This window comes from Eucyclogobius newberryi, unplaced genomic scaffold, assembly GCF_026437365.1.
Source record: "Eucyclogobius newberryi isolate DKJ021-1_F unplaced genomic scaffold, fEucNew1.0.hap1 SCAF_132, whole genome shotgun sequence".
In the NCBI taxonomy this organism is placed as follows: Eukaryota; Metazoa; Chordata; class Actinopteri; order Gobiiformes; family Gobiidae; genus Eucyclogobius; species Eucyclogobius newberryi.
Genome location: NW_027315760.1, coordinates 48,345 through 120,160, shown reverse-complemented (window position 1 = coordinate 120,160; position 71,816 = coordinate 48,345). Strand labels below are relative to the sequence as shown.

The following is a 71,816-nucleotide window of genomic DNA, read 5'->3' as shown; positions in this document are numbered from 1 at the left end:
CTCTCCAGCGTGTCCTGGGTCTTCCCCGGGGCCTCTTCCGGGTGGGACATGCCTGAGACACCTCCCGAGGGAGGCGCCCAGGAGGCATCCGGAACAGACGCTCGAGCCACCTCAGCTGGCTCCTCTCGACGTGGAGGAGCAGCTCTACTCCGAGCTCCCCCCGTGTGGCCGAGCTCCTCACCTTATCTGTAAGAGAGCGCCCAGGCACACGGCGGAGGAAACTCATTTCGACCGCTTGTATCCGCAATCTTGTTCTTTCGGTCATTACCCAAAGCTCATGACCATAGGTGAGGGTAGGAACGTAGACCAACCTGTAAATCGAGAGCTTTGCCTTTCGGCTCAGCTCCCTCTTCACCACAACGGTCCGATGCAGCGACTGCATCACTGCAGCCGCTGCACCGATCCGCCTGTCGATCTCACGCTCCATCCTTCCCTCACTCGTGAACAAGACCCTGAGATACTTGAACTCCTCCACTTGGGGCAAGGACACCCCACCCACCTGGAGAGGGCAAGCCACCTTTTCCGGTCGAGAACCATGGCCTCGGATTTGGAGGTGCTGATTCTCATCCCAGCCGCTTCACACTCGGCTGCAAACCGTCCCAGTGCATGTTGCAGGTCCGGGTTTGATAAAGCCATCAGGACAACATCGTCTGCAAACAGCAGAGATGGAATCCTGTGGTCCCCAAACCGGACACCCTCCGACCCCTGACTGCGCCTAGAAATTCTGTCCATAAAAACTATGAACAGAACCGGTGACAAAGGGCAGCCCTGGCGGAGTCCAACATGCACTGGGAACAGGTCTGACTTACTGCCGGCAATCCGAACACAGCTCCTGCTCCGGTCATACAGGGACCGGACAGCCCTGAGCAAAGGGCCCCGGACCCCGTACTCCCGGAGCACCCCCCAAAGGACACCCCGAGGGACACGGTCGAAAGCCTTCTCCAGATCCACAAAGCACATGCGGACTGGTTGGCCGAACTCCCATGAACCCTCGAGCACCCGATGGAGGGTATAGAGCTGGTTCAGTGTTGCACGACCGGGACGAAAACCACTCTGCTCCTCCAGAATCCGAGGTTCGACTGTCGGTCGGATTCTCCTCTCCAGTACCTTGGAATAGACCTTACCCGGGAGGCTGAGGAGTGTGATCCCTCTGTAGTTGGAACACACCCTCTGGTCCCCCTTTTTGAACAGAGGGACCACCACCCCGGTCTGCCAGTCCAGAGGCACGGTCCCCGACCGCCACGTGATGTTGCAGAGACGTGTCAACCAAGACAGTCCTACAACATCCAGATACTTTAGGTACTCAGGGCGGATCTCACCGTAAACGGTGTTGGTGAGGCACTGCTTCCCCCTCCTGAGGCGCCAGACTCTTTGGTGCCGACCGATAGTCCTCCTCAATGGCTTCCCCGAACTCCTCCCAGGCCCGGGTTTTTGCCTCTGCGACAGCACGAGCCGCGGCTCGCTTGGCCTGCCGATACCTGTCGATGACCTCCGGAGACCCACAAGCCAGAATGGCCTGATAGGCCACCTTCTTCAGTCTGACGGCATCCCTTACTTCCGGTGTCCACCACCGGGTTCGGGGGTTGCCGCCACGACAGGCACCGGAGACCTTGCGACCACAGCTCCGAGCAGCCGCATCAACAATGGAGGTGGAGAACATGGAACACAGGAAGCCGTTCTTCCCGATCACCCCTCCCCAGGTGTCACTGTCATTGCCCACGTGGGCGTTGAAGTCCCCCAGTAGAACAACGGAGTCCTCGGTCGGTGCACTGTCTAGTACTCCTCCCAAGGACTGCAAGAAGACTGGGTACTCTGCACTGCTGTTCGGCCCGTAGGCCGCCACAACAGTGAGAGACCTGTCCCTCACCCGAAGGCGGAGGGACGCGACCCTCTCGTTCACCGGGGTAAACTCCAACACGTGGCGACTGAGCTGAGGGGCTATAAGCAAGCCCACACCAGCCCGTCGCCTCTCCCCGCGGGCAACACCAGAGAAGTGGAGCGTCCAGCCCCTCTCGAGGAGATGGGTTCCAGAGCCCAAACTGTGCGTGGAGGTGAGGCCGACTATATCTAGTCGGTATCGCTCAACCTCCCGCACAAGCTCAGGCTCTTTCCCCCCCAGCGAGGTGACATTCCATATCCCCAGAGTTAGTCTCTGTGTCTGGAGATCTGGTCGCCGAGGCCCCTGCCGTCGACTGCCGCCCAGATCTCTCTGCACCGGCCCCTTATGGATCCTCCTGCGGGTGGTGGGCCCACGGGAGGGCGGCCCCACGTCGCTCCTTCGGGCTGTGCCCGGCCGGGCCCCGCGGGGTAAGACCCGGCCACCAGGCGCTCGCCATCGAGCACCCATCCCAGGCCTGGCTCCAGGATGGGGCCCCGGTGACACCGATCCGGGCGACGTAAACGGCCTTGCTTTTGTTGTCATCATAAGAGGCTTCTGAACCGATCTTTGTCTGACCCGTCACCTAGGACCTGTTTGCCTTGGGAGACCCTACCAGGGCCTTGAAGCCCCTGACAACATAGCTCCCGGGATCATTCGGGCACTCAAACCCCTCCACCACGTTAAGGTGTCGGTTCAAGGAGAGGAGGAGAGGTTGAAATATCCCTTTATACTATTATTATATGTCAACTTAGCTCATTTTAAATAGATTTAATTACAAACAATCCACTCCAATTTTGCATACCTCCAGAAGAACAATTAAAATATCATACATTTTACGATATATATCTCCCACCTTTAGACTGTTAAAGCGACTTTTTGAACTGCTTGTAAACTACAATTGAGGCACTGGTTTCAGATCAGCAGACGACAAACGACGCTCTCCACACGTGTTTCATTTCGATCTGTGTCAAAGTGAAAGCAAAAACTACTACTTTACACTGCAGAGAGCAAATTTGGCTGCAGTACTTTTAATCCAGTACATTTTTGTGTTTCAGACATGCGACATCGGCCTGACGCAGAACTCCGGGGACAGCGGCCTCTGCTTCGAGATCTGGTTCAGAAAGAGAAAGAGCCAGGACACATACACTCTGCAGGCGGAGAGTAGGGGCCTGAAGGACGACTGGACCAGGGACCTGGAGAGGATCCTCTGGGACCAGGCTCTCAGGAACAAAGGTAAAGTCTGGGTTTGAACCCTGTTTTAGTCCTGCTTTAGACCTGCTTTAGACCTGCTTTAGACCTGCTTTAGTCCTGCTTTAGACCTGCTTTAGTCCTGCTTTATTCCTGCTTTAGACCTGCTTTAGACCTGCTTTAGACCTGCTTTAGACCTGCTTTAGTCCTGCTTTAGACCTGCTTTAGTCCTGCTTTATTCCTGTTTTAGTCCTGCTTTAGACCTGCTTTAGACCTGCTTTAGTCCTGCTTTAGACCTGCCTTAGTCCTGCTTTAGACCAGCTTTAGACCAGCTTTAGTCCTGCTTTAGACCTGCTTTAGACCTGTTTAGACCTGCTTTAGTCCTGCTTTAGACCTGTTTAGACCTGCTTTAGTCCTGCTTTAGTCCTGCTTTAGACCAGCTTTAGACCAGCTTTAGTCCTGCTTTAGACCAGCTTTAGACCTGCTTTAGACCTGCTTTAGTCCTGCTTTAGACCTGCCTTAGTCCTGCTTTAGACCAGCTTTAGACCAGCTTTAGTCCTGCTTTAGTCCTGCTTTAGACCAGCTTTAGTCCTGCTTTAGACCTGCTTTAGACCTGTTCAGACCTGCTTTATGCTGCTGATCCATCAGATATTTCACGTTCTTCGTTTGCAGAAGTGCGGATGCAGGAGAGACTTTTTCTGGGACTCGGAAACAAACCTTTTATGGACATCCAGCCGAGCGACGCCGCCATCGACTCCAGAGCGGTCAACTGTGACTCCAGAGCGGTCAACTGTGACTCCAGAGCGGTCAACTGTGACTCCAGAGCGGTCAACTGTGACTCCAGAGCGGTCAACTGTGACTCCAGAGCCGTCAACTGTGACTCCAGAGCGGTCAACTGTGACTCCAGAGCGGTCAACTGTGACTCCAGAGCGGTCAACTGTGACTCCAGAGCCGTCAACTGTGACTCCAGAGCGGTCAACTGTGGCCTCCTCGGCAAAGGTCAGCCCGTTCTGATAAATACTCCACACGTCCTTGTTCCTTGTTTAGTTTAGATTGTATATTTTGTCTCCTTAAACTGTCCTGTCCCCTTCAGACTCCAGAGCCGTCTCCGTCGCCTCCTTCCTCCCGCCGCGGTCACGTGACCTCCTTCCCGTCACGCGGCAGATGTCCATCGGCTCGTGCAGTAGCTCCTCCTCCTCCTCGTCGGGGCGGGGCTCTCTGTCTCCGGGGCGATACCTGGGCGGACCGCTGGGGGGCGCCGTGAGGGCGGGGCATCCGGAGGACGAGCTGGACCAGGAGAGCGACCGGCACAACCCGCTCCGTGAGTGTCAAACGCATTGGCCACGCTTATTTTCAATCTGAAGGTACTCGTCTGAGAAGCCGGAACTTAAAGCCTGATGCCCCGGAACGCCACGGCACAAATCTTCTTCACGGTCAGAGTGTATGGAAACAAAGCTCAGATCGGCCTTGCGCCCCCTTCTGGTCGTTCTGAAGTTTGAACCGTCACATGTGGTGGAGTGGTAAAGGCAGCAGCACATGTGTCACACACTGAGACCGTCTGGAATGCTTTTGTTCAGAGGTCAGAGGTCAGAGGGTAAAGGTGACTCTGAGCTGATGAGGTCTTCTGCAGCGTTTGAGGGCCGTTTGTCTCATGAGGTCAATGTTTGGTCTGTTGCAGTCGACGGTTCGTGGTGTGAAGAGAGTGTGAGCGCCGAGGGAGACGACGCCCCGTCCCTCTGCTCCTCCCACAACGCCAAACACCCAGAGGTGAGTTCTGCTAGTGCTAATGCTAATGCTAATGCTACTGCAACTACTACTAATGCTACTGCTAATGCCAGTGCTACTGCTACTATTGCTAATGCTAATGCTACTACTGCTAATGCTAATGCTAATGCTAATGCCAATGCTAACGCTAACGCTAACGCTAACGCTAATGCTAATGCTACTGCTACTACTACTACTACTGCTACTACTTCTTTTACCTGCTGCTGCACTGCCACCTCCTGGTTGAGACATGAACACTCACATGTGTGTTATAAATACAGTGTAAACTCTGTGGCCGCAGCTGCCCCGGGGCAAGTGTTGTCAGTCCTAATGTTGTGTTGTTGTCTCCTCAGAGTGGCGCGTGTGGTGGCGCGTGTGGTGGCGCGTGTGGTGGAACGTGTGGTGGCGCGTGTGGTGGCACATCTACAGAAGTGTGAAGCGTCTCCTCGTGGCAGAGGTAAAGCGCTGTACCTAATAAAATGGCCCGTTCATTGAATCTAGTTCTCTTCTTGTCCAGATCTGACCGGTGGAAACAAGCCGGCTGTTAAACCACTTCATGTGTCCACTTCATGTGTCCACTTCATGTGCCCACTTCATGTACAAAGATGTAATAATATGACACTTAACCTGCCCAACACTGACACGGGAAGAATAGATGGCATAAAACCACTAAAGTTAAATCATTCAGATGTTGACTTTTTGTCATAACATTGAAGAGTGTTTGTGATGTTTTCATGTGTTTATTATGTACAGCTTTAATAAAACATCTTTGTAAATGAGGTTTGTTTTTTACTTTGTTTTCTGTCGATTAATAATGAGATTATTAGGCCCGAGCCCCAGCAGGGCGGAGGGCCTATTGCTCCCGCAACACTGCCGAAGGCAGCGTTGCAACTGTCTGACCAAACATGCGGGCGCAGCCCGCATGTTTGGTGCCCCGTCGCCCCTGGCAAGTACAGTGAACTAGCCCATGCCGAAGGCATGGATCATGCATACTTACTCCTGCTATGACAGAAATAGTCAACAATTAGTGAATGGGCGTAGCCCATTCACTAATTGTTGACAACAGCAGCGCGAAGCGCTGCATTCCTCCAAAAACCCTCCTGGCATCGTCCCGTACGCGAGAATCCATGCCGCAGGCATGGGCCATGCTTGTATCTGCTCAAATCAATGGAAGTCTATGGGGAGTGGGCGGGGCATCCCGACGGAATAGGGAGTGACGAGCGCGTAAGCGCTCGTAATGATGATTCCACCCCATGGCGGCATCGGGAAGGCTTAGAGCTTTCAAACGATGTATAATTTGTTGTTAATGTGGAAACGGCTATATTGTTTTTGCTAAAAATATTATTATTTTTATTTTTTTTATTGTTCTTCTTCAGCGCTTTGAACTCTAATTTGACCCCCTGAACATGCTCAAAAACTCACCAAACTTTGCCCAAAATTCAGAATCGGCGAAAAATTTGATTTTTTTCTGGGCCATTTTTTTTTTCGTTAAAAAATGTTGCGACAGCGCCACCGACAAAAGTCAAAATACATTGCGCCTATGGGAGACGCCCCGAGGTCAACTTTGGCGTAAAGCTACGAAATTCGGGACACGCATTCCTCTTGTGAGGACGAACAAAAAAAATCATTGTGGCCACGCCCCCAGACTTACCCTATGGCCGCCATCTTCCTTTGAAAATGAAAATACGCTGTTAGTCATTTTGTTCACGTCAAACTTTTACGAACTCCTCCTAGGGCGTTTTGCCCACCGACTTCAAAATCGGTGTACGTCCTCTGAACAAGTGGGGCATCTAAAGTTATTCAATTTTTTGAGATACCTTTTACGGTCTGTGTGCGGCGCAGCCGCAAAGTTGGACAACTTATTTTGGAATATTGCAGATCTAAAAATTGCTCCCATTTGATCAAAACCAGTCCGATTAGGACCAAATTTGAATCAGTTGTTAAACTTTCTAGTTTGGACCAGTTTAGGCTGACAAAATTGAAATGGCCGCGATAGCGCCCCCTACAGAGTGACCTTTAAATTAACATTGAAGGTCAAAAATTAGTTTTACCAAAATTGTCTAAACTTTACCCAAAATTCTATTTTGCCGTCCCGATCACAAAAGCCAATCACAAAAATGCCTAAATTTTTACGGCGTAGTCGTAGCGATGACAGAAACCTCCCATGTTATCCCTATGGGAAAACCGCAAAATCTCTCAAATATCCACATTTTTCTGTTTCACACTTTAACGAACTCCTCCTAGTGCGTTTTGCCCACCAACCTCAAAATCGGTGTACGTCCTCTAGACAAGTGGGGCATCTAAAGTTATCCAAATTTTAAGGATAACTTTTACGGTCTCTGTGCGACGGAGCCGCAAACGTTTCCCAGAATTCTGACTATTTGGCCTTCAGAGTGGCCTATAAACAATAGAGTTTTTCCAAATGACATGACATTTTGCACTAAATTCTAATTTGCCATCCTGATCATACAAGTATGAGAGCCAAAGTCATATTTTGTACGGCGTAACCGTAGCGATGACAGAAACATCCCATGTTATCCTTATGGGAAAATCGTAGAATCGCTCAAATCACCACATTTTTACACTTCACACTTTAACAAACTCCTCCTAGGGCGATTGCCCGATCAAGCTCATATTTGGGGAAAATCATCTACACAAGCGGGGCATCAAAAGGTATCCATATTTTGATTCTAAGTGCTACGGTCTCTGTGTGGCGGACCCGCAAATATATGTCAGAAATGGGAAAACAGCGAAATCTCTAAAATGACCACATTTTCACGCTTCACACTTTCACCAACTCCTCCTAGGCCGATTGCCCGATCAAGCTCATATTTGGGGAAATCATCTACACAAATGGGGCATCAAAAGTTATCAATATTTTGATTTTAAGTGCTACGGTCTCTGTGCCGTGGAGCTGCAAATATACTGTCACAAATGGGAAAAACGCCAAATCCTTGAAATGTTCACATTTATGCTTCACACTTTAATGAACTCCTCTGTGGGCAATAGCTCGATCAAGCTCATATTTGGGAAAAATAATCTACACAAGGGCCGTTGGATGCCGCTTGCGGCTTTAATAAAGATTTGATGTTGTTTTGTTGAACCAAACTCTTTATTGATGATGATACGACAGAAGTTTCACCTTGTTATGAGCCCTTGGGTCATGAATACACTTGGGCCATGAATACACTTGGGCCATGAATACACTTGGGCCATGAATACACTTGGGCCATGAATACACTTGGGTCATGAATACATTTGGGCCATGAATACACTTGGGCCATGAATACATTTGGGCCATGAATACACTTGGGTCATGAATACACTTGGGTCATGAATACACTTGGGCCATGAATACACTTGGGCCATGAATACACTTGGGTCATGAATACATTTGGGCCATGAATACACTTGGGCCATGAATACACTTGGGTCATGAATTCACTTGGGCCATGAATACACTTGGGCCATGAATACACTTGGGTCATGAATACACTTGGGCCATGAATACACTTGGGTCATGAATACACTTGGGCCATGAATACACTTGGGTCATGAATACACTTGGGCCATGAATACACTTGGGCCATGAATACACTTGGGTCATGAATACACTTGGGCCATGAATACACTTGGGCCATGAATACTCTTGGGTCATGAATACACTTGGGCCATGAATACACTTGGGCCATGAATACACTTGGGTCATGAATACACTTGGGCCATGAATACACTTGGGCCATGAATACACTTGGGTCATGAATACACTTGGGTCATGAATACACTTGGGCCATGAATACACTTGGGCCATGAATACACTTGGGCCATGAATACACTTGGGTCATGAATACACTTGGGCCATGAATACACTTGGGTCATGAATACACTTGGGTCATGAATACACTTGGGTCATGAATACATGCACGCCCCTTTGAAGTGGCCGGTCCTTTAGGCTCCTGAGTTCATGAGTAGCTTTATCCCGAGTAGCTCCATTGTTTTTCTGGTTTTCCCTTGTTAAGACCCCAAAACCCACAGAGTCAGTAGTTACAGCCCCTCTTGACATTTTCTTCCAAGTTTTAGATTATTAATGATGATTCCGTACATGTGACCAATTATAATGCGGCATGCCCTCGTTTGTTACTCAGGCCACGCCCTCGTGTGTTACTCAGGCCACGCCCTCGTTTGTTACTCAGGCCACGCCCTCGTTTGTTACTCAGGCCACGCCCTCGTATGTTACTCAGGCCACGCTCATGTGTTACTCTGGTTGCTCTCTCAGTTGTTACTCAGGCCACGCCCTCATGTGTTACTCTGGTTGCTCTCTCAGTTGTTACTCAGGCCACGCCCTCATGTGTTACTCTGGTTGCTCTCTCAGTTGTTACTCAGGCCACGCCCTCATGTGTTACTCTGGTTGCTCTCTCAGTTGTTACTCAGGCCACGCCCTCATGTGTTACTCTGGTTGCTCTCTCAGTTGTTACTCAGGCCACGCCCTCATGTGTTACTCTGGTTGCTCTCTCAGTTGTTACTCAGGCCACGCCCTCATGTGTTACTCTGGTTGCTCTCTCAGTTGTTACTCAGGCCACGCCCTCATGTGTTACTCTGGTTGCTCTCTCAGTTGTTACTCAGGCCACGCCCTCATGTGTTACTCTGGTTGCTCTCTCAGTTGTTACTCAGGCCACGCCCTCATGTGTTACTCTGGTTGCTCTCTCAGTTGTTACTCAGGCCACGCCCTCATGTGTTACTCTGGTTGCTCTCTCAGTTGTTACTCAGGCCACGCCCTCATGTGTTACTCTGGTTGCTCTCTCAGTTGTTACTCAGGCCACGCCCTCATGTGTTACTCTGGTTGCTCTCTCAGTTGTTACTCAGGCCACGCCCTCATGTGTTACTCTGGTTGCTCTCTCAGTTGTTACTCAGGCCACGCCCTCATGTGTTACTCTGGTTGCTCTCTCAGTTGTTACTCAGGCCACGCCCTCATGTGTTACTCTGGTTGCTCTCTCAGTTGTTACTCAGGCCACGCCCTCATGTGTTACTCTGGTTGGCACACGTGGCTCTTGCACCTGTCAGATGACCTCACCACAGCTGCAGCTCCAGATATGAACTCAACGCCCCGAGTTTCTCTGCTGCAGTTTGTTTTGTGACTGAGTTCACTCCACTGCCCCTCCACTGCCCCTCCTCTGTTCCTCCCCTTTCCTCCTCTGTTCTTCCTCTGTTCCTCCTCTGCCCCTCCTCTGTCCCTCCTCTGCTCCTCCTCTGCCCCTTATCTGCCCCTCCTCTGTCCCTTCTCTGCTCCTCCTCTGCCCCTCCTCTGTCCCTTCTCTGCCCCTCCTCTGTCCCTTCTCTGCCCCTCCTCTGTCCCTTCTCTGCTCCTCCTCTGCTCCTCCTCTGTCCCTTCTCTGCCCCTCCTCTGCTCCTCCTCTGTCCCTTCTCTGCTCCTCCTCTGCCCCTCCTCTGTCCCTTCTCTGCCCCTCCTCTGCTCCTCCTCTGCCCCTCCTCTGTCCCTTCTCTGCCCCTCCTCTGCTCCTCCTCTGCCCCTCCTCTGTCCCTTCTCTGCCCCTCCTCTGCTCCTCCTCTGCCCCTCCTCTGTCCCTTCTCTGCCCCTCCTCTGCCCCTCCTCTGTCCCTTTCCGACTTGCCTGTTCTGCATGTTTTTTTCTCCTTGGATGGACAGCAAATTTAAAAGTAAAATATGGGGCACCAGCCTGTTTTTGGCATTTAACAATTCTATAATCAAATATCTAAATTAATTAATTTCTTAAAAATGTATTTCCATGTTAATCTGAAGGTTTGTGAGAATGTAACCGTGACATTGAGCCATTGACCACAGATGGAGACGCTGGATATGATGTTCTAGATCTGTTTAGTTGTGTTTTAGAGTTGATTCTGAAATGATCTCAGCCAGATTGTGAAACACATGCATCATTCCACCCAGGGCCGGCCCAAGCCTTCAGGGGGCCCTAAGCGAAAAAAATTTTTGGGGGCCCCTCACCACGTCATCAGAATCAGTTTTATTGCCATTGTCAGTAAACAATTCACATATGGGAACTTTCTTCAACGCTAACAAAGCGCACCAAAACTCCAGGGCATCTGTTTGCCAGTTAGTTTAATCTCAACACCTCACAGGGTCAAATATGGATAACTTAAATCCCACAATGCAACTTGGTATTCCGCTGACATCACCTCTACTCCCTGTACAAATAACACACGTCCCCAGGGCCGGCCCAGCCTATAAGCGAACTAAGCAGCCGCGTAGGGCCCCGAGGCTTTAATAGGGCCCCCAATCTGGCAACCCGTCTTATGCGAAGTGCAAGCGCAGCGTGCGCCACTAGTGTAGTAGCGCTGCTGGCGCGGCAGCGTACACAGCGGTAACATACAACGCACAAACTGCATTTATTTGTAATGACAATCTGGCAACCAAGACACCAAACCTGCGCTGATTGGGCAACTTCATTGTGCGCGAGCAGAACGAGAGCAAAACATAAACACAACACAACGTGGTCCTCATGTCCAGAGGAATATATCCCCCGATGCCGAAAAACGAAAGAAGAAACTTCTTGACGATGTAAAGAAACTGCAAACTCAACAACACTCTCCAGGTATTGAACTTCTCTTACAAAGAGACGGTTAATGCTGCTGTTTGAAACAACACGATTCTGTCACGTTAGTTCGCTCAGGCTGGAGGAGACGAGAGCTCTGCCCCGCGCATAATAATGTGTCTGAATGAAAGATAATAAGCTTCACATTCACACCAGCCCCGTAGTGTGAGCTGCAGGTGAGGCCGGTGAGGGGCCTCTATGGCCCGGGTCACTAAGAGGCGGAGATCCGGTCCAGACGAGCGCCGTCTCGTCCAGAACCTCTGACGTGAGACTTTGGAGTGAACAGTGTGCGGCCCTGTCCCGGGCCCCTGTCCCGGGCCCCGGGCCCCTGTCCCGGGCCCCTGTCCCGGGCCCCTGTGCAGCCTCAGTTAGAGATGAGCGGGTTTGAGTTTGCGTCCCTCTCTCTCACATCACCATGTGTGAGATCAATCGTGACTCGTGATGTCTGTTTGACTTTGACTTCTTAACGTGCAATGAGAGGAACGTAAAGGTTTATGCACGTCAGGTCCATCAGCCAATCACATCGCAGCATTGTTTCATGCAGGAGTCCAGTGTGTCATGTTCAGATCAGAACAAACATTTATATTGTAATTCACTTTTAATAGAGCAATAAAACATTTCAATTTATTTAAAAAGCATCATTAGACTATTTGTTATAAATTATAATAAATTGATAGTGAAAAATAACCAGACATATTATGATTATGTCTGTTATAGAATAAAACTATATATTTTTTATATAAAAGTGGCAAAGTTGCAGAAACACAGTCTCTTCACTATAGCTAGGTTTGGACCTTCACTTCTCGTTCTGTTCATTCTCTGGGAATAACATGTTTGCACTGTTTTATCAGTGTTAATTGTTAATCAAACAATGCTTATGCCATTTGTTTAATTTAATAAGATAAGATAAGATAAGATAAGATATTCCTTTATTGTCCCACATGGGGAAATTTCATTGGTGCAATGCAGGTAGATCCAGAGGTAGATACAGAAGAACAGATCACTTATAGGAAGTCTGAAAAACACTTTCAGTAGAAGATCTCCTATAAATAAATAAAAACTCCCATAGACAAATAAATAAATAAATACCATTGCATGTGATCCCGACAGTAATTGCACATGAATATGTGTCACGACAGCACATAGACTGCACATGAATTCCAACAGAAATTGCACATATGACAGAATTGCACATCAGTATTAGGTTAGGTCAGTATTGCGACGGGATAAAGTGACGATCTCCGGGTAAGACGACTGTTCTCCACAGTTTCATGAGTTCCTCCTTTGTGGAAACGTGGTACGGCGCCGGCCGGGGGGCGGGGCCGGAGCCGGGGGGCGGAGCCGGGGGGCGGGGCCGGAGCCGGGGGACTCAGAGCCAAAACACATCGCCACGACACGACGAAAACACTCAATCCAGCCGAATAAAGTCAAAACAAGTTAATTTAAAGCGATTCCAGTGCGTGTCCCGATCGTTCGTGAAGTTCCTCTTTCATATAAACGTGTACATAAACGTGTACCGACGACACGCCGTACTTTAGCGCGGCCGGAGGGCGCGGGGGGGGGGGGGGGCTGGTGGGCTCGCTCGGAGCTAGCTCACGTCACAACAACACAACGAACGCAACGAAAAACGCTCAAATCCAGCCGAAAAAAGTCAAAAACAGTTGAATTAAAAAACTATTCCAGCGTGTGTCCCTATCGTACAGTAAAATAGAAAAAATATACTAACTATATTTACAAAATATAGGAGATAAAGCACAATAAGTGTGAGAAAGAAGAGAGAGCGTTTACACCGGGCTGCCAGCTGTACTAGCGCCTTATGACGTAATGTAATATAATATATATTAATATAACTTGTTTTGTCACTTTGGCAAGAAGGAGCAGTTGGGAGCAGTAAAAGATAAATTAGTAAGGATAACAATATATTACTTTTACATTTTCAGTTAAAATGAATCAATTTGACCATAATTATTTTTCAGAGCCAATATTGTATTGAGTAATTAAGTACACTAATGTATTAATAACTGGCTTTAATCATTTTCTCCTGGCACAGTTTCATCACATCATCATTTTATAGCATTACAACCTCAACATTTTACTCTTACTTTAGCCGGCTGGACCACATTAAAATGCAGCAGAAGACCCAAAAAAGGTCTGAAAATTTCTGGGGGAGGGCCCCCCAGACCCCCCTGTTCATTAATTTAAACTAATGTGCTAATGTGGCTGTAGACCCTTAACGCCCACAAATACACCCAAAAACATATCTGGGACGTGTGTTATTTGTACAGGGAGTAGAGGTGATGTCAGCGGAATACCAAGTTGCATTGTGAGATTTAAGTTATCAATATTTGACCCTGTGAGGTGTTGAGAATAAACTAACTGGCAAACAGATGCCCTGGAGTTTTGGTGCGCTTTGTTAGCGTTGAAGAAAGTTCCCATATGTGAATTGTTTACTGACAATGGCAATAAAACTGATTCTGATGATGTGGTGAGGGGCCCCCAAAAATGTTTTCGCTTAGGGCCCCCTGAAGGCTTGGGCCGGCCCTGCACGTCCCAGATATGTTTTTGGGTGTATTTGTGGGCGTTAAGGGTCGACAGCCACATTAGCACATTAGTTTAAATTAATGAACAGGGGGGTCTGGAAATTTTCAGACCTTTTTCGTGTAATCTGGTGCATTTTAATGTGGTCCAGCCGGCTAAAGTAAGAGTAAAATGTTGAGGTTGTAATGCTATAAAATGATGATGTGATGAAACTGTGCCAGGAGAAAATGACTAAAGCCAGTTATTAATACATTAGTGTACTTAATTACTCGATACAATATTGGCTCTGAAAAATAATTATGATCAAATTGATTCATTTTAACTGAAAATGTAAAACTTATAGTTATCCTTACTAATTTATCTTTTACAGCTCCCAACTGTTCCTTCTTGCCAAAGTGACAAAACAAGTTATATTAAATTAAACAAATGGCATAAGCATTGCTTGATTAACAATTAACATTGATAAAACAGTGCAAACATGTTATTCCCAGAGAATGAACAGAACTAGAAGTGAAGGTCCAAACCTAGCTATAGTGAAGAGACTGTGTTTCTGCAACTTTGCCACATTTATATAAAAATATATAGTATTATTCTATAACAGACATAATCATAATATGTCTGGTTATTTTTCACTATCAATTTATTATAATTTATAACAAATAGTCTAATGATGCGTTTTAAATAAATTGAAATGTTTTATTGCTCTATTAAAAGTGAATTACAATATAAATGTTTGTTCTGATCTGAACATGACACACTGGACTCCTGCATGAAACAATGCTGCGATGTGATTGGCTGATGGACCTGACGTGCATAAACCTTTACGTTCCTCTCATTGCACGTTAAGAAGTCAAAGTAAAACAGACATCACGAGTCACGATTGATCTCACACATGGTGATGTGAGAGAGAGGGACGCAAACTCAAACCGCTCATCTCTAACTGAGGCTGCACAGGGGCCCGGGACAGGGGCCCGGGACAGGGGCCCGGGACAGGGGCCCGGGACAGGGGCCCGGGACAGGGGCCCGGGACAGGGCCGCACACTGTTCACTCCAAAGTCTCACGTCAGAGGTTCTGGACGAGACGGCGCTCGTCCGGACCGGATCTCCGCCTCTTAGTGACCCGGGCCATAGAGGCCCCTCACCGGCCTCACCTGCAGCTCACACTACGGGGCTGGTGTGAATGTGAAGCTTATTATCTTTCATTCAGACACATTATTATGCGCGGGGCAGAGCTCTCGTCGCCTCCAGCCTGAGCGAACTAACGTGACAGAATCGTGTTGTTTCAAACAGCAGCATTAACCGTCTCTTTGTAAGAGAAGTTCAATACCTGGAGAGTGTTGTTGAGTTTGCAGTTTCTTTACATCGTCAAAAAGTTTCTTCTTTCGTTTTTCGGCATCGGGGGGATATATTCCTCTGGACATGAGGACCACGTTGTGTTGTGTTTATGTTTTGCTCTCGTTCTGCTCGCGCACAATGAAGTTGCCCAATCAGCGCAGGTTTGGTGTCTTGGTTGCCAGATTGTCATTACAAATAAATGCAGTTTGTGCGTTGTATGTTACCGCTGTGTGCGCTGCCGCGCCAGCAGCGCTACTACACTAGTGGCGCACGCTGCGCTTGCACTTCGCATAAGACGGGTTGCCAGATTGGGGGCCCTATTAAAGCCTCGGGGCCCTACGCGGCTGCTTAGTTCGCTTATAGGCTGGGCCGGCCCTGCATATAGTGTCTGATTTATGACATAAGCAGAAGCTCAATAATAAGCTTCAGTCATAATTCAATCTATAAAATGTGTTTGAATAGAAATAATAACTCATTTCTCATTCTGACAGAAGCTTCCGCTCATTGTGACACTTTCAATCTCTTTTCCTGTCCAAACGCCTTTTTCCTCAGAAACATGTGAATGAGCGCGTGCGGGAAGACCACGCCCCCTCCGCACACGAGCGCGCGGAGCGGTACAAAAGCACGCGCTCGAGGCTGAAGCACTCACGCGCTGCGGACCGTGGATCAGAGACACTTCAAGACCCTCAAGACCCACAAGAGTCAGGACCCTCAAGAATCAGGACCCTCAAGAGTCAAGACCCACAAGAGTCAAGACCCACAAGAGTCAAGACCCACAAGAGTCAGGACCCTCAAGAATCAGGACCCTCAAGAGTCAAGACCCACAAGAGTCAAGACCCACAAGAGTCAGGACCCTCAAGAGTCAAGACCCACAAGAGTCAGGACCCTCAAGAGTCAAGACCCACAAGAGTCAAGACCCACAAGAGTCAAGACCCTCAAGAGTCAAGACCCTCAAGAGTCAGACGAGCACCAGAGGAAACAGAGGAAACATGGCTCAGGGTGAGAAAGACTCTTTTATTTTATGATTCATGTTTTAATCCGCGTTTGTCTTTCGAGCAGTTGTTGATATTAATAATATGAATAAGTTGAGGTTTTAACCCGATTAAATAAATGAATAAAAATACTGCTTATTCCTAATCGAACACGTTTTTTCTGAATCATTGACTTGATTTTGTTTGTGAAGAAAATATAAAAACCCACAAATCTTGAAAGTTCTGAAATGTGTTCAGTGTTTTCTGAAGCAAAATCTATTTTAGTGCAATAAAAATATGATTTCACTCAAATAAAGTTAAATATGTGCAGAAGATGTTTTTACTTCTTTATTCTAGTTAAAAACGATATAAAATATATAAAGTAATAAAGTAGTAATTGTAGTAGTAGTAGTAGTAGTAGTAGTAGTAGTAGTAGTAGTAGTAGTGGTAGTAGCAGTATCAGTATCAGTATCAGTAGCAGTAGCAGTAGTAGTAGTAGTAGTAGTAGTAGTAGTAGTAGTAGTAGTAGTATTCCACTGTGTACTCTGAATGCCTCAAGTACTGCAGTACACTGTGTACTTTGAATGCCTTAAGTACTGGAGTCCACTGTGTACTCTGAATGCCTCAAGTACTGCAGTCCACTGTGTACTCTGAATGCCTCAAGTACTGCAGTCCACTGTGTACTCTGAATGCCTCAAGTACTGCAGTCCACTGTGTACTCTGAATGCCTCAAGTACTGCAGTACACTGTGTACTCTGAATGCCCTCAGTACTGCAGTCCACTGTGTACTCTGAATGCCTCAAGTACTGCAGTACACTGTGTACTCTGAATGCCTCAAGTACTGCAGTCCACTGTGTACTCTGAATGCCTCAAGTACTGCAGTCCACTGTGTACTCTGAATGCCTCAAGTACTGCAGTACACTGTGTACTCTGAATGCCTCAAGTACTGCAGTACACTGTGTACTCTGAATTCCTCAAGTACTGGAGTCCACAGTGTACTCTGAATGCCTCAAGTACTGCAGTACACTGTGTACTCTGAATGCCTCAAGTACTGCAGTCCACTGTGTACTCTGAATGCCTCAAGTACTGCAGTACACTATGTACTCTGAATGCCTCAAGTACTGGAGTACACTGTGTACTCTGAATGCCTCAAGGACTGCAGTCCACTGTGTACTCTGAATGCCTCAAGTACTGCAGTACACTGTGTACTCTGAATGCCTCAAGTACTGCAGTACACTGTGTACTCTGAATGCCTCAAGTACTGCAGTCCACTGTGTACTCTGAATGCCTCAAGTACTGCAGTACACTGTGTACTCTGAATGCCTCAAGTACTGCAGTACACTGTGTACTCTGAATGCCTCAAGTACTGCAGTACACTGTGTACTCTGAATGCCTCAGGTACTGCAGTCCACTGTGTACTTTGAATGCCCTCAGTACTGCAGTCCACTGTGTACTCTGAATGCCTCAAGTACTGGAGTCCACTGTGTACTCTGAATGCCTCAAGTACTGCAGTACACTGTGTACTCTGAATGCCTCAAGTACTGCAGTCCACAGTGTACTCTGAATGCCTCAAGTACTGCAGTCCACTGTGTACTCTGAATGCCTCAAGTACTGCAGTCCACTGTGTACTCTGAATGCCTCAAGTACTGCAGTACACTGTGTACTCTGAATGCCCTCAGTACTGCAGTCCACTGTGTACTCTGAATGCTTCAAGTACTGCAGTACACTGTGTACTTTGAATGCCTCAAGTACTGGAGTCCACTGTGTACTCTGAATGCCTCAAGTACTGCAGTCCACTGTGTACTCTGAATGCCTCAAGTACTGCAGTCCACTGTGTACTCTGAATGCCTCAAGTACTGCAGTCCACTGTGTACTCTGAATGCCTCAAGTACTGCAGTACACTATGTACTCTGAATGCCCTCAGTACTGCAGTCCACTGTGTACTCTGAATGCCTCAAGTACTGCAGTACACTGTGTACTTTGAATGCCTCAAGTACTGGAGTCAACTGTGTACTCTGAATGCCTCAAGTACTGCAGTCCACTGTGTACTCTGAATGCCTCAAGTACTGCAGTACACTGTGTACTCTGAATGCCTCAAGTACTGCAGTACACTGTGTACTCTGAATGCCTCAAGTACTGCAGTACACTCTGTACTCTGAATGCCTCAAGTACTGCAGTACACTGTGTACTCTGAATGCCTCAAGTACTGCAGTACACTGTGTACTCTGAATGCCTCAAGTACTGGAGTACACTGTGTACTCTGAATGCCTCAAGTACTGCAGTACACTGTGTACTCTGAATGCCTCAAGTACTGCAGTCCACAGTGTACTCTGAATGCCTCAAGTACTGCAGTACACTGTGTACTCTGAATGCCTCAAGTACTGCAGTCCACTGTGTACTCTGAATGCCTCAAGTACTGCAGTACACTGTGTACCTGAATGCCCTCAGTACTGCAGTCCACTGTGTACTCTGAATGCCTCAAGTACTGCAGTCCACTGTGTACTCTGAATGCCTCAAGTACTGCAGTACACTGTGTACTCTGAATGCCTCAAGTACTGCAGTACACTGTGTACTCTGAATGCCTCAAGTACTGCAGTCCACTGTGTACTCTGAATGCCTCAAGTACTGCAGTCCACTGTGTACTCTGAATGCCTCAAGTACTGCAGTACACTGTGTACTCTGAATGCCTCAAGTACTGCAGTACACTGTGTACTCTGAATGCCTCAAGTACTTCAGTCCACTGTGTACTCTGAATGCCTCAAGTACTGCAGTCCACTGTGTACTCTGAATGCCTCAAGTACTGCAGTCAACTGTGTACTCTGAATAACTCAAGTACTGCAGTACACTGTGTACTCTGAATGCCTCAAGTACTGCAGTACACTGTGTACTCTGAATGCCTCAAGTACTACAGTACACTGTGTACTCTGAATGCCTCAAGTACTGCAGTACACTGTGTACTCTGAATGCCTCAAGTACTGGAGTACACTGTGTACTCTGAATGCCTCAAGTACTGCAGTCCACTGTGTACTCTGAATGCCTCAAGTACTGCAGTACACTGTGTACTCTGAATGCCTCAAGTACTGCAGTCCACAGTGTACTCTGAATGCCTCAAGTACTGCAGTCCACAGTGTACTCTGAATGCCTCAAGTACTGCAGTACACTGTGTACTCTGAATGCCTAAAGTACTGCAGTCCACTGTGTACTCTGAATGCCTCAAGTACTGCAGTACACTGTGTACTCTGAATGCCCTCAGTACTGCAGTCCACTGTGTACTCTGAATGCCTCAAGTACTGCAGTCCACTGTGTACTCTGAATGCCTCCTGCAGTACACTGTGTACTCTGAATGCCTCAAGTACTGCAGTACACTGTGTACTCTGAATGCCTCAAGTACTGGAGTACACTGTGTACTCTGAATGCCTCAAGTACTGCAGTACACTGTGTACTCTGAATGCCTCAAGTACTGCAGTACACTGTGTACTCTGAATGCCTCAAGTACTGCAGTACACTGTGTACTCTGAATGCCTCAAGTACTGCAGTCCACTGTGTACTCTGAATGCCTCAAGTACTGCAGTGCACTGTGTACTCTGAATGCCTCAAGTACTGCAGTCCACAGTGTACTCTGAATGCCTCAAGTACTGCAGTACACTGTGTACTCTGAATGCCTCAAGTACTGCAGTCCACTGTGTACTCTGAATGCCTCAAGTACTGCAGTACACTGTGTACTCTGAATGCCCTCAGTACTGCAGTCCACTGTGTACTCTGAATGCCTCAAGTACTGCAGTACACTGTGTACTCTGAATGCCTCAAGTACTGCAGTCCACTGTGTACTCTGAATGCCTCAAGTACTGCAGTCCACTGTGTACTCTGAATGCCTCAAGTACTGCAGTCCACTGTATACTCTGAATGCCTCAAGTACTGCAGTCCACTGTGTACTCTGAATGCCTCAAGTACTTCAGTCCACTGTATACTCTGAATGCCTCAAGTACTGGAGTCCACTGTGTACTCTGAATGCTTCAAGTACTGCAGTACACTGTGTACTCTGAATGCCCTCAGTACTGCAGTCCACTGTGTACTCTGAATGCCTCAAGTACTGCAGTCCACTGTGTACTCTGAATGCCTCCTGCAGTCCACTGTGTACTCTGAATGCCTCAAGTACTGCAGTCCACTGTGTACTCTGAATGCCTCAAGTACTGCAGTACACTGTGTACTCTGAATGCCTCAAGTACTGCAGTCCACTGTATACTCTGAATGCCTCAAGTACTGCAGTGCACTGTGTACTCTGAATGCCTCAAGTACTGCAGTCCACAGTGTACTCTGAATGCCTCAAGTACTGCAGTCCACTGTGTACTCTGAATGCCTCAAGTACTGCAGTACACTGTGTACTCTGAATGCCCTCAGTACTGCAGTCCACTGTGTACTCTGAATGCCTCAAGTACTGCAGTACACTGTGTACTCTGAATGCCTCAAGTACTGCAGTCCACTGTGTACTCTGAATGCCTCAAGTACTGCAGTCCACTGTGTACTCTGAATGCCTCAAGTACTGCAGTCCACTGTATACTCTGAATGCCTCAAGTACTGCAGTCCACTGTGTACTCTGAATGCCTCAAGTACTGCAGTCCACTGTATACTCTGAATGCCTCAAGTACTGGAGTCCACTGTGTACTCTGAATGCTTCAAGTACTGCAGTACACTGTGTACTCTGAATGCCCTCAGTACTGCAGTCCACTGTGTACTCTGAATGCCTCAAGTACTGCAGTCCACTGTGTACTCTGAATGCCTCCTGCAGTCCACTGTGTACTCTGAATGCCTCAAGTACTGCAGTCCACTGTGTACTCTGAATGCCTCAAGTACTGCAGTACACTGTGTACTCTGAATGCCCTCAGTACTGCAGTCCACTGTGTACTCTGAATGCCTCAAGTACTGGAGTCCACTGTGTACTTTGAATGCCTCAAGTACTGCAGTCCACTGTGTACTCTGAATGCCTCAAGTACTGCAGTCCACTGTGTACTCTGAATGCCTCAAGTACTGCAGTACACTGTGTACTCTGAATGCCTCATGTACTGCAGTACACTGTGTACTCTGAATGCCTCAAGTACTGGAGTCCACTGTGTACTCTGAATGCCTCAAGTACTGCAGTACACTGTGTACTCTGAATGCCTCAAGTACTGCAGTTCACTGTGTACTCTGAATGCCTCAGGTACTGCAGTCCACTGTGTACTCTGAATATCTCAAGTACTGCAGTACACTGTGTACTCTGAATGCCTCAAGTACTGCAGTACACTGTGTACTCTGAATGCCTCAAGTACTGGAGACCACTGTGTACTCTGAATGCCTCAAGTACTGCAGTACACTGTGTACTCTGAATGCCTCAAGTACTGCAGTCCACTGTGTACTCAGAATGCCTCAAGTACTGCAGTACACTGTGTACTCTGAATGCCTCAAGTACTGCAGTACACTGTGTACTCTGAATGCCTCAAGTACTGCAGTACACTGGGTACTCTGAATGCCTCAAGTACTACAGTACACTGTGTACTCTGAATGCCTCAAGTACTGCAGTCCACTGTGTACTCTGAATGCCTCAAGTACTGCAGTCCACTGTGTACTCTGAATGCCTCAAGTACTGCAGTACACTGTGTACTCTGAATGCCTCAAGTACTGCAGTCCACTGTGTACTCTGAATGCCTCAAGTACTGCAGTCCACTGTGTACTCTGAATGCCTCAAGTACTGCAGTCCACTGTATACTCTGAATGCCTCAAGTACTGCAGTCCACTGTGTACTCTGAATGCCTCAAGTACTGCAGTCCACTGTATACTCTGAATGCCTCAAGTACTGGAGTCCACTGTGTACTCTGAATGCTTCAAGTACTGCAGTACACTGTGTACTCTGAATGCCCTCAGTACTGCAGTCCACTGTGTACTCTGAATGCCTCAAGTACTGCAGTCCACTGTGTACTCTGAATGCCTCCTGCAGTCCACTGTGTACTCTGAATGCCTCAAGTACTGCAGTCCACTGTGTACTCTGAATGCCTCAAGTACTGCAGTACACTGTGTACTCTGAATGCCCTCAGTACTGCAGTCCACTGTGTACTCTGAATGCCTCAAGTACTGGAGTCCACTGTGTACTTTGAATGCCTCAAGTACTGCAGTCCACTGTGTACTCTGAATGCCTCAAGTACTGCAGTCCACTGTGTACTCTGAATGCCTCAAGTACTGCAGTACACTGTGTACTCTGAATGCCTCAAGTACTGCAGCACACTGTGTACTCTGAATGCCTCAAGTACTGGAGTCCACTGTGTACTCTGAATGCCTCAAGTACTGCAGTACACTGTGTACTCTGAATGCCTCAAGTACTGCAGTCCACTGTGTACTCTGAATGCCTCAAGTACTACAGTACACTGTGTACTCTGAATGCCTCAAGTACTGCAGTACACTGTGTACTCTGAATGCCTCAAGTACTGGAGTCCACTGTGTATTCTGAATGCCTCAAGTACTCCAGTACACTGTGTACTCTGAATGCCTCAAGTACTACAGTACACTGTGTACTCTGAATGCCTCAAGTACTGCAGTACACTGTGTACTCTGAATACCTCAAGTACTAGAGTACACTGTGTACTCTGAATGCCTCAAGTACTGCAGTCCACTGTGTACTCTGAATGCCTCAAGTATTGCAGTACACTGTGTACTCTGAATTCCTCAAGTACTGCAGTTCACTGTGTACTCTGAATGCCTCAGGTACTGCAGTCCACTGTGTACTCTGAATATCTCAAGTACTGCAGTACACTGTGTACTCTGAATGCCTCAAGTACTGCAGTACACTGTGTACTCTGAATGCCTCAAGTACTGGAGACCACTGTGTACTCTGAATGCCTCAAGTACTGCAGTACACTGTGTACTCTGAATGCCTCAAGTACTGCAATCCACTGTGTACTCAGAATGCCTCAAGTACTGCAGTACACTGTGTACTCTGAATGCCTCAAGTACTGCAGTACACTGTGTACTCTGAATGCCTCAAGTACTGCAGTACACTGGGTACTCTGAATGCCTCAAGTACTACAGTACACTGTGTACTCTGAATGCCTCAAGTACTGTAGTCCACTGTGTACTCTGAATGCCTCAAGTACTGCAGTCCACTGTGTACTCTGAATGCCTCAAGTACTGGAGTCCACTGTGTACTCTGAATGCCTCAAGTACTGCAGTCCACTGTGTACTCTGAATGCCTCAAGTACTGCAGTCCACTGTGTACTCTGAATGCCTCAAGTACTGCAGTCCACTGTGTACTCTGAATGCCTCAAGTACTGGAGTACACTGTGTACTCTGAATGCCTCAAGTACTGCAGTCCACAGTGTACTCTGAATGCCTCAAGTACTGCAGTACACTGTGTACTCTGAATGCCTCAAGTACTGCAGTCCACTGTGTACTCTGAATGCCTCAAGTACTGCAGTACACTGTGTACCTGAATGCCCTCAGTACTGCAGTCCACTGTGTACTCTGAATGCCTCAAGTACTGCAGTCCACTGTGTACTCTGAATGCCTCAAGTACTGCAGTACACTGTGTACTCTGAATGCCTCAAGTACTGCAGTACACTGTGTACTCTGAATGCCTCACGTACTGCAGTCCACTGTGTACTCTGAATGCCTCAAGTACTGCAGTCCACTGTGTACTCTGAATGCCTCAAGTACTGCAGTACACTGTGTACTCTGAATGCCTCAAGTACTGCAGTACACTGTGTACTCTGAATGCCTCAAGTACTTCAGTCCACTGTGTACTCTGAATGCCTCAAGTACTGCAGTCCACTGTGTACTCTGAATGCCTCAAGTACTGCAGTCAACTGTGTACTCTGAATAACTCAAGTACTGCAGTACACTGTGTACTCTGAATGCCTCAAGTACTGCAGTACACTGTGTACTCTGAATGCCTCAAGTACTACAGTACACTGTGTACTCTGAATGCCTCAAGTACTGCAGTACACTGTGTACTCTGAATGCCTCAAGTACTGGAGTACACTGTGTACTCTGAATGCCTCAAGTACTGCAGTCCACTGTGTACTCTGAATGCCTCAAGTACTGCAGTACACTGTGTACTCTGAATGCCTCAAGTACTGCAGTCCACAGTGTACTCTGAATGCCTCAAGTACTGCAGTCCACAGTGTACTCTGAATGCCTCAAGTACTGCAGTACACTGTGTACTCTGAATGCCTAAAGTACTGCAGTCCACTGTGTACTCTGAATGCCTCAAGTACTGCAGTCCACTGTGTACTCTGAATGCTTCAAGTACTGCAGTACACTGTGTACTTTGAATGCCTCAAGTACTGGAGTCCACTGTGTACTCTGAATGCCTCAAGTACTGCAGTCCACTGTGTACTCTGAATGCCTCAAGTACTGCAGTCCACTGTGTACTCTGAATGCCTCAAGTACTGCAGTCCACTGTGTACTCTGAATGCCTCAAGTACTGCAGTACACTATGTACTCTGAATGCCCTCAGTACTGCAGTCCACTGTGTACTCTGAATGCCTCAAGTACTGCAGTACACTGTGTACTTTGAATGCCTCAAGTACTGGAGTCAACTGTGTACTCTGAATGCCTCAAGTACTGCAGTCCACTGTGTACTCTGAATGCCTCAAGTACTGCAGTACACTGTGTACTCTGAATGCCTCAAGTACTGCAGTACACTGTGTACTCTGAATGCCTCAAGTACTGCAGTACACTCTGTACTCTGAATGCCTCAAGTACTGCAGTACACTGTGTACTCTGAATGCCTCAAGTACTGCAGTACACTGTGTACTCTGAATGCCTCAAGTACTGGAGTACACTGTGTACTCTGAATGCCTCAAGTACTGCAGTACACTGTGTACTCTGAATGCCTCAAGTACTGCAGTCCACAGTGTACTCTGAATGCCTCAAGTACTGCAGTACACTGTGTACTCTGAATGCCTCAAGTACTGCAGTCCACTGTGTACTCTGAATGCCTCAAGTACTGCAGTACACTGTGTACCTGAATGCCCTCAGTACTGCAGTCCACTGTGTACTCTGAATGCCTCAAGTACTGCAGTCCACTGTGTACTCTGAATGCCTCAAGTACTGCAGTACACTGTGTACTCTGAATGCCTCAAGTACTGCAGTACACTGTGTACTCTGAATGCCTCAAGTACTGCAGTCCACTGTGTACTCTGAATGCCTCAAGTACTGCAGTCCACTGTGTACTCTGAATGCCTCAAGTACTGCAGTACACTGTGTACTCTGAATGCCTCAAGTACTGCAGTACACTGTGTACTCTGAATGCCTCAAGTACTTCAGTCCACTGTGTACTCTGAATGCCTCAAGTACTGCAGTCCACTGTGTACTCTGAATGCCTCAAGTACTGCAGTCAACTGTGTACTCTGAATAACTCAAGTACTGCAGTACACTGTGTACTCTGAATGCCTCAAGTACTGCAGTACACTGTGTACTCTGAATGCCTCAAGTACTACAGTACACTGTGTACTCTGAATGCCTCAAGTACTGCAGTACACTGTGTACTCTGAATGCCTCAAGTACTGGAGTACACTGTGTACTCTGAATGCCTCAAGTACTGCAGTCCACTGTGTACTCTGAATGCCTCAAGTACTGCAGTACACTGTGTACTCTGAATGCCTCAAGTACTGCAGTCCACAGTGTACTCTGAATGCCTCAAGTACTGCAGTCCACAGTGTACTCTGAATGCCTCAAGTACTGCAGTACACTGTGTACTCTGAATGCCTAAAGTACTGCAGTCCACTGTGTACTCTGAATGCCTCAAGTACTGCAGTACACTGTGTACTCTGAATGCCCTCAGTACTGCAGTCCACTGTGTACTCTGAATGCCTCAAGTACTGCAGTCCACTGTGTACTCTGAATGCCTCCTGCAGTACACTGTGTACTCTGAATGCCTCCTGCAGTACACTGTGTACTCTGAATGCCTCAAGTACTGGAGTACACTGTGTACTCTGAATGCCTCAAGTACTGCAGTACACTGTGTACTCTGAATGCCTCAAGTACTGCAGTACACTGTGTACTCTGAATGCCTCAAGTACTGCAGTACACTGTGTACTCTGAATGCCTCAAGTACTGCAGTCCACTGTGTACTCTGAATGCCTCAAGTACTGCAGTGCACTGTGTACTCTGAATGCCTCAAGTACTGCAGTCCACAGTGTACTCTGAATGCCTCAAGTACTGCAGTACACTGTGTACTCTGAATGCCTCAAGTACTGCAGTCCACTGTGTACTCTGAATGCCTCAAGTACTGCAGTACACTGTGTACTCTGAATGCCCTCAGTACTGCAGTCCACTGTGTACTCTGAATGCCTCAAGTACTGCAGTACACTGTGTACTCTGAATGCCTCAAGTACTGCAGTCCACTGTGTACTCTGAATGCCTCAAGTACTGCAGTCCACTGTGTACTCTGAATGCCTCAAGTACTGCAGTCCACTGTATACTCTGAATGCCTCAAGTACTGCAGTCCACTGTGTACTCTGAATGCCTCAAGTACTTCAGTCCACTGTATACTCTGAATGCCTCAAGTACTGGAGTCCACTGTGTACTCTGAATGCTTCAAGTACTGCAGTACACTGTGTACTCTGAATGCCCTCAGTACTGCAGTCCACTGTGTACTCTGAATGCCTCAAGTACTGCAGTCCACTGTGTACTCTGAATGCCTCCTGCAGTCCACTGTGTACTCTGAATGCCTCAAGTACTGCAGTCCACTGTGTACTCTGAATGCCTCAAGTACTGCAGTACACTGTGTACTCTGAATGCCTCAAGTACTGCAGTCCACTGTGTACTCTGAATGCCTCAAGTACTGCAGTGCACTGTGTACTCTGAATGCCTCAAGTACTGCAGTCCACAGTGTACTCTGAATGCCTCAAGTACTGCAGTACACTGTGTACTCTGAATGCCTCAAGTACTGCAGTCCACTGTGTACTCTGAATGCCTCAAGTACTGCAGTACACTGTGTACTCTGAATGCCCTCAGTACTGCAGTCCACTGTGTACTCTGAATGCCTCAAGTACTGCAGTACACTGTGTACTCTGAATGCCTCAAGTACTGCAGTCCACTGTGTACTCTGAATGCCTCAAGTACTGCAGTCCACTGTGTACTCTGAATGCCTCAAGTACTGCAGTCCACTGTATACTCTGAATGCCTCAAGTACTGCAGTCCACTGTGTACTCTGAATGCCTCAAGTACTTCAGTCCACTGTATACTCTGAATGCCTCAAGTACTGGAGTCCACTGTGTACTCTGAATGCTTCAAGTACTGCAGTACACTGTGTACTCTGAATGCCCTCAGTACTGCAGTCCACTGTGTACTCTGAATGCCTCAAGTACTGCAGTCCACTGTGTACTCTGAATGCCTCCTGCAGTCCACTGTGTACTCTGAATGCCTCAAGTACTGCAGTCCACTGTGTACTCTGAATGCCTCAAGTACTGCAGTACACTGTGTACTCTGAATGCCCTCAGTACTGCAGTCCACTGTGTACTCTGAATGCCTCAAGTACTGGAGTCCACTGTGTACTTTGAATGCCTCAAGTACTGCAGTCCACTGTGTACTCTGAATGCCTCAAGTACTGCAGTCCACTGTGTACTCTGAATGCCTCAAGTACTGCAGTACACTGTGTACTCTGAATGCCTCAAGTACTGCAGTCCACTGTGTACTCTGAATGCCTCAAGTACTGCAGTGCACTGTGTACTCTGAATGCCTCAAGTACTGCAGTCCACAGTGTACTCTGAATGCCTCAAGTACTGCAGTACACTGTGTACTCTGAATGCCTCAAGTACTGCAGTCCACTGTGTACTCTGAATGCCTCAAGTACTGCAGTACACTGTGTACTCTGAATGCCCTCAGTACTGCAGTCCACTGTGTACTCTGAATGCCTCAAGTACTGCAGTACACTGTGTACTCTGAATGCCTCAAGTACTGCAGTCCACTGTGTACTCTGAATGCCTCAAGTACTGCAGTCCACTGTGTACTCTGAATGCCTCAAGTACTGCAGTCCACTGTATACTCTGAATGCCTCAAGTACTGCAGTCCACTGTGTACTCTGAATGCCTCAAGTACTTCAGTCCACTGTATACTCTGAATGCCTCAAGTACTGGAGTCCACTGTGTACTCTGAATGCTTCAAGTACTGCAGTACACTGTGTACTCTGAATGCCCTCAGTACTGCAGTCCACTGTGTACTCTGAATGCCTCAAGTACTGCAGTCCACTGTGTACTCTGAATGCCTCCTGCAGTCCACTGTGTACTCTGAATGCCTCAAGTACTGCAGTCCACTGTGTACTCTGAATGCCTCAAGTACTGCAGTACACTGTGTACTCTGAATGCCCTCAGTACTGCAGTCCACTGTGTACTCTGAATGCCTCAAGTACTGGAGTCCACTGTGTACTTTGAATGCCTCAAGTACTGCAGTCCACTGTGTACTCTGAATGCCTCAAGTACTGCAGTCCACTGTGTACTCTGAATGCCTCAAGTACTGCAGTACACTGTGTACTCTGAATGCCTCAAGTACTGCAGTACACTGTGTACTCTGAATGCCTCAAGTACTGGAGTCCACTGTGTACTCTGAATGCCTCAAGTACTGCAGTACACTGTGTACTCTGAATGCCTCAAGTACTGCAGTACACTGTGTACTCTGAATGCCTCAAGTACTGCAGTCCACTGTGTACTCTGAATGCCTCAAGTACTGCAGTGCACTGTGTACTCTGAATGCCTCAAGTACTGCAGTCCACAGTGTACTCTGAATGCCTCAAGTACTGCAGTACACTGTGTACTCTGAATGCCTCAAGTACTGCAGTCCACTGTGTACTCTGAATGCCTCAAGTACTGCAGTACACTGTGTACTCTGAATGCCCTCAGTACTGCAGTCCACTGTGTACTCTGAATGCCTCAAGTACTGCAGTACACTGTGTACTCTGAATGCCTCAAGTACTGCAGTCCACTGTGTACTCTGAATGCCTCAAGTACTGCAGTCCACTGTGTACTCTGAATGCCTCAAGTACTGCAGTCCACTGTATACTCTGAATGCCTCAAGTACTGCAGTCCACTGTGTACTCTGAATGCCTCAAGTACTGCAGTCCACTGTATACTCTGAATGCCTCAAGTACTGGAGTCCACTGTGTACTCTGAATGCTTCAAGTACTGCAGTACACTGTGTACTCTGAATGCCCTCAGTACTGCAGTCCACTGTGTACTCTGAATGCCTCAAGTACTGCAGTCCACTGTGTACTCTGAATGCCTCCTGCAGTCCACTGTGTACTCTGAATGCCTCAAGTACTGCAGTCCACTGTGTACTCTGAATGCCTCAAGTACTGCAGTACACTGTGTACTCTGAATGCCCTCAGTACTGCAGTCCACTGTGTACTCTGAATGCCTCAAGTACTGGAGTCCACTGTGTACTTTGAATGCCTCAAGTACTGCAGTCCACTGTGTACTCTGAATGCCTCAAGTACTGCAGTCCACTGTGTACTCTGAATGCCTCAAGTACTGCAGTACACTGTGTACTCTGAATGCCTCAAGTACTGCAGTACACTGTGTACTCTGAATGCCTCAAGTACTGGAGTCCACTGTGTACTCTGAATGCCTCAAGTACTGCAGTACACTGTGTACTCTGAATGCCTCAAGTACTGCAGTTCACTGTGTACTCTGAATGCCTCAGGTACTGCAGTCCACTGTGTACTCTGAATATCTCAAGTACTGCAGTACACTGTGTACTCTGAATGCCTCAAGTACTGCAGTACACTGTGTACTCTGAATGCCTCAAGTACTGGAGACCACTGTGTACTCTGAATGCCTCAAGTACTGCAGTACACTGTGTACTCTGAATGCCTCAAGTACTGCAGTCCACTGTGTACTCAGAATGCCTCAAGTACTGCAGTACACTGTGTACTCTGAATGCCTCAAGTACTGCAGTACACTGTGTACTCTGAATGCCTCAAGTACTGCAGTACACTGGGTACTCTGAATGCCTCAAGTACTACAGTACACTGTGTACTCTGAATGCCTCAAGTACTGCAGTCCACTGTGTACTCTGAATGCCTCAAGTACTGCAGTCCACTGTGTACTCTGAATGCCTCAAGTACTGCAGTACACTGTGTACTCTGAATGCCTCAAGTACTGCAGTCCACTGTGTACTCTGAATGCCTCAAGTACTGCAGTCCACTGTGTACTCTGAATGCCTCAAGTACTGCAGTCCACTGTATACTCTGAATGCCTCAAGTACTGCAGTCCACTGTGTACTCTGAATGCCTCAAGTACTGCAGTCCACTGTATACTCTGAATGCCTCAAGTACTGGAGTCCACTGTGTACTCTGAATGCTTCAAGTACTGCAGTACACTGTGTACTCTGAATGCCCTCAGTACTGCAGTCCACTGTGTACTCTGAATGCCTCAAGTACTGCAGTCCACTGTGTACTCTGAATGCCTCCTGCAGTCCACTGTGTACTCTGAATGCCTCAAGTACTGCAGTCCACTGTGTACTCTGAATGCCTCAAGTACTGCAGTACACTGTGTACTCTGAATGCCCTCAGTACTGCAGTCCACTGTGTACTCTGAATGCCTCAAGTACTGGAGTCCACTGTGTACTTTGAATGCCTCAAGTACTGCAGTCCACTGTGTACTCTGAATGCCTCAAGTACTGCAGTCCACTGTGTACTCTGAATGCCTCAAGTACTGCAGTACACTGTGTACTCTGAATGCCTCAAGTACTGCAGCACACTGTGTACTCTGAATGCCTCAAGTACTGGAGTCCACTGTGTACTCTGAATGCCTCAAGTACTGCAGTACACTGTGTACTCTGAATGCCTCAAGTACTGCAGTCCACTTTGTACTCTGAATGCCTCAAGTACTACAGTACACTGTGTACTCTGAATGCCTCAAGTACTGCAGTACACTGTGTACTCTGAATGCCTCAAGTACTGGAGTCCACTGTGTATTCTGAATGCCTCAAGTACTCCAGTACACTGTGTACTCTGAATGCCTCAAGTACTACAGTACACTGTGTACTCTGAATGCCTCAAGTACTGCAGTACACTGTGTACTCTGAATACCTCAAGTACTAGAGTACACTGTGTACTCTGAATGCCTCAAGTACTGCAGTCCACTGTGTACTCTGAATGCCTCAAGTATTGCAGTACACTGTGTACTCTGAATGCCTCAAGTACTGCAGTTCACTGTGTACTCTGAATGCCTCAGGTACTGCAGTCCACTGTGTACTCTGAATATCTCAAGTACTGCAGTACACTGTGTACTCTGAATGCCTCAAGTACTGCAGTACACTGTGTACTCTGAATGCCTCAAGTACTGGAGACCACTGTGTACTCTGAATGCCTCAAGTACTGCAGTACACTGTGTACTCTGAATGCCTCAAGTACTGCAGTCCACTGTGTACTCAGAATGCCTCAAGTACTGCAGTACACTGTGTACTCTGAATGCCTCAAGTACTGCAGTACACTGTGTACTCTGAATGCCTCAAGTACTGCAGTACACTGGGTACTCTGAATGCCTCAAGTACTACAGTACACTGTGTACTCTGAATGCCTCAAGTACTGTAGTCCACTGTGTACTCTGAATGCCTCAAGTACTGCAGTCCACTGTGTACTCTGAATGCCTCAAGTACTGGAGTCCACTGTGTACTCTGAATGCCTCAAGTACTGCAGTCCACTGTGTACTCTGAATGCCTCAAGTACTGCAGTCCACTGTGTACTCTGAATGCCTCAAGTACTGCAGTCCACTGTGTACTCTGAATGCCTCAAGTACTGGAGTACACTGTGTACTCTGAATGCCTCAAGTACTGCAGTCCACAGTGTACTCTGAATGCCTCAAGTACTGCAGTACACTGTGTACTCTGAATGCCTCAAGTACTGCAGTCCACTGTGTACTCTGAATGCCTCAAGTACTGCAGTACACTGTGTACCTGAATGCCCTCAGTACTGCAGTCCACTGTGTACTCTGAATGCCTCAAGTACTGCAGTCCACTGTGTACTCTGAATGCCTCCTGCAGTCCACTGTGTACTCTGAATGCCTCAAGTACTGCAGTCCACTGTGTACTCTGAATGCCTCAAGTACTGCAGTACACTGTGTACTCTGAATGCCCTCAGTACTGCAGTCCACTGTGTACTCTGAATGCCTCAAGTACTGGAGTCCACTGTGTACTTTGAATGCCTCAAGTACTGCAGTCCACTGTGTACTCTGAATGCCTCAAGTACTGCAGTCCACTGTGTACTCTGAATGCCTCAAGTACTGCAGTACACTGTGTACTCTGAATGCCTCAAGTACTGCAGTCCACTGTGTACTCTGAATGCCTCAAGTACTGCAGTGCACTGTGTACTCTGAATGCCTCAAGTACTGCAGTCCACAGTGTACTCTGAATGCCTCAAGTACTGCAGTACACTGTGTACTCTGAATGCCTCAAGTACTGCAGTCCACTGTGTACTCTGAATGCCTCAAGTACTGCAGTACACTGTGTACTCTGAATGCCCTCAGTACTGCAGTCCACTGTGTACTCTGAATGCCTCAAGTACTGCAGTACACTGTGTACTCTGAATGCCTCAAGTACTGCAGTCCACTGTGTACTCTGAATGCCTCAAGTACTGCAGTCCACTGTGTACTCTGAATGCCTCAAGTACTGCAGTCCACTGTATACTCTGAATGCCTCAAGTACTGCAGTCCACTGTGTACTCTGAATGCCTCAAGTACTTCAGTCCACTGTATACTCTGAATGCCTCAAGTACTGGAGTCCACTGTGTACTCTGAATGCTTCAAGTACTGCAGTACACTGTGTACTCTGAATGCCCTCAGTACTGCAGTCCACTGTGTACTCTGAATGCCTCAAGTACTGCAGTCCACTGTGTACTCTGAATGCCTCCTGCAGTCCACTGTGTACTCTGAATGCCTCAAGTACTGCAGTCCACTGTGTACTCTGAATGCCTCAAGTACTGCAGTACACTGTGTACTCTGAATGCCCTCAGTACTGCAGTCCACTGTGTACTCTGAATGCCTCAAGTACTGGAGTCCACTGTGTACTTTGAATGCCTCAAGTACTGCAGTCCACTGTGTACTCTGAATGCCTCAAGTACTGCAGTCCACTGTGTACTCTGAATGCCTCAAGTACTGCAGTACACTGTGTACTCTGAATGCCTCAAGTACTGCAGTACACTGTGTACTCTGAATGCCTCAAGTACTGGAGTCCACTGTGTACTCTGAATGCCTCAAGTACTGCAGTACACTGTGTACTCTGAATGCCTCAAGTACTGCAGTACACTGTGTACTCTGAATGCCTCAAGTACTGCAGTCCACTGTGTACTCTGAATGCCTCAAGTACTGCAGTGCACTGTGTACTCTGAATGCCTCAAGTACTGCAGTCCACAGTGTACTCTGAATGCCTCAAGTACTGCAGTACACTGTGTACTCTGAATGCCTCAAGTACTGCAGTCCACTGTGTACTCTGAATGCCTCAAGTACTGCAGTACACTGTGTACTCTGAATGCCCTCAGTACTGCAGTCCACTGTGTACTCTGAATGCCTCAAGTACTGCAGTACACTGTGTACTCTGAATGCCTCAAGTACTGCAGTCCACTGTGTACTCTGAATGCCTCAAGTACTGCAGTCCACTGTGTACTCTGAATGCCTCAAGTACTGCAGTCCACTGTATACTCTGAATGCCTCAAGTACTGCAGTCCACTGTGTACTCTGAATGCCTCAAGTACTGCAGTCCACTGTATACTCTGAATGCCTCAAGTACTGGAGTCCACTGTGTACTCTGAATGCTTCAAGTACTGCAGTACACTGTGTACTCTGAATGCCCTCAGTACTGCAGTCCACTGTGTACTCTGAATGCCTCAAGTACTGCAGTCCACTGTGTACTCTGAATGCCTCCTGCAGTCCACTGTGTACTCTGAATGCCTCAAGTACTGCAGTCCACTGTGTACTCTGAATGCCTCAAGTACTGCAGTACACTGTGTACTCTGAATGCCCTCAGTACTGCAGTCCACTGTGTACTCTGAATGCCTCAAGTACTGGAGTCCACTGTGTACTTTGAATGCCTCAAGTACTGCAGTCCACTGTGTACTCTGAATGCCTCAAGTACTGCAGTCCACTGTGTACTCTGAATGCCTCAAGTACTGCAGTACACTGTGTACTCTGAATGCCTCAAGTACTGCAGTACACTGTGTACTCTGAATGCCTCAAGTACTGGAGTCCACTGTGTACTCTGAATGCCTCAAGTACTGCAGTACACTGTGTACTCTGAATGCCTCAAGTACTGCAGTTCACTGTGTACTCTGAATGCCTCAGGTACTGCAGTCCACTGTGTACTCTGAATATCTCAAGTACTGCAGTACACTGTGTACTCTGAATGCCTCAAGTACTGCAGTACACTGTGTACTCTGAATGCCTCAAGTACTGGAGACCACTGTGTACTCTGAATGCCTCAAGTACTGCAGTACACTGTGTACTCTGAATGCCTCAAGTACTGCAGTCCACTGTGTACTCAGAATGCCTCAAGTACTGCAGTACACTGTGTACTCTGAATGCCTCAAGTACTGCAGTACACTGTGTACTCTGAATGCCTCAAGTACTGCAGTACACTGGGTACTCTGAATGCCTCAAGTACTACAGTACACTGTGTACTCTGAATGCCTCAAGTACTGCAGTCCACTGTGTACTCTGAATGCCTCAAGTACTGCAGTCCACTGTGTACTCTGAATGCCTCAAGTACTGCAGTACACTGTGTACTCTGAATGCCTCAAGTACTGCAGTCCACTGTGTACTCTGAATGCCTCAAGTACTGCAGTCCACTGTGTACTCTGAATGCCTCAAGTACTGCAGTCCACTGTATACTCTGAATGCCTCAAGTACTGCAGTCCACTGTGTACTCTGAATGCCTCAAGTACTGCAGTCCACTGTATACTCTGAATGCCTCAAGTACTGGAGTCCACTGTGTACTCTGAATGCTTCAAGTACTGCAGTACACTGTGTACTCTGAATGCCCTCAGTACTGCAGTCCACTGTGTACTCTGAATGCCTCAAGTACTGCAGTCCACTGTGTACTCTGAATGCCTCCTGCAGTCCACTGTGTACTCTGAATGCCTCAAGTACTGCAGTCCACTGTGTACTCTGAATGCCTCAAGTACTGCAGTACACTGTGTACTCTGAATGCCCTCAGTACTGCAGTCCACTGTGTACTCTGAATGCCTCAAGTACTGGAGTCCACTGTGTACTTTGAATGCCTCAAGTACTGCAGTCCACTGTGTACTCTGAATGCCTCAAGTACTGCAGTCCACTGTGTACTCTGAATGCCTCAAGTACTGCAGTACACTGTGTACTCTGAATGCCTCAAGTACTGCAGCACACTGTGTACTCTGAATGCCTCAAGAACTGGAGTCCACTGTGTACTCTGAATGCCTCAAGTACTGCAGTACACTGTGTACTCTGAATGCCTCAAGTACTGCAGTCCACTTTGTACTCTGAATGCCTCAAGTACTACAGTACACTGTGTACTCTGAATGCCTCAAGTACTGCAGTACACTGTGTACTCTGAATGCCTCAAGTACTGGAGTCCACTGTGTATTCTGAATGCCTCAAGTACTCCAGTACACTGTGTACTCTGAATGCCTCAAGTACTACAGTACACTGTGTACTCTGAATGCCTCAAGTACTGCAGTACACTGTGTACTCTGAATACCTCAAGTACTAGAGTACACTGTGTACTCTGAATGCCTCAAGTACTGCAGTCCACTGTGTACTCTGAATGCCTCAAGTATTGCAGTACACTGTGTACTCTGAATGCCTCAAGTACTGCAGTTCACTGTGTACTCTGAATGCCTCAGGTACTGCAGTCCACTGTGTACTCTGAATATCTCAAGTACTGCAGTACACTGTGTACTCTGAATGCCTCAAGTACTGCAGTACACTGTGTACTCTGAATGCCTCAAGTACTGGAGACCACTGTGTACTCTGAATGCCTCAAGTACTGCAGTACACTGTGTACTCTGAATGCCTCAAGTACTGCAGTCCACTGTGTACTCAGAATGCCTCAAGTACTGCAGTACACTGTGTACTCTGAATGCCTCAAGTACTGCAGTACACTGTGTACTCTGAATGCCTCAAGTACTGCAGTACACTGGGTACTCTGAATGCCTCAAGTACTACAGTACACTGTGTACTCTGAATGCCTCAAGTACTGTAGTCCACTGTGTACTCTGAATGCCTCAAGTACTGCAGTCCACTGTGTACTCTGAATGCCTCAAGTACTGGAGTCCACTGTGTACTCTGAATGCCTCAAGTACTGCAGTCCACTGTGTACTCTGAATGCCTCAAGTACTGCAGTCCACTGTGTACTCTGAATGCCTCAAGTACTGCAGTCCACTGTGTACTCTGAATGCCTCAAGTACTGGAGTACACTGTGTACTCTGAATGCCTCAAGTACTGCAGTCCACAGTGTACTCTGAATGCCTCAAGTACTGCAGTACACTGTGTACTCTGAATGCCTCAAGTACTGCAGTCCACTGTGTACTCTGAATGCCTCAAGTACTGCAGTACACTGTGTACCTGAATGCCCTCAGTACTGCAGTCCACTGTGTACTCTGAATGCCTCAAGTACTGCAGTCCACTGTGTACTCTGAATGCCTCAAGTACTGCAGTACACTGTGTACTCTGAATGCCTCAAGTACTGCAGTACACTGTGTACTCTGAATGCCTCACGTACTGCAGTCCACTGTGTACTCTGAATGCCTCAAGTACTGCAGTCCACTGTGTACTCTGAATGCCTCAAGTACTGCAGTACACTGTGTACTCTGAATGCCTCAAGTACTGCAGTACACTGTGTACTCTGAATGCCTCAAGTACTTCAGTCCACTGTGTACTCTGAATGCCTCAAGTACTGCAGTCCACTGTGTACTCTGAATGCCTCAAGTACTGCAGTCAACTGTGTACTCTGAATAACTCAAGTACTGCAGTACACTGTGTACTCTGAATGCCTCAAGTACTGCAGTACACTGTGTACTCTGAATGCCTCAAGTACTACAGTACACTGTGTACTCTGAATGCCTCAAGTACTGCAGTACACTGTGTACTCTGAATGCCTCAAGTACTGGAGTACACTGTGTACTCTGAATGCCTCAAGTACTGCAGTCCACTGTGTACTCTGAATGCCTCAAGTACTGCAGTACACTGTGTACTCTGAATGCCTCAAGTACTGCAGTCCACAGTGTACTCTGAATGCCTCAAGTACTGCAGTCCACAGTGTACTCTGAATGCCTAAAGTACTGCAGTCCACTGTGTACTCTGAATGCCTCAAGTACTGCAGTACACTGTGTACTCTGAATGCCCTCAGTACTGCAGTCCACTGTGTACTCTGAATGCCTCAAGTACTGCAGTCCACTGTGTACTCTGAATGCCTCCTGCAGTACACTGTGTACTCTGAATGCCTCAAGTACTGCAGTACACTGTGTACTCTGAATGCCTCAAGTACTGGAGTACACTGTGTACTCTGAATGCCTCAAGTACTGCAGTACACTGTGTACTCTGAATGCCTCAAGTACTGCAGTACACTGTGTACTCTGAATGCCTCAAGTACTGCAGTCCACTGTATACTCTGAATGCCTCAAGTACTGGAGTCCACTGTGTACTCTGAATGCTTCAAGTACTGCAGTACACTGTGTACTCTGAATGCCCTCAGTACTGCAGTCCACTGTGTACTCTGAATGCCTCAAGTACTGCAGTCCACTGTGTACTCTGAATGCCTCCTGCAGTCCACTGTGTACTCTGAATGCCTCAAGTACTGCAGTCCACTGTGTACTCTGAATGCCTCCTGCAGTCCACTGTGTACTCTGAATGCCTCAAGTACTGCAGTCCACTGTGTACTCTGAATGCCTCAAGTACTGCAGTACACTGTGTACTCTGAATGCCCTCAGTACTGCAGTCCACTGTGTACTCTGAATGCCTCAAGTACTGGAGTCCACTGTGTACTTTGAATGCCTCAAGTACTGCAGTCCACTGTGTACTCTGAATGCCTCAAGTACTGCAGTACACTGTGTACTCTGAATGCCTCAAGTACTGCAGTACACTGTGTACTCTGAATGCCTCAAGTACTGGAGTCCACTGTGTACTCTGAATGCCTCAAGTACTGCAGTACACTGTGTACTCTGAATGCCTCAAGTACTGCAGTACACTGTGTACTCTGAATGCCTCAAGTACTGCAGTCCACTGTGTACTCTGAATGCCTCAAGTACTCTAGTGCACTGTGTACTCTGAATGCCTCAAGTACTGCAGTCCACAGTGTACTCTGAATGCCTCAAGTACTGCAGTACACTGTGTACTCTGAATGCCTCAAGTACTGCAGTCCACTGTGTACTCTGAATGCCTCAAGTACTGCAGTACACTGTGTACTCTGAATGCCCTCAGTACTGCAGTCCACTGTGTACTCTGAATGCCTCAAGTACTGCAGTACACTGTGTACTCTGAATGCCTCAAGTACTGCAGTCCACTGTGTACTCTGAATGCCTCAAGTACTGCAGTCCACTGTGTACTCTGAATGCCTCAAGTACTGCAGTCCACTGTATACTCTGAATGCCTCAAGTACTGCAGTCCACTGTGTACTCTGAATGCCTCAAGTACTGCAGTCCACTGTATACTCTGAATGCCTCAAGTACTGGAGTCCACTGTGTACTCTGAATGCTTCAAGTACTGCAGTACACTGTGTACTCTGAATGCCCTCAGTACTGCAGTCCACTGTGTACTCTGAATGCCTCAAGTACTGCAGTCCACTGTGTACTCTGAATGCCTCCTGCAGTCCACTGTGTACTCTGAATGCCTCAAGTACTGCAGTCCACTGTGTACTCTGAATGCCTCAAGTACTGCAGTACACTGTGTACTCTGAATGCCCTCAGTACTGCAGTCCACTGTGTACTCTGAATGCCTCAAGTACTGGAGTCCACTGTGTACTTTGAATGCCTCAAGTACTGCAGTCCACTGTGTACTCTGAATGCCTCAAGTACTGCAGTCCACTGTGTACTCTGAATGCCTCAAGTACTGCAGTACACTGTATACTCTGAATGCCTCAAGTACTGCAGTACACTGTGTACTCTGAATGCCTCAAGTACTGGAGTCCACTGTGTACTCTGAATGCCTCAAGTACTGCAGTACACTGTGTACTCTGAATGCCTCAAGTACTGCAGTACAATGTGTACTCTGAATGCCTCAAGTACTACAGTACACTGTGTACTCTGAATGCCTCAAGTACTGCAGTACACTGTGTACTCTGAATGCCTCAAGTACTGGAGTCCACTGTGTATTCTGAATGCCTCAAGTACTCCAGTACACTGTGTACTATGAATGCCTCAAGTACTACAGTACACTGTGTACTCTGAATGCCTCAAGTACTGCAGTACACTGTGTACTCTGAATACCTCAAGTACTAGAGTACACTGTGTACTCTGAATGCCTCAAGTACTGCAGTCCACTGTGTACTCTGAATGCCTCAAGTATTGCAGTACACTGTGTACTCTGAATGCCTCAAGTACTGCAGTTCACTGTGTACTCTGAATGCCTCAGGTACTGCAGTCCACTGTGTACTCTGAATATCTCAAGTACTGCAGTACACTGTGTACTCTGAATGCCTCAAGTACTGCAGTACACTGTGTACTCTGAATGCCTCAAGTACTGGAGACCACTGTGTACTCTGAATGCCTCAAGTACTGCAGTACACTGTGTACTCTGAATGCCTCAAGTACTGCAGTCCACTGTGTACTCAGAATGCCTCAAGTACTGCAGTACACTGTGTACTCTGAATGCCTCAAGTACTGCAGTACACTGTGTACTCTGAATGCCTCAAGTACTGCAGTACACTGGGTACTCTGAATGCCTCAAGTACTACAGTACACTGTGTACTCTGAATGCCTCAAGTACTGCAGTCCACTGTGTACTCTGAATGCCTCAAGTACTGCAGTCCACTGTGTACTCTGAATGCCTCAAGTACTGCAGTCCACTGTGTACTCTGAATGCCTCAAGTACTGCAGTCCACTGTGTACTCTGAATGCCTCAAGTACTGCAGTCCACTGTATACTCTGAATGCCTCAAGTACTGCAGTCCACTGTGTACTCTGAATGCCTCAAGTACTGCAGTCCACTGTATACTCTGAATGCCTCAAGTACTGGAGTCCACTGTGTACTCTGAATGCTTCAAGTACTGCAGTACACTGTGTACTCTGAATGCCCTCAGTACTGCAGTCCACTGTGTACTCTGAATGCCTCAAGTACTGCAGTCCACTGTGTACTCTGAATGCCTCCTGCAGTCCACTGTGTACTCTGAATGCCTCAAGTACTGCAGTCCACTGTGTACTCTGAATGCCTCAAGTACTGCAGTACACTGTGTACTCTGAATGCCCTCAGTACTGCAGTCCACTGTGTACTCTGAATGCCTCAAGTACTGGAGTCCACTGTGTACTTTGAATGCCTCAAGTACTGCAGTCCACTGTGTACTCTGAATGCCTCAAGTACTGCAGTCCACTGTGTTCTCTGAATGCCTCAAGTACTGCAGTACACTGTGTACTCTGAATGCCTCAAGTACTGCAGTACACTGTGTACTCTGAATGCCTCAAGTACTGGAGTCCACTGTGTACTCTGAATGCCTCAAGTACTGCAGTACACTGTGTACTCTGAATGCCTCAAGTACTGCAGTCCACTGTGTACTCTGAATGCCTCAAGTACTACAGTACACTGTGTACTCTGAATGCCTCAAGTACTGCAGTACACTGTGTACTCTGAATGCCTCAAGTACTGGAGTCCACTGTGTATTCTGAATGCCTCAAGTACTGGAGTCCACTGTGTATTCTGAATGCCTCAAGTACTCCAGTACACTGTGTACTCTGAATGCCTCAAGTACTACAGTACACTGTGTACTCTGAATGCCTCAAGTACTGCAGTACACTGTGTACTCTGAATACCTCAAGTACTAGAGTACACTGTGTACTCTGAATGCCTCAAGTACTGCAGTCCACTGTGTACTCTGAATGCCTCAAGTATTGCAGTACACTGTGTACTCTGAATGCCTCAAGTACTGCAGTTCACTGTGTACTCTGAATGCCTCAGGTACTGCAGTCCACTGTGTACTCTGAATATCTCAAGTACTGCAGTACACTGTGTACTCTGAATGCCTCAAGTACTGCAGTACACTGTGTACTCTGAATGCCTCAAGTACTGGAGACCACTGTGTACTCTGAATGCCTCAAGTACTGCAGTACACTGTGTACTCTGAATGCCTCAAGTACTGCAGTCCACTGTGTACTCAGAATGCCTCAAGTACTGCAGTACACTGTGTACTCTGAATGCCTCAAGTACTGCAGTACACTATGTACTCTGAATGCCTCAAGTACTGGAGTACACTGTGTACTCTGAATGCCTCAAGGACTGCAGTCCACTGTGTACTCTGAATGCCTCAAGTACTGCAGTACACTGTGTACTCTGAATGCCTCAAGTACTGCAGTACACTGTGTACTCTGAATGCCTCAAGTACTGTAGTCCACTGTGTACTCTGAATGCCTCAAGTACTGCAGTCCACTGTGTACTCTGAATGCCTCAAGTACTGGAGTCCACTGTGTACTCTGAATGCCTCAAGTACTGGAGTACACTGTGTACTCTGAATGCCTCAAGTACTCTTTGAATATATTTAAAGTGATGTTCATGAAAAAACAATGACCCAAAGCTTCATAACAGCAGATGATTGACAGCATTTCAGCCTGAGATGTTCTGAGTTTAGTTTTAGCCTGAGATGTTCTGAGTTTAGTTTCAGCCTGAGATGTTCTGACTTTAGTTTCAGCCTGAGATGTTCTGACTTTAGTTTCAGCCTGAGATGTTCTGAGTTTAGTTTCTCCGCTTTTCCCTTTGATAAAAGCTGATTCTGATGCGACTGACGCTCCTGAAGCTGAAGACGGGAGCAGCTGGAGTCCAAAGTCACTTCCTCCTTGAGCGTTTACGAGCCCTTAAACGCAGTACTGCAAATACTTTCAACACAAATAATACTTCTGCCACACACAGACGTGACTGCGATGGACGAACCTGTGACAAACATTTGTATTTCTGGTTTAGACCCGGTCTAATCCTGGTTTAGTCCTGGTTTAGACCTGGTTTAGACCTGGTTTAGTCTTGGTTTAGTCCTGGTTTAATCCTGGTTTAGTCCTGGTTTAATCCTGGTTTAGTCCTGGTTTAGTCCTGGTTTAATCCTGGTTTAGTCCTGGTTTGGACCTGGTTTAGTCCTGGTTTAGTCTTGGTTTAGTCTTGGTTTGGACCTGGTTTAATCCTGGTTTAGTCCTGGTTTAGTCCTGGTTTAATCCTGGTTTAGTCCTGGTTTGGACCTGGTTTAGTCCTGGTTTAGTCTTGGTTTAGTCTTGGTTTGGACCTGGTTTAATCCTGGTTTAGACCTAGTTTAGACCCAGTTTAGTCTTTATAGTCCTATAACTTTATTTTCGTGTCAATACCGCTTCAAATCGTCAAAGTGGGTTATAGTTTTATAGAAGAACTGGTTCTCCTCTGGAAGAACTGGTTCTCCTCCTGAACTGGTTCTCCTCCTGATGAACTGGTTCTCCTCCTGATGAACTGGTTCTTCCTGAACATGGTGTACATTCTGGCCTGAGCAGGCGCGTCCAGCTGATGCGAGGCGGACTTCAGAGGTGGATTCTGCAGTAACAGATTTCAGATGTCCAGAGCCGCTCAGTAGATTTACTGCTCATGAGAAACAGAAGAGAGCTTATGCAACCACTCCTCAGGACCTGGACCTGGACCAGGACCAGGACCAGGACCTGGACCTGGACCTGGACCTGGACCAGGACCTGAACCTAAACCTGGACCTGAACCTAGACCTGAACCTAGACCTGGACCTGGACCTGGACCTGGACCTGGACCAGGACCTGGACCTGGACCTGGACCTGGACCTGGACCTGGACCTGGACCAGGACCTGGACCTGGACCTGGACCTGGACCTGGACCAGGACCAGGACCTGGACCTGGACCAGGACCAGGACCTGGACCAGGACCAGGACCTGGACCTGGACCTGGACCTGGACCTGGACCAGGACCTGGACCTGGACCTGGACCTGGACCTGGACCTGGACCTGGACCTGGACCTGAACCTGAACCTGAACCTGGACCTGGACCTGGACCTGGACCTGGACCTGGACCTGGACCTGGACCTGGACCTGAACCTGAACCTGAACCTGGACCTGGACCTGGACCTGGACCTGAACCTGGACCTGGACCTGGACCTGGACCTGGACCTGGACCTGGACCTGGACCTGGACCTGAACCTGAACCTGAACCTGGACCTGGACCTGGACTTGAACCTAAACCTAAACCTGGACCTGAACCTGAACCTGGACCAGACCGTGACTGAATCCAACCAAGTGTGAAGTTACTCAAGCTCCTAATCATATTACTACATACCAGAACTACTGAGGAGTCAGTTATTGCTACGGATTACACAATCATTAGGTTTTATTCCTGCTTCTACAGGTGTAACATTCTTTTAGGCCGTTCATGAGATGTGTTTGTCAGAGGTGTGGACTGGGACTCCAGTCTTGAGTCACTGTTCTGGAGAGTTGGGACTAAGACTTCTCTTTTACATTCGATTTTTAGTTGTACTTTCAGTGTTTAGGCCTAAAACAAACAGGAACACGTCCCTCCACTTCTCTGTGCGATATGAGCTGGATTCTATAAGTTGAAAAGACTTGGGGGACCACCTGAACACCAGGTGCCACAGGGGGGCGCTAGAGGGAATGCCGTCGTGTGTCGTGTGTAAAACTCTCATTGAGTTTTACACATTTTCAAACATTTACATTTGAGAGAAAACGTCAAACGGAATGCAAGAATCACACACTTCAGAACGTGTTTGTGGAGCTCTAAACTTCAGCAGCTGTTCTTCTTTTATTCATACAAAATGAGACCCCATGGAGAACAAGATTGATTAAAGGCCTTTTGGGATTTGCTAATTAGAACCAGTCGACTCGCCGTTGTTTTTGTCTGGACTCTGGTTTGGCAGAGAACCTTCTGGAGCCAATTTAGTTAAAGAGAGCGGCATCTCGGGCAGCGCGGGGTTAAACCGGGTCAAGTTTACCGTCTGACGCCACGGTGACGAGACATACCACAACGGGAGACGGCGCAGGAATCCAAGCCACACCTCCATGCCGCAGCCGACGGGCGAGAGCCAGAGGGCGAGATCCAGAGGGCGGGATCCAAAGGGCGGGATCCAAAGGGTGGGATCCAAGGGGCGGGATCCAAGGGGCGGGATCCAAAGGGCGGGATCCAAAGGGTGGGATCCAAGGGGCGGGATCCAGGGGGCGGGATCCAAAGGGCGGGATCCAAAGGGCGGGATCCAATGGGCGGAATCCAAGGGGCGGGATCCAGGGGGCGGGATCCAAAGGGCGGGATCCAAAGGGCGGGATCCAAAGGGCGGGATCCAAAGGGTGGGATCCAAGGGGCGGGATCCAGGGGGCGGGATCAAAAGGGCGGGATCCAAAGGGCGGGATCCAATGGGCGGAATCCAAGGGGCGGGATCCAGGGGGCGGGATCCAAAGGGCGGGATCCAAAGGGCGGGATCCAAAGGGCGGGATCCAAAGGGCGGGATCCAAAGGGTGGGATTCAGAGGGCGGGATCCAGAGCTCGGGATCCAGAGGGCGGGATCCAAGGGCGGGATCCAAAGGGCGGGATCCAAAGGGTGGGATCCAGAGGGCGGGATCCAATGGGCGGTATCCAGAGGGTGGGATCCAAAGGGTGGGATCCAGAGGGCGGGATCCAAAGGGAGGGATCCAGAGGGCGGGATCCAGAGGGCGGGATCCAGAGGGCAGGATCCAAAGGATGGGATCCAGAGGGCGGGATCCAAAGGGGCGAGATCCAGAGTGCAGGATCCAAGGGGCGGGATCCAAAGGGCGAGATCCAGAGGGCGGGATCCAGAGGGCTGGATCCAGAGGGCAGGATCCAAAGGATGGGATCCAGAGGGCGGGATCCAAAGGGGCGAGATCCAGAGTGCAGGATCCAAGGGGCGGGAACCAAAGGGCTGGATCCAGAGGGCGGGATCCAGAGAGCGGGATCCAGAGGGCGGGATCCAGAGGGCGGGATCCAGAGGGCGGGATCCAGAGTGCAGGATCCAAGGGGCGGGAACCAAAGGGCTGGATCCAGAGGGCGGAATCCAGAGTGCAGGATCCAGAGGGCGGGATCCAATGGGCGGGATCCAATGGGCGGGATCCAGAGGGCGGGATCCAAAGGACGGGATCCAGAGGACGGGAAAACGTGAACATGAAGACGCCGTCGCTTTAAGTCCACGTGTCGGTTTCTCGTGTTTTTGTAATTCTGACGTGGTTTGGTCAGTTTGTTCTCGTGGTAAACAATGATCACAGTTTTACGTCAGTCGAGTCGCAGTTTGTGAAGAAAATTTGATGGATAAAAGTTGAAAATGACTTGAAATGGGCTGAATCCTTCTGTGATGTCATCAAAAAGCGCCATTCCATCAAAAATGCAGAGAAACTTTACGAATTACACCTTTTTATGACAATTTAAACAATAATTTAAGGAATCAAGATGGTGCTCCGCACATCAGGTTCTGTGACAGGTGCGTAGGATAAGGGACGCTGAACTGTAAAGGGAAAGAAATCCCGCACACTGTCAAACTTGCAAAATAAAAGTTTAATGGTGAAGAGGCAACGTTTCGGCGTCTAGGCCTTCATCAGGCAAATCAAAATATGTGTATGTATATGTAAACATGTTTTCAGGTGTAATGATTTGTCAAATCATAAATGGTTTTGTTGTTGTCTTGTTCACAATCTGGTTGCTAAGTAACAGTTGTGGAATGACCTCTGTCTATGTCATATTTACTGGACATGTCAGACCAAGAAGTGACATTATAAACCTCACCAAAATTTTAAATTATTTATGTCACAATATAATCGTGTGAAATGAAAATGGTAATTTTAATTCAATTAATCCTCCAAAAGAGTTAAACTAAATGTAAAGTTCTTCTTTAACTGGCCGGTTTGTGCCACATTATGTTCCTTTATCAGTCAGAAAGTTCACTGACAATGAATAAAAGGTCATTGTTTGGTCATAAAAAAAACATAACTCTAACTCTGAAATAAATATTCTGAACTGTTTTGTGTGTTTCAGATCTGGACATCGAGCGTGTGAACCTGGAGTGTGAGTTCAATAACGTGGACCATCGCACGGACCTGAACGGTGTGGATCGTCTCATCGTGAGGAGAGGACAAGTGTTCTGCATCAGCCTGTACCTGAGGGGCCGCTACGAGCCCGGGGCCAGCGGACTCACCTGTGTGGCAGAGACAGGTGAGGGGGCGGGGCCTGAGGGGAAGGGGCCTGAGGGGGCGGGGCCTGAGGGGCCGATACGAGCCCGGGGCCAGCGGACTCACCTGTGTGGCAGAGACAGGTGAGGGGGCGGGGCCTGAGGGGAAGGGGCCTGAGGGGGCGGGGCCTGAGGGGCCGATACGAGCCCGGGGCCAGCGGACTCACCTGTGTGGCAGAGACAGGTGAGGGGGCGGGGCCTGAGGGGAAGGGGCCTGAGGGGGCGGGGCCTGAGGGGCCGATACGAGCCCGGGGCCAGCGGACTCACCTGTGTGGCAGAGACAGGTGAGGGGGCGGGGCCTGAGGGGAAGGGGCCTGAGAGGCTGCTACAAGGTCAGTCTCTGTTTTGTTCCTCAGAAGAAAAGTATCTGAGGCCTTTTCCTGTCTCTGAGGTGGAGTCCCACAGGGAGGGGTTTTGTGCCCGGACCTGTTCTATACAAGTGTCTATCAAACCTGTATCTAAACTTCACCATACCCTATGTATCTATACTTCACCTTACAGTATGTATCTAAACTTCACCTTACAGTATGTATCTATACTTCACCATACTGTATATGTATCTATACTTCACCTTATAGTATGTATCTATACTTCACCTTACAGTATGTATCTATACTTCACCATACTGTATATGTATCTATACTTCACCTTACAGTATGTATCTATACTTCACCTTACAGTATGTATCTATACTTCACCATACTGTATATGTATCTATACTTCACCTTACTGTATGTATCTATACTTCACCTTACAGTATGTATCTATACTTCACCTTACAGTATGTATCTATACTTCACCATACTGTATATGTATCTATACTTCACCTTACTGTATGTATCTATACTTCACCTTACAGTATGTATCTATACTTCACCATACTGTATATGTATCTATACTTCACCTTACAGTATGTATCTATACTTCATCATACTGTATATGTATCTATACTTCACCTTACTGTATGTATCTATACTTCACCATACTGTATATGTATCTATACTTCATCATACTGTATATGTATCTATACTTCACCTTACTGTATATGTATCTAAACTTGTAGAGGGAAACGCAGAGGGAAACGCAGAGGGAAACAGAGGGAAACACAGGGGGAAACACAGGGGGAAACAGAGGGAAACAGAGGGAAACACAGAGGGAAACAGGGGGAAACGCAGAGGGAAACGCAGAGGGAAACACAGGGGGAAACAGAGGGAAACACAGGGGGAAACAGAGGGAAACACAGCGGGAAACAGAGGGAAACGCAGAGGGAAACAGGGGGAAACACAGAGGGAAACAGGGGGAAACGCAGAGGGAAACGCAGAGGGAAACAGAGGGAAACACAGGGGGAAACAGAGGGAAACACAGGGGGAAACAGAGGGAAACACAGAGGGAAACACAGAGGGAAACAGAGGGAAACACAGAGGGAAACAGGGGGAAACGCAGAGGGAAACGCAGAGGGAAACAGAGGGAAACACAGGGGGAAACAGAGGGAAACACAGGGGGAAACAGAGGGAAACACAGGGGGAAACAGAGGGAAAGTGTTTGCTTGGAGCTGTTTAAACCCAGATAACTGCAGAGAACATGAAGTACTTCACATCAAGTACTTCATATCACCATTGCGTTTAGTCCCTGAACACACAGAGGGCATTCAGAATATAACCAGCATTATTGTCCTCCTTTAAACAATATAACATATAAGTACAATTCTGAGTCATTGTGAGAGAAAATGCAAAAATGTAAAACACGGATTGATTTTAAACAGTGCAAAAGATTTACAAATGTGACGAGGGTTTTGTTGAACTTAAAGTATTCAAATGTAGAGTGTGCAATGTGTTAATGCCAGAGCAAACTAAAACCGTTTGACCCGTCATGTGTGTTTGACCTGTCACGTGTGTTTGACCCGTCATGTGTGTTTGACCTGTCACGTGTGTTTGACCCGTCATGTGTGTTTGGCCTGTCACATGTGTTTGACCCGTCATGTGTGTTTGACCTGTCACGTGTGTTTGACCCGTCATGTGTGTTTGACCTGTCACGTGTGTTTGACCCGTCATGTGTGTTTGGCCTGTCACATGTGTTTGACCCGTCATGTGTGTCACGTGTGTTTGACCCGTCATGTGTGTTTAACCCATTATGTGCGTTTGACCCATTACGTGTGCGTTTGACCCATTACGTGTGCGTTTGACCCATTACGTGTGCGTTTGACCCGTCATGTGTGTTTGACCCGTCATGTGCGTTTAACCCGTCACGTGCGTGTTTGACCCGTCACATGTGCGTTTGACCCGTCACGTGTGCGTTTGACCCGTCACGTGACCTTTAAGTACTTGATGGAGTACTTCTTCTTCACTGGTTTCCCTCGTCCCTCAGGTCCAGACCCCTCGGAGCAGTACGGCACCAGAGCGGTCTTCAGCTTGACCCCGAGCGTGGACTCCTCTCGCTGGAGCGCGGCAGTGACCAGTCCTCCTGGAGACATGGTGTCGCTGTCGCTCTGCGCCGCGCCGGACGCTCCCATCGGACGCTACATGCTGAGGCTGGGCTCGTCCACACAGATCCAGCTCATCATGCTCTTCAACCCCTGGTGCTCAGGTCAGGACTGGGAGAGGGGCGGGAGAGGGACGGGGGAGGAATGGGGGAGGAACGGGAGGGGAACGGGAGGGGTACGGGGGTAGTAGTAGTAGTAGTAGTAGTAGTAGTAATAGTAGTAGTAATAGTAGTAGTAGTAGTAATAGTAGTAGTAGTAGTAGTAGTAGTAGTAGTAGTAGTAGTAATAGTAGTAGTAGTAGTAGTAGTAGTAGTAGTAGTAGTAGTAGTAGTAGTAATAGTAGTAGTAGTAGTAGTAGTAGTAATAGTAGTAGTAGTAGTAGTAATAGTAGTAGTAGTAGTAGTAGTAGTAGTAGTAGTAGTAGTAGTAGTAGTAAAGTAATAGTAGTAGTAGTAGTAGTAGTAATAGTAGTAGTAATAGTAGTAGTAGTAGTAGTAGTAGTAATAGTAGTAGTAATAGTAGTAGTAGTAGTAATAGTAGTAGTAGTAGTAGTAGTAGTAGTAGTAGTAGTAGTAATAGTAGTAGTAGTAGTAGTAGTAGTAGTAGTAGTAGTAGTAGTAGTAGTAGTAGTAGTAATAGTAGTAGTAGTAGTAGTAGTAGTAATAGTAGTAGTAGTAGTAGTAATAGTAGTAGTAGTAGTTGTAGTAGTAGTAGTAGTAGTAGTAGTAGTAGTAGTAGTAAAGTAATAGTAGTAGTAGTAGTAGTAGTAATAGTAGTAGTAGTAGTAGTAGTAGTAGTAGTAGTAGTAGTAGTAGTAGTAGTAATAGTAGTAGTAGTAGTAGTAGTAGTAGTAGTAGTGGTAGTAATAGTAGTAGTAGTAGTAATAGTAGTAGTAGTAGTAGTAGTAGTAGTAGTAGTAGTAGTAGTAGTAGTAATAGTAGTAGTAGTAGTAGTAGTAGTAGTAATAGTAGTAGTAGTGGTAGTAATAGTAGTAGTAGTAGTAGTAGTAGTAGTAGTAGTAGTAGTAGTAGTAGTAGTAGTAGTAGTAGTAGTAGTAGTAATAGTAGTAGTAGTAGTAGTAATAGTAGTAGTAGTAGTAGTAGTAGTAGTAGTAGTAGTAGTAGTAGTAGTAGTAGTAGTAGTAGTAATAGTAGTAGTAGTAGTAGTAGTAGTAGTAGTAGTAGTAGTAGTAGTAGTAGTATCTCTGTGTGTTTCCTCAGGCGATGCTGTGTACATGGAGAGAGAGGAGGATCTGGCTGAGTACGTTCTCGCTCAGGACGGGCTCCTCTTCATGGGCAGTTCCAAATATCCCTTCTCCATGCCCTGGACCTTTGGACAGGTACTGCAAATACTTCATACAAAAGTACTTCAAATGCTAGAAATGGATTAAACTATATAAAGTGGACAAGATGACTATCCTTAATCTAATACGTGTTAGTCAACAATCAAATGTTCTTCAAAAAACAGAAAAACTATATATACTATTTAAAAGTAAAGTTCATCTGTCAGAGCTCTGAACTTTGTCATTAAAGAATAATGCAAACTCGAAATTATTTCCGCAGCTGAGCTGAAGGATTTGTTCATCTGTTACTGTGGCAAACAGGAAATGCTAGATAAAATATTTCAGAAAAATGAAAGAAAATGAAGTTGTACATGAACAATTTTTCTTTGTAAATCTCTTTTGAACCTGGAGCTTTGTCTGAGCCTGGCGGCATTCCCTTTTCTGTGCCCTGACCAAATAATAATTCTGCTTATTCTTTAACCATGTTAACCTTCATGTGGGTAATGGTGTCCAGGAAATTCAAAACATTTAACAAATAATTAAAACATGAGACATTTTCAAAGTTTAAAATTTCTATAAACAGTGTTGCTGTCATGGATGTGTCTCCTCCGAACAACTGCAGGTGCCGGTGGTGGGGGTGGGGCCACTCTGCTGTAGGTGGGGCCACTCTGCTGTAGGTGGGGCCACTCTGCTGTGGGTGGGGCCACTCTGCTGTGGGTGGGGCCTCTCACATGCTGAGTAAGACTGAAGGTTTCAAGAACAGCTTCAAGCTCTTTAGCGTTTCTGTCACAAATATTATCAACATGCGCATTGAAATCACCTGTAATGACCAAACCATCAAAGTCTGTGCACACGACTGAAACATCTCAGTAAAATCATCAATAAAACTTTGGCAGTGCTGGAGAGGCTTGTATAAAACAATGAAGAGAATGAGACTGTTTTAGCTCCATTTTATAGGAGACAAACTCAAATGATGAAAACACCCCAAAAGACAACCTGTGGGTCATTATTTCATCTCTAAAGATAGCACAGACTCCGCCCCCTTTTTTTGTTTTCTCTTGTTTCAGATTCAAACTTAAAGTTGGGTGGAGCAGATTCTATTAGAAGTAAATTTCCTGTGCCTTTTATCCATGTTTAAGTAAAAAAGATAAAATCAAGATTATAAGGGTTAGGGTCCTTTTGTTTTCCAGTCTGTGGGATGTGACTACAGAGACATCATGGTTTTTATCTTTATTATGACTATACAGTAAGTCCTGGCAACGCTGTGACCCGGTGCATCCAAGCTACAGGAGATACCAGCTCCGGGGACGGACAGGGGAGGTCGAGCTGGGGGGAGTTTGGATAAACACTGAGGGGGAGAGTTTGGGTGATGGGCGAGGGGAGTTCTCCTGCCGGAGAGACTAACGAGCCTTGCTGATAGGAGCGCGAAAAATGAGAACAGAACACGTATCAAACAGCAGACTATAACTTGGTGCAAATGGATAAATCATTCTCCACAGTTCCGATAAACAGTCTTAAACAACTAAAAACCATGTTATAGTCAGGCTGAGCAAAAGAATATGTCTGTTTGCCGTAACCCGACCGACCCGGTACGAAACTAGCCGACTGAAAAAAAAATTATCAGCATTTTGTTAAAAAAACGACAAAATCTTTTATTTTTCAATTATTTCGCCGACTCACCGACCGATCTTTCATAAACCGCCATGTAGAATATTTTTATCACGCTGGTAAACCTATCTATCATCCTAAAGGACTGAAAACACACTGCGCAACACATGTGCGTCTTCATATTCAGTCCTCCACATGTGTCTTCATGTTCAGTCCTCCACATGTGTCTTCATGTTCAGTCCTCCACATGTGTCTTCATGTTCAGTCCTCCACATGTGTCTTCATGTTCAGTCCTCCACATGTGTCTGTAACAAAACAAACCGCGCGACAGGATTGTTGTATTGCGTTTTACAAGTTGGTTTGACTCGCTCTATCACGGTGTCTTACGCAATGCATTCTGGGATTGAAACACGCCCAGCAGCGTCATCACAACAAACATGGCGGCGCCCGTGTCCCCCGCATGTTCCCACCGCTCGCCTTCGCTACCAAAATAAAGGATAGCGGCGTACAAAAGGTCGATTGAAATATCTTAAAATCGTGAGATTTAGTCTCCTGATCGGGTTGAACCATGACCCCTGGACTGTTGAAAACTGAGCCCTGGACTGTTGAAGCCTGAGCCCTGGACTATTGAAGCCTGAGCCCTGGACTGTTGAAGCCTGAGCCCTGGACTGTTGAAGCCTGAGCCCTGGACTGTTGAAGCCTGAGCCCTGGACTGTTGAAGCCTGACCCCTGGACTGTTGAAGCCTGACCCCTGGACTGTTGAAGCCTGACCCCTGGACTGTTGAAGCCTGACCCCTGGACTGTTGAAGCCTGACCCCTGGCGGTCACTCCGAGTCAAAAAATGGCAAAATTTTGATCTTTTTTTTGCCTTCAAAGTAAAAAAATAAGAATTTGCCTACCGTCCGACCCACTTGAAACATGTTGGCTCGGGTTACAGCAAACAGACAATTTATTTGGGGTGGTCTTATGCTAAATTTACTTACACATGTTTTCCGTTGCTTCGAGTCCTAAAGTAGTCGCGTGTCTTGTCCACAGTTCGAGAGCGGGATCCTGGACGTGTGTCTTCGGATCCTCGACATGAACCCAAAATGTCTGAGGAACCCTGGGAAAGACCACTCGGGGCGGAGGAACGCGGTCTACGTCTGCCGGGTGCTCAGTGCCATGGTAGGGCTGCATTTGACCCCAATGTCGCCGGGCAACCTGTCGGGGGCAGTGGGATCCGCCTCCAGATGGTGAGCTGGAGGTGGATCCCAGACACAGGGAGACAAAGTGCAAAGTCTCTGTTATTCTGCCCCAGGGCAACTCTGGCTGCAGAATGAGCTAAACAGCGTAATGTCTATTTATCAAAGAGTCTGAAGTTTTCAAAAGGCATTGAACAAACGAAGGTTAAACTGGAGCGATCGAGGCTGGAAGATGCAACTGTTCTACCGACTGGAGCTGGAGGCGACTTTGTGCCTTAGGCGGGGTCGCAAGTGACTGGAGCCTTTCCCAGTGACTTTGGGCCTTATCCCAGTGACTTTGGGCCTTAGGTGACTGGAGCCTATCCCAGATATCGCAGGTGACTGGAGCCTATCCCAGTGACTTTGGGCCTTAGGCAGGGTTAGGGATGTCAAGATTATTCTGGTAATAGATTTTTTGGCCAACATATAATCTTAAGAACTAAAAACTAATAATCGTGAGACATTGGGTTATCATGATATGTGTTTGTAGGTGAACTGTAATGAGTCTTGTGTTTGTAGGTGAACTGTAATGAGTCTTGTGTTTGTAGGTGAACTGTAATGAGTCCTTTGAGTGTAGGTGAACTGTAATGAGTCTTGTGTTTGTAGGTGAACTGTAATGAGTCCTGTGTTTGTAGGTGAACTGTAATGAGTCCTGTGTTTGTAGGTGAACTGTAATGAGTCCTGTGTTTGTAGGTGAACTGTAATGAGTCCTGTGTTTGTAGGTGAACTGTAATGAGTCCTGTGTTTGTAGGTGAACTGTAATGAGTCCTTTGAGTGTAGGTGAACTGTAATGAGTCTTGTGTTTGTAGGTGAACTGTAATGAGTCCTGTGAGTGTAGGTGAACTGTAATGAGTCCTGTGTTTGTAGGTGAACTGTAACGAGTCCTGTGTTTGTAGGTGAACTGTAATGAGTCCTGTGAGTGTAGGTGAACTGTAATGAGTCCTGTGTTTGTAGGTGAACTGTAATGAGTCCTGTGTTTGTAGGTGAACTGTAATGAGTCCTGTGTTTGTAGGTGAACTGTCATGAGTCCTGTGTTTGTAGGTGAACTGTAATGAGTCCTGTGTTTGTAGGTGACCTGTAATGAGTCCTGTGTTTGTAGGTGAACTGTAATGAGTCCTGTGTTTGTAGTTGAACTGTAATGAGTCCTGTGTTTGTAGGTGAACTGTAACGAGTCCTGTGTTTGTAGGTGAACTGTAATGAGTCCTGTGAGTGTAGGTGAACTGTAATGAGTCCTGTGTTTGTAGTTGAACTGTAATGAGTCCTGTGTTTGTAGGTGAACTGTAATGAGTCCTGTGTTTGTAGGTGAACTGTAATGAGTCCTATGTTTGTAGGTGAACTGTAATGAGTCCTATGTTTGTAGGTGAACTGTAATGAGTCCTGTGTTTGTAGTTGAACTGTAATGAGTCCTGTGTTTGTAGGTGAACTGTAATGAGTCCTGTGAGTGTAGGTGAACTGTAATGAGTCCTGTGTTTGTAGGTGAACTGTAATGAGTCCTGTGTTTGTAGGTGAACTGTAATGAGTCCTGTGTTTGTAGGTGAACTGTAATGTGTCCTGTGTTTGTAGGTGAACTGTAATGAGTCCTGTGTTTGTAGGTGAACTGTAATGAGTCCTGTGTTTGTAGGTGAACTGTAATGAGTCCTGTGAGTGTAGGTGAACTGTAATGAGTCCTGTGTTTGTAGGTGAACTGTAATGAGTCCTGTGTTTGTAGGTGAACTGTAATGAGTCCTGTGTTTGTAGGTGAACTGTAATGAGTCCTGTGAGTGTAGGTGAACTGTAATGAGTCCTGTGTTTGTAGGTGAACTGTAATGAGTCCTGTGAGTGTAGGTGAACTGTAATGAGTCTTGTGTTTGTAGGTGAACTGTAACGAGTCCTGTGTTTGTAGGTGAACTGTAATGAGTCCTGTGTTTGTAGGTGAACTGTAATGAGTCCTGTGTTTGTAGGTGAACTGTAATGAGTCTTGTGTTTGTAGGTGAACTGTAACGAGTCCTGTGTTTGTAGGTGAACTGTAATGAGTCCTGTGTTTGTAGGTGAACTGTAATGAGTCCTGTGTTTGTAGGTGAACTGTAATGAGTCCTGTGAGTGTAGGTGAACTGTAACGAGTCCTGTGTTTGTAGGTGAACTGTAATGAGTCCTGTGTTTGTAGGTGAACTGTAATGAGTCCTGTGTCTGTAGGTGAACTGTAATGAGTCCTGTGTTTGTAGGTGAACTGTAATGAGTCCTGTGAGTGTAGGTGAACTGTAATGAGTCCTGTGTTTGTAGGTGAACTGTAATGAGTCCTGTGAGTGTAGGTGAACTGTAATGAGTCTTGTGTTTGTAGGTGAACTGTAATGAGTCTTGTGTTTGTAGGTGAACTGTAATGAGTCCTGTGTTTGTAGGTGAACTGTAATGAGTCCTGTGTTTGTAGGTGAACTGTAATGAGTCTTGTGTTTGTAGGTGAACTGTAACGAGTCCTGTGTTTGTAGGTGAACTGTAATGAGTCTTGTGTTTGTAGGTGAACTGTAATGAGTCTTGTGTTTGTAGGTGAACTGTAATGAGTCCTGTGAGTGTAGGTGAACTGTAATGAGTCCTGTGTTTGTAGGTGAACTGTAATGAGTCCTGTGTTTGTAGGTGAACTGTAATGAGTCCTGTGTTTGTAGGTGAACTGTAATGAGTCTTGTGTTTGTAGGTGAACTGTAACGAGTCCTGTGTTTGTAGGTGAACTGTAATGAGTCCTGTGTTTGTAGGTGAACTGTAATGAGTCCTGTGTTTGTAGGTGAACTGTAATGAGTCCTGTGTTTGTAGGTGAACTGTAATAAGTCCTGTGAGTGTAGGTGAACTGTAATGAGTCCTGTGTTTGTAGGTGAACTGTAATGAGTCCTGTGTTTGTAGGTGAACTGTAACGACCGCGACAGTGGCGTGTTGTGGGGGAAGTGGGACAACAAGTACTCTGGAGGAGAGAGCCCCATGTTCTGGACGGGCAGTGTGGACATCCTGAGGCGCTGGGACAGGAGCGATTGTGCTCCGGTCAAATTCGGACAGTGCTGGGTGTTTGCTGCGGTCGCCTGCTCCGGTCAGACAACAGAAAAGCACACGTTTACTCCACATTGATGCTTGTGTGAATCTGATTGTCCGTGTTTGGCTGTGCGCAGTGGCCAGAGCTTTGGGCATTCCCTGCAGAGTGGTCACCAACTACACCTCAGCTCACGACTCCAACGCAAACTTACTGATCGAACACTACGTCAACGAGGACGGAAAACCTGTCACCGCCACCAACCAGAGGGGAGAGAGAGTCCACTCCGAAATTCTCTGGTGCAGTCCATAGGGAATCCTCTTCATCCTCTGCTCCTCTGACCCTCTCCCCCTCTTCATCCTCTGCTCCTCTGACCCTCTCCCCCACTTCATCCTCTGCTCCTCTTCATCCTCTGCTCCTCTTCATCCTCTGCTCCTCTTCATCCTCTGCTCCTCTTCATCCTCTGTGTGTTTCGCCATTAGGAACTACCATTGCTGGGTGGAGAGCTGGATGACCCGCCCTGATCTGAGAAAGGCGGAGTTTAACGGGTGGCAGGCGTTCGACTCGACGCCTCAGGAGAAGAGCGACGGTAAGAGTCCTGATTCAGTCCTGGTTCAGTCCTGATTCAGTCCTGGTTCAGACCTGGTTCAGTCCTGGTTCAGTCCTGGTTCAGACCTGGTTCAGTCCTGGTTCAGTCCTGGTTCAGTCCTGGTTCAGACCCGGTTCAGTCCCGGTTCAGTCCTGGTTCAGACCTGGTTCAGACCTGGTTCAGTCCTGGTTCAGTCCTGGTTCAGACCCGGTTCAGTCCTGGTTCAGTCCTGGTTCAGACCTGGTTCAGTCCTGGTTCAGTCCTGGTTCAGTCCTGGTTCAGACCTGGTTCAGTCCTGGTTCAGTCCTGGTTCAGACCCGGTTCAGACCTGGTTCAGTCCTGGTTCAGTCCTGGTTCAGACCTGGTTCAGACCCGGTTCAGACCTGGTTCAGTCCTGGTTCAGTCCTGGTTCAGACCTGGTTCAGACCCGGTTCAGTCCTGGTTCAGACCTGGTTCCTTGTGTCCAGGGGTGTACTGCTGTGGTCCGGTGCCAGTTCGGGCCATAAAAGAGGGAGAGCTCATGTCCAAGTACGACGCCCCCTTTGTGTTCGCCGAGGTCAATGCAGACGTGGTCACCTACATGATGAAAAAAGATGGCAGTCGGACTGAAGTCACGACCAGGACGTGGGTGGGACAGAAGATCAGCACCAAGAGAGTGGGCCATGACGAAAGGGAGGACATCACACACCTCTACAAGTATCCAGAAGGTAAACCACTACAGTACTACTACTATCAGCACTGCTACTACTGTGACTAACAAGTACAATGAGGACGGCACGCTCAGTATCATTACAGATAGTCCAGTTTAGTCCTGATTTAGACTAGTCTTAGTCCGGTTCTGTCCTGGTTTAGACTTTAATTAGTTTTACTTGTTTCCCAGGCTCAGAGGAGGAAAGAGCGGTGTTTAAAAAGGCGGAGCATCAGAACAAGCTCAGCAAGCGACCGCAGCAGGAGGGTGGGCTGCAGCTGTCAATCAAAGGGTCCCAGGACATGAAGAAGGGCTGTGACTTCGACGTGTTCGCTCTGGTGACAAACGGGACGAGCTCAGAGAAGATGTGTCGTCTGGTGTTCAGCTCGTGCGGCGTCTCCTACACCGGAGTTCTGGGAGCGAACTGCGGCTTCAAGGACCTGCTGAACCTGCAACTGCCACCAGGGGGAGGTAACGTGCACCAGGGGGAGGTAACGTGCACCAGGGGGAGGTAACGTGCACCAGGGGGAGGTAACGTGCACCAGGGGGAGGTAACGTGCACCAGGGGGAGAAAACGTCACATGTTCTTGTCTTCTGTATCACGTCTTCTTGTCTTATGCGTCACGTCTTCTTGTCTCCTGCGTCACATGTTCTTGTCTTCTGTGACACGTCTTCTTGTTTTCTACGTCACGTGTTCTTGTCTCCTGCATCACGTGTTCTTGTCACATGCGTCACGTGTTCTTGTCTCCTACGTCATGTGTTCTTGTCTCATGCGTCACGTGTTCTTGTCTCCTGCGTCATGTGTTCTTGTCTCCTGCGTCACGTGTTCTTGTCTCCTGCGTCACGTGTTCCTGTCACCTGCGTCACGTGTTCTTGTCTCCTGCGTCATGTGTTCTTGTCTCATGCGTCACGTGTTCTTGTCTCCTACGTCACGTGTTCTTGTCTTCTGCGTCACGTGTTCTTGTCACCTGCGTCACATGTTCTTGTCACCTGCGTCACGTGTTCTTGTCTTCTGCGTCACGTGTTCTTGTCTCCTGCGTCACGTGTTCTTGTCTCCTGCGTCACGTGTTCCTGTCACCTGCGTCACGTGTTCTTGTCTCCTGCGTCACGTGTTCTTGTCTCCTGCGTCACGTGTTCTTGTCTCCTGCGTCACGTGTTCTTGTCTCCTGCGTCACGTGTTCTTGTCTCCTGCGTCACGTGTTCTTGTCTTCTGCGTCACGTGTTCTTGTCTCCTGCGTCACGTGTTCTTGTCTCCTGCGTCACGTGTTCCTGTCACCTGCGTCACGTGTTCTTGTCTCCTGCGTCACGTGTTCTTGTCTCCTGCGTCACGTGTTCTTGTCTCCTGCGTCACGTGTTCTTGTCTCCTGCGTCACGTGTTCTTGTCTCCTGCGTCACGTGTTCTTGTCTCCTGCGTCACGTGTTCTTGTCTCCTGCGTCACGTGTTCTTGTCTCCTGCCTCACGTGTTCTTGTCTCCTGCGTCACGTGTTCTTGTCTCCTGCGCCACGTGTTCTTGTCTCCTGCGTCACGTGTTCTTGTCTCCTGCGTCACGTGTTCTTGTCTCCTGCCTCACGTGTTCTTGTCTCCTGCGTCACGTGTTCTTGTCTCCTGCGTCACGTGTTCTTGTCTCCTGCGTCACGTGTTCTTGTCTCCTGCCTCACGTGTTCTTGTCTCCTGCGTCACGTGTTCTTGTCTCCTGCGTCACGTGTTCTTGTCTCCTGCCTCACGTGTTCATGTCTCCTGCGTCACGTGTTCTTGTCTCCTGCGTCACGTGTTCTTGTCTCCTGCGTCACGTGTTCTTGTCTCCTGCGTCACGTGTTCTTGTCTCCTGCGTCACGTGTTCTTGTCTCCTGCCTCACGTGTTCTTGTCTCCTGCGTCACGTGTTCTTGTCTCCTGCGTCACGTGTTCTTGTCTCCTGCGTCACGTGTTCTTGTCTCCTGCGTCACGTGTTCTTGTCTCCTGCGTCACGTGTTCTTGTCTCCTGCCTCACGTGTTCTTGTCTCCTGCGTCACGTGTTCTTGTCTCCTGCGTCACGTGTTCTTGTCTCCTGCGTCACGTGTTCTTGTCTCCTGCGTCACGTGTTCTTGTCTCCTGCCTCACGTGTTCTTGTCTCCTGCCTCACGTGTTCTTGTCTCCTGCGTCACGTGTTCTTGTCTCCTGCCTCACGTGTTCATGTCTCCTGCGTCACGTGTTCTTGTCTCCTGCGTCACGTGTTCTTGTCTCCTGCGTCACGTGTTCTTGTCTCCTGCGTCACGTGTTCTTGTCTCCTGCGTCACGTGTTCTTGTCTCCTGCCTCACGTGTTCTTGTCTCCTGCGTCACGTGTTCTTGTCTCCTGCGTCACGTGTTCTTGTCTCCTGCGTCACGTGTTCTTGTCTCCTGCGTCACGTGTTCTTGTCTCCTGCGTCACGTGTTCTTGTCTCCTGCGTCACGTGTTCTTGTCTCCTGCGTCACGTGTTCTTGTCTCCTGCGTCACGTGTTCTTGTCTCCTGCGTCACGTGTTCTTGTCTCCTGCGTCACGTGTTCTTGTCTCCTGCGTCACGTGTTCTTGTCTCCTGCGTCACGTGTTCTTGTCTCCTGCGTCACGTGTTCTTGTCTCCTGCGTCACGTGTTCTTGTCTCCTGCGTCACGTGTTCTTGTCTCCTGCGTCACGTGTTCTTGTCTCCTGCGTCACGTGTTCTTGTCTCCTGCGTCACGTGTTCTTGTCTCCTGCGTCACGTGTTCTTGTCTCCTGCGTCACGTGTTCTTGTCTCCTGCGTCACGTGTTCTTGTCTCCTGCCTCACGTGTTCTTGTCTCCTGCCTCACGTGTTCTTGTCTCCTGCGTCACGTGTTCTTGTCTCCTGCCTCACGTGTTCTTGTCTCCTGCGTCACGTGTTCTTGTCTCCTGCCTCACGTGTTCTTGTCTCCTGCCTCACGTGTTCTTGTCTCCTGCGTCACGTGTTCTTGTCTCCTGCGTCACGTGTTCTTGTCTCCTGCGTCACGTGTTCTTGTCTCCTGCCTCACGTGTTCTTGTCTCCTGCGTCACGTGTTCTTGTCTTTTGCGCCACGTGTTCTTTTGTTCTTTTGCAGAGCAGAAAGTTCCTCTGAAGCTGAACTACTCGAAGTACGGCTCTGCACTGACCGAGCACAACCTGATCCGACTGGCCACTCTCCTGCTGGACTACAGCACAGAGCAGGTCCTGATGGACACAAGGTCCATCGTACTGACCAACCCTGACATCAAGGTCCAGGTGAGTATGAGGACGAGGAGCAGGAGGAGCAAGAGAGGGAAGAGGAGAAGGATGAGGAGCAGGTGGCGGAGCAGGAGGAGGGGCAGGTGGAGGAGGAGAGGAGGAGGAGCAGATGGAGGAGGAGGAGGAGGAGGATGAGCAGGATGAGGAGCAGAAGGAGGAGGAGAGGAGGAGCAGGAGGAGAAGCAAGAGGAGAGGAGGAAGAGGAGGATGAGCAGGATGAGGAGCAGAAGGAGGAGGAGAGGAGGAGCTGGATGAGGAGGAGGAGCAGGTGGAGGAGGAGGAGCTGGATGAGGAGGAAGAGGAGGAGAGGAGGAAGAGGAGGAGCAGGATGAGGAGGAAGAGGAGGAGAGGAGGAGCAGGAGGAGGAAGAGGAGGAGAGGAGGAAGAGGAGGAGCAGGAGGAGGAGCTGGATGAGGAGGAAGAGGAGGAGAGGAGAAAGAGGAGGAGCAGGAGGAAGAGGAGGAAGAGAAGGAGAGGAGGAAGAGGAGGAGCAGGATGAGGAGGAGCAGGATGAGGAGGAAGAGGAGGAGAGGAGGAGCAGGAGGAGGAAGAGGAGGAGAGGAGGAAGAGGAGGAGCAGGAGGAGGAGGTGCTGGATGAGGAGGAAGAGGAGGAGAGGAGAAAGAGGAGGAGCAGGAGGAAGAGGAGGAAGAGAAGGAGAGGACGAGGAGGAACAGGCAGTTCAAAGAGGAGTTGGCTCTTGTACCATGAGATCTTGTCCCATCCCTGGCAGTAGCAGTACTTTGCTTAACTAGTGCAGTATATTTACTTTAGTGCAGTACTTGACTCTAGTGCAGTACTTTAGTGCAGTACTTGACTTTAGTGCAGTACTTTAGTGCAGTACTTTAGTGCAGTACTTTAGTGCAGTACTTTAGTGCAGTACTCTAGTGTAGTACTTTAGTGCAGTACTTTAGTGCAGTACTCTACTGCAGTACTTTAGTGCAGTACTCTATCAAATCAAATCAAATCAATTTATTTTTGTAAGGCCCAAAATCACAACAACAGTCGCCTCTGAGGGCCGAATCAACAATGTCTGTGGTGGCGATGAAGTCAGACAATGTCTGTGGTGGCGAGGGACGATGTCCCAGGGTCCTCTGTCCTTAGACTCTCCTTCTCGGCCAGGAAAAACTACAAAAAAAACCTCTTTGGGAAAAAAGCGTAGAAACCTGGAGGAGTTCCAGTGAAGGAGAGATCCGACTCTCACAGACGGACAGACGGACACGAGGAGACTGGAGCTGGACCCACTCTTCAGGCAGATGAGGGACCGACTGAGGCGAACTGGACCCACTCTTCAGGCAGACTCTAGTGCAGTACTTTAGTGCAGTACTTTAGTACTTTAGTGCAGTACTTTAGTGCAGTACTTTAGTGCAGTATTCTAGTGCAGTACTTAAGTGCAGTACTTTAGTGCAGTACTCTAGTGCAGTACTTTAGTGCAGTACTTTAGTGCAGTACTCTAGTGCAGTACTTTAGTGCAGTAATCTAGTGCAGTACTCAAGTGCAGTACTCTAGTGCAGTACTTTAGTGCAGTACTTTAGTGCAGTACTCTAGTGCAGTACTTTAGTGCAGTACTTTAGTACTTTAGTGCAGTACTTTAGTACTTTAGTGCAGTACTTTAGTGCAGTACTTTAGTACTTTAGTGCAGTACTTTAGTGCAGTACTTTAGTGCAGTACTCTAGTGCAGTACTCTAGTGCAGTACTTTAGTGCAGTACTTTAGTGCAGTACTCTAGTGCATTACTTTAGTGCAGTACTTTAGTACTTTAGTGCAGTACTTTAGTGCAGTAATCTAGTGCAGTACTCTAGTGCAGTACTCTAGTGCAGTACTTTAGTGCAGTACTTTAGTGCAGTACTCTAGTGCAGTACTTTAGTGCAGTACTTTAGTACTTTAGTGCAGTACTTTAGTGCAGTAATCTAGTGCAGTCCTCTAGTGCAGTACTCTAGTGCAGTACTCTAGTGCAGTACTTTAGTGCAGTACTTTAGTACTTTAGTGCAGTACTTTAGTGCAATACTTTAGTGCAGTACTTTAGTGCAGTACTCTAGTGCAGTACTTTAGTGCAGTACTTTAGTACTTAAGTGCAGTACTTTAGTGCAGTAATCTAGTGCAGTACTCTAGTGCAGTACTTTAGTGCAGTACTTTAGTGCAGTACTCTAGTGCAGTACTTTAGTGCAGTACTTTAGTACTTTAGTGCAGTACTTTAGTGCAGTACTTTAGTACTTTAGTGCAGTACTCTAGTGCAGTACTTTAGTACTTTAGTGCAGTACTCTAGTGCAGTACTTTAGTGCAGTACTTTAGTACTTTAGTGCAGTACTTTAGTGCAGTACTTTAGTGCAGTACTCTAGTGCAGTACTCTAGTGCAGTACTTTAGTGCAGTACTTTAGTGCAGTACTTTAGTGCAGTACTCTAGTGCAGTACTCTAGTGCAGTACTCTAGTGCAGTACTTTAGTGCAGTACTCTAGTGCAGTACTTTAGTGCAGTACTCTAGTGCAGTACTTTAGTGCAGTACTTTAGTACTTTAGTGCAGTACTCTAGTGCAGTGCTCTAGTGCAGTACTCTAGTGCAGTACTCTAGTGCAGTACTCTAGTGCAGTACTTTAGTGCAGTAATCTAGTGCAGTACTCTAGTGCAGTACTCTAGTGCAGTACTTTAGTGCAGTACTTGACTCTAGTATATTTGTGCTTGTTGCTTCAGATCTTGGGCGAGCCGAAGGTGAAGCGTAAACTTGCAGCAGAGATCACTCTGAAGAACCCTCTTCCTCATTCTCTGGAGAACTGCTGCTTCAGCATCCAAGGGGCCGATCTCACAGGAGGGGCCATCATATCTGAGAGGTAAGAGGGCCTGGGGTCCGGGGCCTGGAGTCCGGGGTCCGAGGCCTGGGGTCCGGGGCCTGGGGTCCGGGGCCTGGGGTCCGGGGCCTGGGGTCCGAGGCCTGTGGTCCGGGGGCCTGGGGTCCGGGGCCTGGGGTCTGAGGCCTGGGGTCCAAGGCCTGGGGTCTGAGGCCTGGGGTCCAAGGCTAGACCGCACCAACCCGCTCCAAACCGCTCTAAAACAGCTCAGGGGAACAATCTCATCCTTGTGGTACAATCTCGGGGCTCCTTTTGCGCACAGGAAGTTGATATTTAAAGTTGTCCTTGTACAATCTCAGGTGCTTTATTACAGCTGTGTTCACTCTTTGAGCTCCAGTTCTACGTCTTCATGTCCAAGTCACCAGATTTATCGCAAAAATATCGGCAATTGCTTTTAACTCCTCCCAAAGGCAAAGCGTCCAGTGACCGCTCGTCTTTAAGCATCAGCCGTATTGGCGTTCCTCACCGTTGACACATTTACGTTTCAGCCTGGCGGACGCCGTGGCGCCGGGACAAGACGCCAAAGTCAAGATCTACTTCACGCCGTCGCGCTCCGGACTCAGGAAACTCGTGGTGGATTTCCACAGCCGCCAACTGAGCCACGTCAAAGGATTCAAGAACGTGATCATAGCACCGGCGAGAGGCGAGTGAAAGATGCACGTTCAAGATGAGTCGGACTCATGATCGCCCCCTTCTGGACGGAGTTTTATGTTCTCGTGGACATAAGATTCTGTTTCATTTCTAAGTTTGGATATTTCTTCCAAAAACAGTCGACCTCGCTCTGAAAATAAGATCTATTCTAGACTCGAGTTTGCATTTAAATGCATTTATTTTTATTCTTTATTCACGTTTAAACACCTGAATAATAATAACGAGTTACACGTTTGGACCCTGAACCAGCTGTTGAGAAACACGTGCTTTGTGTGACATGATCTAAATACTGATGGTTTTAAGTAAAGCTAATAAGTCATAATTATCTAATCATTTTGAGTTTCCAGGGTTGAAATATCAATACGTTTCCACATGTCAAACAGGCCTATGTCTGTGTGCTGTTTTTTATTTGACAAAACCATGTTGAAGTTTCATATTTTGTGATTTTTCTCCGCTTCACGATGTATTTGTTTCTTGTTTCTCTGCCAAACATTAAAGAACTTAAAGAGAATTCCCACGTGTGAGATTGTTTATGACGTCATTTTCTTTGTGTTTATTTGATATGAGGGGAAGTGCTGCCCCCTTGTGGTTGTCAAGGTAAATATCCTAGCATTTCTTCTCATGTCTTTCCTCACTCTTCTCTCTCACTCTCCTATTCTCTTTAGTTCATTCCTGGTCCAGGGGTGCTATCTCTAATCACACCAGCAGATGGTGCCATAGGCAGGTCAAGCAGCAGGACTAATGTGGCTCAGCTTTACAGGTACGCAGGCCACGCCCATGAGTGCACAGGCCACACCCAAGAGTGCACAGGCCACGCCCAAGAGTGCACAGGCCACGCCCAAGAGTGCACAGGGAAACGCAAAGATGACACACACCGGTGGATTTACCTGTAAAAGTAGTTTTCTTTTCTTTAAACCTGCTCAAAAGGGGGGCGTAGGGTCGGAGGGTGTGGTCACGGGTCAGAGGGTGTGGTCAGGGGTCAGAGGGTGTCCTGGTTAGCACTGGGTCAGAGACCACAACGAAACGGAAGTGACAGAATCCAATATGGCGCCCTCGTGGCCCAAATCACTTGCGGTTAGAGACAGAGGTACATCTGATGTCTCGCAGGGACAAAGCTCCAGATCGTTGTCCTGGTGGTTAATGACATGGCTCGAGTTGTAGGAGTTCATGGATATGAATCCCGCTGAGAGTCGTTTTTATATCGAGATTAAATTTAAGCTTTAGCTCTGGAAGTCAAAGTAATAAAACTCGATGTAATGTAAAATATGATTACTTAAAGTTTAATTTGGCATATTCATATTTACAGAACTGCTGAGTCATAATGATTTAAAATAATGCTTTAAATATTCACAATTCTTAGTTTTAAGTTCAATGCCCATTTAACACTATTTCATTCTAAACTCTGAATGTGTTCCGAATATCTTAATAATCCTCGAAGATAAGAGTATCCACACGTAGGCCTATGTACACCATACAATCACGTAGGCCTATGTACACCATACATTCACGTAGGCCTATGTACACCATACATTCAAGTAGGCCTATGTACACCATACATTCACGTAGGCCTATGTACACCACACATTCACGTAGGCCTATGTACACTATACATTCAAGTAGGCCTATGTACACCATACAATCACGTAGGCCTATGTACACCACACATTCACGTAGGCCTATGTACACTATACATCCACGTAGGCCTATGTACACCATACATTCAAGTAGGCCTATGTATACCATACATTCGCGTAGGCCTATGTACACCACACATTCAAGTAGGCCTATGTACACCAGACATTCATGTAGGCCTATGTACACAATACATTCACGTAGGCCTATGTACACTACACATTCACGTAGGCATATATACACCATACATTCACGTAGGCCTATGTTTACCAGACATTCACGTAGGCCTATGTACACCACACATTCAAGTAGACCTATGTACACATACATTCACATAGGCTATGTACACCACACATTCAAGTAGGCCTATGTACACCATACATCCATGTAGGCCTACGTATACCAGACATTCACGTAGGCCTATGTACACCACACATTCACGTAGGCCTATGTACACCACACATTCACGTAGGCCTATGTAAACCACACATTCAAGTAGGCCTATGTACATCATACATTCACGTAGGCCTATGTATACCAGACATTCAAGTAGGCCTATGTACACCATACATCCATGTAGGCCTATGTATACCAGACATTCACGTAGGCCTATGTACACCACACATTCACGTAGGCCTATGTACACCACACATTCACGTAGGCCTATGTAAACCACACATTCAAGTAGACCTATGTACACCACACATTCACGTAGGCCTATGTACACCACACATTCAAGTAGGCCTATGTACACCAGGGGTAAGGGGGTTAGGGGTTAGGGGGTTAGGGGTATAGAAAAACTTGCTTATTCCAAAATGCAAAATAATGTGTAGACCTAGACCTGCATGTATTTTAATAATCGCTACATCCGACAACATGGATTAATATGACAATAACAGCACTCAAATGACACATCCGTACATATTCACAAAATACATAGGCCTACTAACACGGTACACGTTTTCAGAGGGTGCCTCACTGCATTCCTCACGAGTGTAGGATTCATCAATGACCCAGTCTGCTGCAGAGTTTCTGTCTAATTTGATACACGAATAATGGTCAAATCTGAGACATTGGCTACGTGTTATAACTGGTGCTCCCGGCGATGAGTGAGACAACACCAAATTGTTCTTCAACTAGACAACACCTCCAGGAACTCATTGTTTGGTCCTTGTAAACATCAAATGCCTCGTACGCTTCGGATTTGGACCCATGGGAGAAAATGATTGCCTGAGCCGTGGCAGCGGGAACGTTCTCGGCCTTCACCAAGTTGGATTCTCTAACTTCCGTTCTGGTTGAATTTAGCGACTTCCGTTCCGTTGTGGTCACTGACCTAGTGCTAACCAGGATCTCATCTCTGCTGCAGACGATGTTGTCCTGATGGCTCCATCAAACCCAGAACCTGCAACATGCACTGGGACGATTTGAGCCGGGTGTGTCCCACTGGAAGGAGGCCCCGAGGACGACCCAGGACACGCTGGAGGGACGAAGTCTCTCCCCCAAGAGGAGCTGGAGGAAGTGTCTAGGGTGAGGGAAGTCCGTAAGATCCAGCTTGGACTGCTGTCCACGCGACCTGTCAAGAGTGGAATAGCAGTGGCACAATATTTTACAACTCAAAAAGCCAGAACACCCTTTCTATTATTATTATTATTAGGCCCGAGCGCCACAAGCTGACGAGAGGCCTATTAGTCCCGTAAGGCCGTGAAAAGTGCGCACGTAGTGCGCACAAAATCAAGCGCGAAGCGCTCGCCCACTTCCAAACACTCACTAACGCACTCCTCCACTCATGCACGCCCCGTGCATACTAATTAGTAGTAGGAAAATGGAACATTACCGTTGTAAACGGGCGAAGCCCGTGCAAAAGTGCGCACTAAACGAGCACTTTACATTGGGATCCCCATATAAAGCACTCATTTGCGCTAAGTAGCTCACGAATACGTTCCCCATCTCTTGCATGTTCCGTGCATATAAGCATGTAATGCAAAAATTGAACATTATGACTGTATAGAGGGCCAAAAACACAAAGTGGGCGGAGCCCACTCAAAATTAACGAAAGTACCCATCAGTGACCAGGGACCCACACCATGAGGTAGGAAAGCGCGAGCGCTTTCCGAAAATGTATAGTTTATGGTATTTGAAAAATGGGAAACATTGTTTTCGCATCGGGATATTATTCTTTCTTTCTTCTTTCTTCTCGGGACCAACCCCCCTATTTTTCACCCAGTGAACATTGACGAAAAGTCAAAAAAATTTGCACACCTGTAAAAATCGTGCCTCTTTACATTCTGGCTATTTCCCTTTTCTAAAATAAAAAAAAATTGGCGCGTCAGCGCCCCCAAATATACCAAAAATTCACTGAGAGATAGGAAATGACCCAAAAAAAATCTGATCGTAGAATCATGAAATTTGGCGCAGAGGTAGATGGTGACAAAAGAAGTAAAAAATATTATTACGGCAACGCCGTCCACCCAACCAAATGTCGGCCATATTGGTTCAAAAATGGCTAAGCATGACTCGGGAGTTTTTCCAAACGTCGTACTTTTACGAATTCCTCCCAGGGCGTTGGCTCTAAAAAGCTGAAATTTGGTGAAAATGGTACTGAGGAGCGCCCCCTACAGATTTTATATGGAGGTTAAATGTTTAGTTTTGCGAAATTATCTGAAATTTGACACAAAACTCAATTTTGGCCCCATCAAAAAAGTCAATGAGACCCATGTCATAATTGTTACGGCTTTGCCGTAACGATGACCGAAACCTCCCATGTTATTCCAATGGGGAAATCACCAGAACATGTTTACACTTTATACTTTCACCAACTCCTCCCAGGGCGTTAGCCCTATCAACGTGAAATTTGGTGAGACTCATCTTCAGGGGTGGACCATCAAAAGTTATCCACATTTTTATTCAAAGAGTCACGGTGTCTGTGCGGCAAAGCCGCACATTTTTCCAAGAATTCAAAATAAAATTGCTTTTTGATGGTAAAACAAAGGGGAGAAGATGTGACAGCGTCACAGATTCAGCAGTAGATGTAATAAAAGGACAATTGGGGAGCGTTAGTGCCCCCTCCTCTTGCGGCGTGGCGGCGGTGTGGCGGCGGCGTGGCGAGGGCTGATCATTGCCGCTTGCGGCTATATTTACTGCTATTTTTGTTATTTATGCTTTATTATTATTTATTATCATATCATTTTATTTTATAGTTATTCTCCACTGTTTTGTTCTCCACATCATATTGTTACTGAATTGTACTGAAAAAAATCCACTAGAGGGCGCTGTACCCGGAAAGTTTGTCCATGATGAAAAAACAGTTAGCATGCTGTAGCCTGTGCTAAATGAAGCCTCACACGTGCACTTATAGTTTTATACTTTCTGAATCAATAAACTGTACAAAGTAGACCGCAAACCCTCAATTTAACTATATGAGATCCAAGTGGACTTAAATTACCAGTTGAAATCACACTGGTAATTTATCATTGTAAAAATAAATGCAGCATTTGATGTGGACAAAGCTCTTCTTCACTTTTTTGAAGGTATTTACAGAAAATTCACACAGCGCCACTTTGCATTGGCTGCTCATGGATCGATTATTTATTTCACAGGTTTTCTGGGTAAAATACTTCAGTGACGGGCAGTGGTCCATGGTGATGCCCCCTACAGAGCCCCTACAGCGCCCCTAAAGCGCCCCTACAGCGCCCCCTACAGAGCCCTTACAGCGCCCCTACAGCGCCCCCTACAGAGCCCCTACAGCGCCCCACAGCGCCCCTACAGCGCCCCCTACAGAGCCCCTACAGTGCCCCTACAGCGCCCCCTACAGAGCCCCTACAGCGCCCCTACAGCGCCCCTACAGCGCCCCCTACAGAGCCCCTACAGTGCCCCTACAGCGCCCCCTACAGAGCCCCTAGAGCGCCCCTACAGCGCCCCCTACAGAGCCCCTACAGCGCCCCTACAGCGCCCCCTACAGAGCCCCTACAGAGCCCCTACAGCGCCCCTACAGCTCCCCCTACAGAGCCCCTACAGAGCCCCTAGAGCGCCCCTACAGCGCCCCTACAGCGCCCCCTACAGAGCCCCTACAGCGCCCCTACAGCGCCCCCTACAGAGCCCCTACAGAGCCCCTACAGCGCCCCTACAGCGCCCCCTACAGAGCCCCTACAGCGCCCCTACAGCTCCCCCTACAGAGCCCCTAGAGCGCCCCTACAGCGCCCCTACAGCTCCCCCTACAGAGCCCCTACAGAGCCCCTACAGCGCTCCTACAGCGCCCCCTACAGAGCCCCTACAGCGCCCCTACAGCGCCCCTACAGCTCCCCCTACAGAGCCCCTACAGCGCCCCCTACAGCGCCCGCTACAGCTTCCCCTACAGCGCCCCTACAGAGCCCCTACAGCGCCCCTACAGCTCCCCCTACAGAGCCCCTACAGCGCCCCTACAGCTCCCCCTACAGAGCCCCTACAGCGCCCCCTACAGCTCCCCCTACAGCTTCCCCTACAGCGCCCCTACAGCGCCCCTACAGAGCTCCTACAGCGCCCCTACAGAGCCCCTACAGCGCCCCTACAGAGCTCCTACAGCGCCCCTACAGAGCCCCTACAGCGCCCCTACAGAGCTCCTACAGCGCCCCTACAGAGCCCCTACAGCGCCCCTACAGAGCCCCTACAGCGCCCCTACAGAGCTCCTACAGCGCCCCTACAGAGCCCCTACAGCGCCCCTACAGAGCTCCTACAGCGCCCCTACAGAGCCCCTACAGCGCCCCTACATGACCACACGTACGGCTCGTGCTTACAACTTAAGACCCCGCTGTAGTGTAGAATGTACAGATCCTTTAAGTTTATTCTTACTGACCCCGCTGTAGTGTAGAATGTACAGATCCTTTACGTTTACTCTTACAGACCCCGCTGTAGTGTAGAATGAACAGATCCTTTACGTTTACTCTTACAGACCCCGCTGTAGTGTAGAATGTACAGATCCTTTACGTTTATTCTTACAGACCCCGCTGTAGTGTAGAATGTACAGATCCTTTACGTTTACTCTTACAGACAGCTGAGTGGATGGCACACAGCCCACAGCGTCATGAGGTTGAGTCCGGCTCTCAGCAGAGCTCTAATAAAGCTGAGGGGATAAACATAAGTATTTATACTGTCAGTACTTCAGTGCTACCCTGCAGTGATATGTCTCACCCAACAGAGGGCAGCACTCACATGTCCCATGCTTTGACCAATAATAGAATTCACTTCAAGTCTTTCTGCTCCCGTTCCTCTCATCATGTGTAACAGGTAATTATAATAAATAAATGTAGAAAAAAGATTCAGTTGTGTCATCTGGACATGTTGTTGTTGTTGTTGTTGTTGTTGTTTTATGGCGGTTGGCATCCAATTGTTGCATTACCGCCAGACTTTATTCCTCAGACTTTTCGTAGTCCTCAGACTGTCGTAGTCCGTAAAAGTACTCCTTCCATTGCTTTGGTGTTACAAAGCCCATGAGGTCATGATATGTCTTTGTGACTAGAATAGTTGTTGTTGTTTCAGAGACCAACCGGCTTTATTCCAGGGAGACTCTTCTTCATCTTCCTCTCCTTCTTTGACGTTGTTGTTGTTGTTGTTGTTGTTGTTGTTGATGTTGTTTTATGGCGGTTGGCATCCGAGTGTTGCATTACCACCAGACTTTATTCCTCAGACGTTTCGTAGTCCTCAGACTCTGTCGTAGTCCGTAAAAGAACTCCTTCCATTGCTTTGGTGTTACAAAGCCCATGAGGTCATGATATGTCTTTGTGACTAAAATAGTTGTTGTTGTTGTTGTTGTTGTTGTTGTTGTTGTTTTATGGCGGTTGGCATCCAAGTGTTGCATTACCGCCAGACTTTATTCCTCAGACTTTTCGTAGTCCTCAGACTGTCGTAGTCCGTAAAAGTACTCCTTCCATTGCTTTGGTGTTACAAAGCCCATGAGGTCATGATATGTCTTTGTGACTAAAATAGTTGTTGTTGTTTCAGACAACAACCGGCTTTATTCCAGGAGT

General features: G+C 47.6%; 2 protein-coding genes across 2 annotated transcripts in view; both read left to right on the top strand.

Annotated features, from left to right (window-relative positions):
* Positions 1-5,554, top strand: part of LOC140359034 (puratrophin-1-like) — a gene marked incomplete at its 5' end in the record, with an annotated part of 21,395 nt that extends 15,841 nt beyond the window's left edge. Inside the window, 6 exons of the mRNA XM_072443907.1 lie at positions 2,935-3,112; positions 3,740-4,066; positions 4,161-4,388; positions 4,746-4,834; positions 5,185-5,288; positions 5,349-5,554. Coding sequence (XP_072300008.1) covers positions 2,935-3,112; positions 3,740-4,066; positions 4,161-4,388; positions 4,746-4,834; positions 5,185-5,268 — 906 coding nt within the window. The remainder of the gene's footprint in view (positions 1-2,934; positions 3,113-3,739; positions 4,067-4,160; positions 4,389-4,745; positions 4,835-5,184; positions 5,289-5,348) is intronic.
* Positions 5,555-44,440: 38,886 nt separating this feature from the next.
* On the top strand, positions 44,441-64,651 carry LOC140359032 (protein-glutamine gamma-glutamyltransferase 2-like). The gene is made up of 13 exons (XM_072443905.1): positions 44,441-45,545; positions 46,410-46,592; positions 48,973-49,191; positions 50,308-50,426; positions 53,013-53,141; positions 56,066-56,246; positions 56,326-56,485; positions 56,669-56,775; positions 57,243-57,482; positions 57,656-57,934; positions 60,531-60,691; positions 63,380-63,516; positions 64,023-64,651. Exons 1-13 carry the CDS (start codon positions 44,441-44,443, stop codon positions 64,183-64,185), a joined length of 3,183 nt encoding a protein of 1,060 aa, XP_072300006.1. The 3' UTR covers positions 64,186-64,651.
* The last annotated feature ends 7,165 nt before the right edge of the window (positions 64,652-71,816 follow it).

Bases quoted from the DNA above. Each gene is read 5' to 3' on its own strand.
- LOC140359032 (XM_072443905.1), top strand. From the start codon at position 44,441: ATGCCGCAGCCGACGGGCGAGAGCCAGAGGGCGAGATCCAGAGGGCGG. The intron at 45,546-46,409 runs GTGAACATGAAG...CTGTTTTGTGTG, and splicing joins GATCCAGAGGACGGGAAAAC to TTTCAGATCTGGACATCGAG. The intron at 63,517-64,022 runs GTAAGAGGGCCT...TTTACGTTTCAG, and splicing joins GGGGCCATCATATCTGAGAG to CCTGGCGGACGCCGTGGCGC.